Source organism: Rhinolophus sinicus, chromosome 1 (assembly GCF_057876585.1).
Source record: "Rhinolophus sinicus isolate RSI-liver-muscle chromosome 1, RSI-T2T, whole genome shotgun sequence".
NCBI classification, from domain to species: domain Eukaryota; kingdom Metazoa; phylum Chordata; class Mammalia; order Chiroptera; family Rhinolophidae; genus Rhinolophus; species Rhinolophus sinicus.
The window spans coordinates 115,451,597-115,512,544 of NC_142501.1; the positions used below are offsets into that span (position 1 = coordinate 115,451,597).

Consider the following 60,948-nt stretch of genomic DNA (forward strand, 5'->3'; position numbering starts at 1 on the left):
TTCCAATTCGGGTTGAATTTCCTTGCTGCTTCTCAATTCTCCTGGGTCACACTTCTTACACACTTCCCCTCTCCTTACTGGCTGTCAGTTTAAGTTTGTTTAGAAAACACAAATTACGTGACATATTAAACTTGACAAACAATGAAAGAAAGACAAATCTACTGTTCCCTCTCCCCACAAACCACCTAATTTTTTCAGAATCAATTTTATACTGTCTACACCCCTATTTCTTGTGATTATTGAAAATGAAGATTAACTTACTTCTTTGAGAAAAACACATGCTGAGTCTTGGGATGTGCTTTCATCGTATCTTACATAGTATGTAAATCAAGCCAGGATGTCAGGTATCAGGGATTTTAGTTCTAGGTTTCAGCCCGACCTTAGTTAGGAGGAACTCGTCAACCTGATGCCCACGTAGAAAACATTAGTCTTGGCAACTAATCACTGACTTACCGGTTGTTAAATACTGAGAAGGCCGGTTGTCAGGACATACTGGGAAAAAGAAGGACGATCTCTTTTGTCATAAAAGGTAGTCGATATTTTTCCATTTCAGCAATGATCACCCTTACAAGCATTATGTGATACTTAAGAAATAAGAGCCAATTTATCTTTGCTACACTGAAATTTTCCCACTACTTGGCTCCTCTGTGTTGAAAAGAAATGGTGGTATTTGTATCAACTGTCCAGGTGAGGTTTTGTAATTTGCTTAAAACAAAACCAAAGCCAAAACACTTACAGCCATCCTAATTTCAACAAAGGAGTCTTCAGAGTGCTTTTGAGTTCAGCTTGAGTTGTAATTCAGACACAATGCCCAGCAGATCTGCCTTTTCAGCTTGAAGGCGCGCCACCTGGGTCTTTAGCTGTTCCATTTCCTGTTCTGCTACTGCCTTGGGGTCCCCAGTGGGGTCCTGGAAATGACGAGGAACAAAGCAAATTAACTAATCAAACTAAGAACCTGGCTTTCAAACTCAAGTGCTCCACACCCACTGGGAAGGCAGTTTTTCAACATCTTTGTCACCTATGCTTTACAACAGAATATTCCAGCTTGTCCTTGGCAATTTATTTTGACATAACATTTTCATATCATTTTACTGTATTCAAATAATAGCAAATTAAAATAACCTCATGAAAGAAAGGCTTCCTCAGCATGCTGGAATAATCTGATATTATGAAAATAACCAACCAGACCTTGGCAATGGTAGACTTGCAAATTTTAGTCCAGAATATCAGAAAATAAGGATAAAATGCTGCCAAAATTCAACCTCTTGCTTTTTATTTTACTCCACAAGTGCACACCCACCCCCTCGCTCCCCATACCTGTCATGTCCACTTAGAAGCCAAAGCATCAAGGACATCACTTGGCACAGTAACAGCAAAACACAATGAAAGGTCCAAAATTCTCCCAGGTATATAGTCTGGATACTATAATACTCTGGGTTGGTGCTTTAAGATGCTAAACGTAAGTCTGGTGAGAAATAAGCAAACTGAAAGTTCAGAGGCTGGTATGAAAGCTCAAAAAAAATTAAATTTCAGGCTCTATAAACATTAATATTTCACCAATACATCAAGTACGTGTTGTGTTCAGCCAGATGCAATCACTGCATACGACAAAGTCGGAAGAAAGACCCTGTTTAGAGGCAAGGTTTTACTTGGGAGCAGGGAGAACAGACTCGACTCCACACTCAGCTAATCAGTGTACGTGCTGCCATGAGCACATTCACTTAATGTCTTAGCCTCAGTTTACCTGAGTTAGAAAGAAAGACATGACACACAGGGTCTCTGGTCTCTTCCAGCTCTGACCTTCTCGGCCTCTCTGATTTCCTCCTCAGGAAACCTTCACTACTCTTGAGGGCATGGCACCACCAGAAATATGTACACTTGAGATTGTCAGAGGAGGCAACACATCAGAAAACTGACATGCACCGCACACATACCCCTCTCTGTGACAGCTTTCCTAAGGGATGGTAACCAGGCCCAAAGGTTCACAGTGGAACCAAAAAGTATCAGAAGGGCATGTGCCTGGAACATAAACCAGCTCGTCCATGAAATGTTAAAAACTGATGGACGGGTATTAGCTTGCAGCAGGGAGGTGCCCCTCCTACCATCGAGATCATGCTCTTCCTTCATCTGCAGCATTTCCTTGCTGGGAAACTAGCACAGGACTTTGAGCAAAGCAACTCCTTGTGAAACGGAAGAGTCAGGTCTGCAAGGAAAGATTAAGAGCCTGTGCCATCTCTCTTAGTAATGACTCACACCAAAGAAACGTACATGTAAAGGAAGGAAAACATACAAGGAAAGGTACCACTGAGCCTGGAACCAGGAAGCAAACAGATGAAGGCAAGACTACATAGGATCATTAGGAATCTTCACATTTACCCACCTGATCTGTCAGAAAACATTTTATGGAATGGATTTTTTAAAACTACCTTGGCAGGAAGGTAGGAAATAGAGTTTTATTTTTTTTAAAAAGGAAGAGGCTTAGAGCTTTATTTGACTTTTCTGTCTCCTTATAAAAGAATGTTCCTGGAATGAAGTTTTAAACAAGTGTCTGAGGACCAGGGCTATAAGGCCGTGACACTAGAACCTCCGACTGTCAGGTTAATTTTCTTTTTCACAATTCTGAGCATCTCTTAAATGCCTTTGAGAAAATATGAATCTATTTGTTTGGCCATAGACACCTTGTACTCTAACACTTTAAATGTCTCTCTATTTTACCCCCGAGAGTCTGTTCACTGACTTCCTGGACTAGAACTCCCATGGTTTATTTTCTAGGATCTCAGCCCCAATTCCACCATTTGTCACACTGTCCTCACTTTTAGTCACTTACCATTGACTTTGTGAAACACAGCAACTTCTCTGTCTTTCTCTGTATTTAGATAATATCTCCATCCTACTGTCCTAGCAACGTGCCCAGTTCATATCCCATTCTATAATCCAAGAAGAAAAGCCTGTCTAATGACCTTCGCCTAGCAGTCTGCAATTAAAATTTAAAAACTACTCTGTAGAGACATTATATAAAGTATAATTCAGTGAAATCAAACAGAACCATTAATGCCTCTGCCTCACCCTGAGGATTGGAAGGCAGATCTCGAGAGGAAATTTCCAACTCTCTTCCCTGTGTAGGACAAAACACTTGAGAAGCCCTGATGCTGAGGGGGGATTCCCCCCTGTGGGAACAGTGGCAAACATGGGCCAGCATGAGTGAGACAAGTCCCAGGCCTTGAGAGCTTTACTAAGTGAGGAAGATGACCGCCTAAATCTAAAAACCACCTCAAGGGAGGCAAGGGGTCAGCCCGGGAGGCACAGTTTGGGGGGGAGAAGGCTGATGACCAAGGGTATTAAAGAGCCCCAAGTATCTCATTGTCGCAAATACCCAAGTCTTGTGTCCCAAGGACTCGTTTCTGAGTCCTGCTTGTAGCTCACTTCGACAGATCGCCTACACTGACACAAGCTGTCCACAATTTCAACTTCTCATCTCAACTTCTTCCAATGCTGGGATCTGTAAGAAAACCTCCAGGCAGACAATCTCAAACTGCTTCTGGAAGCTTCCTTTTTGGCTTCAATGTGCTAGGTCCCAGCCGGCTGAAGCCAACTGTCAGTTCACCTCCCAAAAGCCAAGGGAGGAAAACCATATAAGACATTTTCTTCCAGAGAATAGAAAATTACTCATATGTCCCAGGTGTAATCATTTCTTCAGAGTATTACACCTCAAAAACATTCAGACAATGAGCGATTTCCCCCCAAACGTGACTTAATGCTCTTCCAACTGGAAGACACGTTGAAGCATCAGATGTGGTAAGCCTTATCCACAGTGAAACATTTCCAACACTAACATGAATGTATTAAAGCTCAATGTTTCCATTGTCTCACGAGCACGAGTTGATGAGTAGATCACTGATACCAACTGATACTTTTCTAAACAACTTTTCATTCTTTAGATTATTCTATACCATCCCCTTTTCATTACTTTCTTTCCATTTTATTTCTCTGTTCACATTCTTTACCCATTCAAGGAATTAGAGATCATCAAAGTTCAAGGTAAAGTCTCAAGAAAGATCACTGATATCTGGAGTTACGTCCTCCCTGAATCAACCCAGTGTTCTGTCCTCCAAAGAGTTAAGATCCAGGTTTGGAAGAAAATGAACAGCAGTTGTGTCCATGTAAACAAATAATACCCAGTGAGCGCGAGCAACCAGGCAGAGGCTGCACATCTGCTCTGCTTTGTTTTTCACTAACATCTTTGATACCCACTCTTGGCTGTGAGCGTATTTCCCAGGTTCTTTGGGTCAATGAAAACACGGCAACCCTGTATAATCTTCTATCACAAGATGACATTTCTTAAACCATCTTTCAGAAGTAAATGTACAATGAAAAGTGATGAATCTATCTTAGACAGAGAGGAAGGACAAGGTCAACAAGTAACACTTCTGAGTAATAGATTTCTTAAAATGCAATGTTATATCACAGACACACACTAAAAACACACTTGGATGGTTCTAGGTAGAGGTCCTTCTGCACTGTCTGTAATGAATACAAAATGTTAGTTTATAACTGCAACATTCTTTTGACTATAATCAATACGGTCAAAGCTTTACAAATTTCTTTCCCCCAACAGTGATTATTCATGGCCCTTAAAACTGCAACCAATCTTCTCGGCAAGAACACTTCTTTCAAGGTAATGCAAAACATCTGTCTAACCTGAACCATGAAAGGCTTTGATCTAGAAGTCCAGACAAATAAGGTTCTACAAATAAGATACTACAAATATTAGTAAAATAAAATCACAGCCAATCAGTCTGCTCACCTGGAATGACATTTCTGTTTTCCCCTTTTAGTTTTCCAAGTTCTTCCTTCAATTTTTCATTTTCATGACTCAAGGCCATTAGGCGTTCTTTGGCTTCTTTGCTCTGGATCTCAAATAACAGGCGTTCTTCTTTCCATTTCTCTGTCCAGGCTGAAAGCTCCTCAAATCGTCCTTTCATAGCTTGGTTATTTAGCTTCATGGCTTCTGTATGGGGTTCAGAGTGAGGGTGTCACACACCAGGGGACTGAACCTGACTTCATGAATCTCACTGCCCCTCAGACCCCTTCACCAGGAGGCTCTGGATCTAAAGATGCCATGTTGGGCCTGGGCCTAAGGGTCAGCCAGAAGAAGACTGTAGCAAGATGAGGGGCTTTTGTTTTCAGACAGGACCAGCGGGTCTAAGGGTATTTCTAGTCCTCATAAGACTCAAGAAAATAAAATTGATTTGGTTACCTCCATATAGCACAAGTACCTGTGTATAACTACAAAGACTAACCAGATTCAAACACAGGTCCTGCCAAAAGCCATGGCTTGAGATATTAGAATGCTTCCTCTTAACAAAGTAATGATATTTAGGACTAACTCTACAATAATAGCAGCCTTCTTTCGTTCTGTTTCCTTTCAAATTAACTAAATGTCATTATGCCATTTCCCTGAGACACATAAAATACTTTTTATTCTTACCTTCACCCAAAAGTAAACAATGAAAGCAGCTTTAGCCTTACTGAAAGCTTAATTCTGTGCTCTTTCTGCTCCTTGGGAACCAGACAGAGAGCAGGGATTTCACCAACAAGCCTTATTACAAAGGGTATTATATTCAGGAAGTTCCAGGGTGAATGGAGAAACACGGGGGCCAGGTGTTGCTTACCTTTCAGCTGATGGTTCTCCATCAGCAGCTCCTTCATTTGCCGCAGCAGCTCCTCTGGGGTGAATGTGTCCAGGTTTGGGTGAGCCAGATTGGGGGGTCCATTTCCTGTGGTTTCGTTGTGGCTGTCCCCCTTTTCAGTTAGGCAGTTAAGCTGTTGGTGGGACATGGCAACAGATCCTATGGAAAAGTTACAAACAGAAAATATAGCTGTCCGTCCTCTGCAAGGGCTCCCCATGAATCACCCCAAATCCATTAGCAATTGCTAATATGTATTCCAAAAGTTGCCTACTTTCCCTCCCATCATATTTTGAATATTTTTTGACTCTTTTAAACAAAGGCTATCCTAGCTCAGTGTGTATGTGTGTGCACTTGGATGCCTGTGCATATGGGTGTGTAAAGGGGTACAGTGAGGAGCTGGGAAATGGAGGAGGGAAAAAAGGGCAAAAGGGCACGGCATCATGATGATCAGGAATCTTAGCAAGAGTCATTCAAGAGGATTTCCATATATATATATATATGTATGTATGTATGTATGTAAATATATGTATATCTGTGGATATGGGCAAAGCATCAATAAGCTGATTTTCCCATGCACATCATTCCATTCGAGTCTCCACATTGTGGGTGAATTGCATGGTATGTTAAGTATATTTCAATAAGCTGTTAATCTCCATATTTTATTTCTTGTATTTTGGGCTAAGAAGAAAGGGAGAACTAACACATTTCGGATGCTCACTATGTCCCAAATCACTGCATCAGACACGTCAGTTTCTAATCCTCACGGAAACTCAATTACATTTATTTTACAGGTGACAGAGCTGAGTTCACTGAGGTTTTATAGCTCTTCCAAGGTCACTTACGAAGAGGCACACCCAAGTAGCAAGGATGACTCCAAACCCAGACCTATAGGACCATAAAGGGATGACTGAATATTTAGGCTTCAATATTGGATCATTTTGCAAAGCACACTAAAAAGACTAAGAAATCTCGCCTAGTTATTGCATGTTCTGAGACTGTTTTAAGCATACCATTAACCTCTAGCAGGGGCAAAGCTGACGTCAATAAGAGACAAGTGTATCCCAACTCCACCTCTGTAGGGCCTATCACTTGGGCAAACAGAACTCTCTTCTCATCACTGGCTACATGCTACAGGCAAACATTTTCTTTTACACATTTCATGAAGAAGATGATAAGCCTTTTCACGAAACCCTGCAGTCAGTGAAGACGAGGAGAGAGAAGTCCACTCTCTGATGTCTCACTGCATCATCACGACTAAGAGTGCTCTCCCAGTGCCCATACAAGAAAAGGCAACCAAACACACTAATGCAGGGCGGTACTTCCTCCCGATCCAACAGGAGGCGGCACCTGGGCTCTCTGGGGGTCCCCTGGAACCAAGAGACCGGCGACCTGCCTTTGGTCTAAAGGTACTTGTAGGAAATCAGAGATGGAGCTACTACTGATGGGACAGCAGGCCCCCAACAGTGTCACCTGTGTGACGTCTCCCTAGGGCAGCTAGCACAAGGAAAGGCATTCTCATGAGATTCTTTAATGAAGATGGCAATGTTGGGAAGTAAAAAAACACTGATAAAGTACAATATTCAAGTGTGAGCCGTTGAAGTCACCAATGTGCCCCATATCCCAATTCGTTTAGCAAAGAGGATACTGCTGACGTGTGCTCTCTGATAGTATCAGGGGACGAGAACGAACTGCTTTTGTTTTCCACAATAAAATAATCTGGATTATTTTGCATAAAATAATTTGGACAAAAATAATTTGAATAAAGCCAGTTTCTGGCTCTCTGTAAAATTCAGTTTTATACAGAATGATGTTGGTGCTAACATTTCATAAAATGGGTTTTTACTTAGTATCGGTGTTCCCATCAATTTTGCAGAGGAATACTAAAATTCTAGGTAATAGACCTAAAGATAAAATCCTTGTAACGTGTATCATTTACTTGTCCACATTAGATTTCCTCAGGTATTCGGTGATTACACTACACTTCGAAAAAGTAAATGGAAATATTTTACAGATTTTTTGAAAAAGTACCTAAGCAGGTATCCACAAATGTGTTTCGTTCCATTTTATTATATGCACACATTTCTCCTTAATAGTTTTTCCAAGAGAGGGGAAAGAGAAGGAAAGGAGAGGGGAGGGGAGAGGGAGGAAAGAAAACCACCCAGATATTTTTCCTCTTTGACTATCCTTTATGCCTCTACCAAGTCTTCAGACACACCACAAAGAAGTTAAACAGGTTCTAATTATTACATTGGTGCTTCTCACTTTTCCAGGTTGCCCAGATTTTATAAGGACACCAGGAAAAAAATAGCGTTATACTAAGGGAGACAGTAGAATAAACACTGGGTGCCAATAACCAGATGTGTGACCTCCAGATGTCACCTGACCTCTTGTGATGGTTAGCAAATGTGACTTATCTAGCAAATGGTCATTACAGTACTTTTCAGCTCAAAAAGTGTTCTTAAGCTTCTAATAAGGTCACAGTCCAACCCATACCATTCAACACATGCACCCTCTCACACTAATAATACACATGCCTATCCTAGTTATAGTAAAGCCTTTGCTATTCAGCACTGTTAGGAAAACTTATTTGGTAATGCAGATGTCACAGTAAATAAACAGTTAGCCTGTATGCTGAATATAAGTATGTAAATACCAAAATGATAAGCATGTAAATTAGTACCAAAATATTACTAACAGCAATTTAACTGACTTGTGGTGACTCAAAGAGAACTTTATGATTTTAGAATATTTCAAGGGGCCTCATTATGAATTATCACAGTACAGTGCATATGTGAAAAGTCTCTTGCTAGAATGCCACTTAGAAGAAGCTGAGTACTTACCCTGTTTTTGACAACACCTTGAGCTACTTTCAATGAAACAGAGATGTATTATACATCGTTGAACGCATTTTCAAAGGTTATGGAAATTGGCACTAAGCCATTTATTCCAAGGTTCTACCTGATTCCAGATTTTTCCATAAAAGTCCAACTAATGTGGATCTGAAATGTGTCATTTACAAGCAAAGGTGATATTTAACTACAGAAGGCTGAATTAATTTAACCCGGGATTTGTCAAGATTTCCCTGATGAGGAAGAAAGAGAGCTACATAGAAGGTCCAAAGATCAAAAGCAAAATCTCGGGGATTTTATTCCCAGATCCACTATTTGAATTCCCAATTATATATTTTTTATCATTCTTAACTCCAGAATGATAAATTCTGGAATTGCTTAACTACTTGTAGTTATAGCAATGGCTTGACTTTGTAGGCATGAGCTTAAATCTCATCCCTGAGTTGGGCTTTAAAATGATCCAGTCCAACTCCTTATTCTGGCTCTGGCGGCCCAAGATGGCGGATCAGACATTTAACCCTGGTCTTGAACAAAAGAAAAATAAGAAAAAATAAGTCTTGTCTGGCTTTTGCGGCAGATGGTCATATAGACCAGGCGTAAATGACTTCAATGACAGAAACTATGAGCAATGACCTTAGCAGGCAACTGCCCATTATATTACAGGATGGTTCTGATTGTCAGAAAGTCATTTTGTATTGAACTTAAATCTGCCTTATACTGACTTCCACCCACTAGACATTGGACCAGTGGGAATACCGTTGTTTCCCCAAAAATAAAACCTGGCCGGGCAATCAACTCTAATGCATCTTGCGGAGCAAAAATTAATATAAGACCCGGTCTTATTTTACTATAAGACCCAGTCTTATCTAACATAATACCTGTCTTATATTAATTTTTGCTCCACAAGACGCTTTAGAGCTAATTGTCCGGCTAGGTCTTATTTTCGGGGAAGCACAATAATACAGAATAAGTCTAACCCTACACTGTTGTGGTTGATTCTCCAAATTTGCTGATTAAGTATTCATAGGTTCAATCCCCATGTGAATGAAGAAATTTTAAACAGTGAAAACCTATTTGGTGATCGGAGACAAAAGCTGGTTATTGGCAAATTCCGGTTTGGGTTCACAAGGAAGCTGAGTGACATCCTGTCGCATCCAGCGCAACAGGGGCAGTGAGGGTGCGAGAAGGGGCGGTTTGGGTTAAGTTTTTAAGAAAGAAACAAACAGAGACTTAATGCAGTTAAATCTCTCTGAAGGCCAGGGGTCTCTCAGTCTCAGAGGACTGGAGCCCAGAATAAGGCCTACTGGGGGGTTTTATTGAATAGGTATACAAAAACAAGAGAAACCAACCTTGTTTCTTACACAGTCTCTGAAACTCACACATCATAACAGAAAAACATTTATCTCAATCACCCATTGTCAGTCAACAGCTGAAGCACAAGGTCCCACAATGTCCTAATTAAGGTATGTACCCTTTGTCAGTCAACAGCTGAAGCACAAGGTCCCACAATGTCCTAATTAAGGTTATTTTGTAACAGTGCCCTTGAGCTAAGTGGAGAGAACTGATCTTTATTGTTTTTGTAACTTCTCTCACAAACAGGTGCCAGGGAAAAGCCAGAGCCGGCAACAGCTTTTCCCAGGCAGGGGGAAGGGGAGGCAAGGCCCCTTCCCATATTTTTCTAAGGCAGCTCATTGGGGGTCCCCACTCGGTTCCGCCTGGCTTAGGTTGTATCTCCTGTGAGATATCTTACCCGTCTTTGGCTGCAAACCTTCTTTTGGGGACCAGACAGAGAGACCTAAGGTGTAAACTTGAGGATGGAACAAAGTCCCAGAAAGGCACAGTCTCACAGACTCTTCTTTCCTTAAGGAAAGACACGGGGTGACAGTTGGCTAGGCTGTTGTGTGACTACAACATTCCAAGACTGCATCAACTAAACCCATCCCCATCCTGGGGAAATAACTCTAAGTACGTATCCTTCTAGGGGGATAAAAACAACGCTCATCTTTTATGCCAGAAATGGTATTCTGATTTTGTAATTGGCTAATATACGGAAAATGGAAATAGATTTCACCTCATCATCCAGGCAGAAACCTGGGAGTTGTGTTTGATTCTTCCCATTTCCTCTTCCTCTAAGTCTAATGGGTCACTAAAGGGTCACCAAAGGCTGTCACTTCCACCCCCTCTCCATCCTCGCCAGCTTAGGTCAGACCCTTCTTGTATTGTCTGGACTATAGATATCAACGTTGCACTCTACAGAGTACAGGATTTCTGCCTATTTTGTCCACAGCACCTAGAACATTACCTGGTATATTTGGGGGTCCAACAAATACTTGCTGAATGAAATTTCATAGCCTCCTACACAGTCTGACTCTCAGATCGTTCCCTCTCAGCCCACTGTTTTTTCCCCAACATGAGCTCATCTGGCTGCTTAAAACCCTTCCCATACAAGACAGAGGTCCAGCTCCTTCCTGAGAGACAAATAGGGCCTTTCAGGATCTGTCTGTCACTTAGTCACCAATATCATCTCCTGTCGCCATGCCACTCACACCCAGAGGACATTACAGAGCTCACAGTTCCCTGCACTCTTGCTTCTATGCCCTTGTATCTGTGTTCTGCCCTGTGCTTCAAATGAATGGCCCCCTTTTGCCCTGACAAACAGCCACTGGACAGTTCAATGTCCAGCTCAAGTAGATGTCCCGTTCTTTCCTCTGTGTGCCCAATAGCACGTTCCACCTGTGTTCCACCTCCCTGGCCCTTTTCTGCAAAGTGTTCACCCCATGCCCGTCCATCTTCCTGTCCAACTTAGGCCAAGATCTCTATTTCATTCTTCCCAGAGACTGGCACACAGCAGGCCCTCAGGAAATGTTTGTTGAAATGAAAAGAAAATATAGTTTAACAAGGTATTTTAAAGTCTAACACTAGTGAAACACTTCCTGCTGTGTAGGTGACAAACCCACACGCTAGTATTACGAGTTTTACTACAGTTCTACGGCATTCACTTCCAGATTCTTAAATTCAACTTTTAAAACTTACCTTGAAAATCAGTACTGTTTTTTATATTACTATTAGGTTGGTGCAAAAGTAATTGAGGTTTTCGCATTCATTTTTAACCTTTTAAACCACAATTACTTTTGCACCAACTTAATGCAAAGGTATCTGGACATCATTTCATAACATATATTCTGTTATTCAATCCTCATGCACATCAAAGAGAAAACAATGAAAACTTTTAATACATTTTTTTTCTGAATGAAATAGATGTTATTTTCAAAAAACAAAGTTTACTTTTTCCTTTTCCTTTGTATTTACTGTTTCATAGATTCCAAAGAACATATCACACAGTTCAAGTATCTAGAAAACTCACAAGAAGCAGGGCTCGGAGATCTACGTAAAGGTAGGGCTTCCACAGTAAGGTAATAAATACAATGACCAGATCCTTTCAACAATAAGTTTCTTTTGGTTTTTGGAGGGTTTATTTGGATTCCATAGCATAAGATGCAACCTGAGGTCAATTACAAAAAGACACTACTTTTATAATGCTGTTCACAATATCTAAAGAACTACTGAAACCGTCCCAGCAGAAAAGCGGATCTTTCATCCCAAAGACTCTAATCATTGTCTCCTCTCTCCAGGGTAGTCCATTCCAGGGCGGTCCCTGGCCCGGCCTCCTCAGGGTCTCCCAGCTGACTACAGACTGGGCAGGGCCTGAGGGTTAGCCTGGCCCCTAGACAAAGAGCAAGGGGGGTTTGCCGTTCACATTGCCACTTGCTGAACCAGATCTCAGGCTTTCCATGTCCTACCACCACCTTACGGGCCTACAGCTTTGGTTTTCCTTAAATATGTCTGTGGCACACATTTCCGTACAACAGTTTTCCTGGTGGAGGAGGCAGACGAACCTGGTTTCATTTTCTCTGTTCCATGTTTATTGTCTCCAGCTTACACATCTCCAACAGTAAAAGCAATTCCTCAGCCTCATGAAACATTCACATTCTCTGTCTAAATACAAGTATAAAAGTATGTATATACACATTTACACACACACACACACACACACACACGTACTAGACACAACGGTTTATGAAGATTCCTTTCAGGTGGCTGTTCAGTATTCCACCACCTGAGAGAAGTCATTTGTTCTCCAGTGTTCCTGGGCCGTTTCCTAAAGCTAGAGTAGTTTTCAGTTTTTCACGTCTCCCAAAGGTGTACCCTTAACCACTTCCCTTGTAATGAGGCACTAGCTGCACAGTGATTCCCAACCCGCGGGAGGGTATCACTTTAAACCACGTTTGCGACCTACAGAGGAAAGTCACCTGCCGCCAGCCAGGCCGGTGCAGAGGGGGGAAGGGCGCTCAGGGATGGCCGCCCTCGCGGCCCTTTCCCACCAGGTGAGGATCCGCCGGGAACTGGAAACCCTCCCACAGGAGGGGACGCCCCACCCCTCGCCACCCACTCCCCTACTGGCTCAGGATGGCAGGGAAGGGGTCTGCGGGAACAGCTTCCAGGGTAGATAGAGAAGGAGCCACCGCCTCGCCCAACCCCTACCCGCCCCCGGCCCGGATCACCCCGCGCGCGCGCTCCCGCCTCTCTCGGGGTCACTGCTTCCTCGGCATCGTGCCCGCCGGGGGAGGCTCCTAACAAAAACCGAGAGAGTGAAAACTAAGAGGAGGCCTGTGGGGCTTAGGCATTCGCGTGGAGGAATGATGCTGAGGAAAGAGCTGCAAGCACAGGTCATTTCTTATGAAAAGCACAGAACAAAGAGCTCACAGGGCACAGCAAAGGGCCATGGAGAGGCCCTGGCAAGGTTACGACTAAGTCCTAATCCAAGAACGGACAGCACACATCAGGCTGTATTTCAGAATTGCTATGGACTAAGGTGCCTTCCACTTTCCATTTCTGCAGGGGAAACTTCAGCAGTCGAGCAGAATGTTGGGTGTGTGGGTGGTAGGTAACTTGTCCCTTCCATTCTCATGTTTTCATACTGAAAGGAATTGTCCTCAAGGGGCTTTATCCTAGAAACCAAAAACCAGGCCCTTCATCCCCATTTGCACCAGACTCACATGGTAAAATCTTAGACTCGAACCTGAGCCTGATGCCATAAACTTGAGACTTGTGGGGAGTATTGTGTGGGGATGAGTGTATTTTCCATGTGGGAGGAATATAAAGAATTGTGGACAGTGGATAGATCAAGCTGGTTTTTAAATGTGTCCGTAAATTTTGAAATATTCATTGCATACACACAGTGGAATATGGGTCAACATTAGTGCCTTGCTCCTAATGAACAGAATATGTTGAAAGAGATTCCGTGTGAATTCCAAGACTCCTTCACAAAGGGCAACACAGCTCCTGTTGGTTATGTCTCTGAGGATCTGAACCTTGGAACCCAGCCGCATGTTGTGGGGAGGCTCGGGCCACAATGCAAGCCGGCTGTTCAGGTGTGGGTGTCCCTGCTGTCTGCCCCAGCTAGAGTGCTGACCAACAGTAGGCACCTACAACCGGACACATTGCTGAACAGACTTTCAAATGATTCCAGCCACCAGCCATGGAGCTGTCCCAGTTGAAGCTGAGGGGAACAGAGACAGACGGCCCTGGCCACACTCTTCTTAAGTATGGATTTGTGAACCAAATAACTGTGGTTTATTTCAGCCACTCCATTGGGGAGTTAAGGAAAAAACTAGATACATCTATTGGATTAAAAAAAGAGATAATAAGTAACATAACTTATAGAGTATAAATTACAGACATATCTTCTTTTATTGCACTTTGCTTTATTGTGTTTTGCAACTATTATTATTATTATTATTATTATGTTTTACAAATTGAAAGCTTGTAACAATCATGCATTCACCAAGTATATGAACACCACTTTTCTGTCAAACTTGGATTATGTTTGGCATTTTTTAGCAATAAAGTACTTTCTAATTAAGGTATGTACACTGTTTGTTTAGACATAATGCCGCCACGCACTTAATAGACTACAGACTAGCGTAAGGATAAATTTATATGCACAATTCTTGTGATTCACTTTATTGGGTTACTAGCTCTATTGCCATGGTCAAAACCAAACCTTCGATATCTCCGAGGTATGCCTTTAGTCTCCTTTATAGTGGAATCTAAGAAATGTGGCGATTGACTTATTAATGGCACACAATGCTAATGAGAAGAAGCAGTGAATACAAAGAAGACACAAGAAGATGTCTCAGGGTTCCCTTCAATGAGAGCGAGGCAGGTATGCATCTTTAGAAGCTTCCCTCAACTTACGGGATAAGGAAGACTGGCAAGGAGACATATGATTTGTAGTATGATAGTTGAAAAACTAGAAATAGCCACTTAATAGCTAAAATCAAACCTTTTTCCTGATTTCCATTCCCTAAAATTCTAAGAGATCGGCAGCTTTGACTATTTAGTCCTCAATCTAGTACTCAATCTTCATTTCCTTACCCTTGGTGAGGAAAGAGAGAGCATTATGGAATCATTTTTAATCTCAGTAATAAAACAATCATAGTCTCCTCTGGCACTGTTTAAATACAATTTCTATTCTACCTTACTTCAAGCTTGTTTGTATGGGAAGGGAAGACAATGTCTTCTGTATCTTATACCACAATGCTTCTCCGTATCATACAAATAGGCTTTGAAATTTTCTGATTCACATCACTAATCTATTATTTGTTTCTGATTGATTGATTTCTTCCTGATTTTTAACAGCTGTACTCTCGACATATTTTCTTTGGATGGGATGAAATATTTGTTCCATTCTTTATATATGAAGCTAATGGTACAACTATGCATCCCTATTTAAGGAAAAGAAGTAGATACAGGGAACTGCGTTTCTGAGAATGTAGGATCTATGCCAAGAACAAGATTGGCACCAGTGTTTTAGAAAAGAACCAGGTTAAACAGAATCTACTTTTCAATTGCAAGATGACAGATTAGAGAGATTTCCAAAGAGGAATGCAGACTGTCCAGGTTTCATCTTCTCCTTCCTAGACAGTGAAGTCTATGGAAGAGGCTATGGATTAGGAGATAGACAAACTGAAGAAAGTGGTCCACCAAGTAAGCAGATCTTACTACTGTCATTTGATGGAAATGGAAGTGAAGGGGGAGGCACTGGGTTAAAGACTAATGTTTTGAATGAAGGAAATAAAAGGAATGAGTCGACTTTGTAAGCCTAATATCCCATCATGTCATAGAGTCACCAAGGCATAAGCAGGCCACAGGCTCCATCAAGAAGCAAAACATCTCCACAGAAGTGGAATTAAAGATATTCCACTACACTGACATTGTATTATTCCATAAGATATCCTGTAATATCCAAGATGACTGGGAAAGAGTTCTCATAACATTTGATTCAGTAATGGAATAAGGACAGATCTATAGATCAATGAGTTGGAATAGATGATCCAAAAATTAACCCACTTATATATAGCTAAGTGATTTTTGACAAGGGTGCCGAAAATTCCAACTGGACATGAATAGTCTTTTGAACAAACGATACTGGGTCAACTGGATATCCACATGCAAAAGAAAAAATTAAACCTCTACATCATAACATATATAAAAAATATTTCAAAATGTAAAAGCGAAAACTATAAAAGCTTAGAAGAAGCTTCATGTCTTCATGACTGGAATTGGCATTGTGTCTTAGATATGACAGCACCAAACAAAAGTAGATTAACTGGACTTTATTAAAATAGAAAAATTCTATGCTTTAAAGGACACCATTGAAAAACTAAAAAGGCAAGCTAATGAAAGGGAGAAATATTTGGAAATCCAATATGTGATAAGCATTTGGTATCTAGGATACATAAAGAATTCTTACAATTCAACAAGAAAAAGACGATGCAATTTTAATGGGCAATGGAATTGAATAATCAATTCTTTAAAGAAGCTATACAAATGGATAATAAGCATGGGAAAAAATTGCTCAGCATCATTAGTCATCAGAAAAAAATAAATCAAAACCACAATATGGAGCAGAGAGTACACTAGTGGTTCCCTAGGGCTAGGAAGAGTGGGAAGGGCAGACTGGCACACAGTGAGGGCTTACAGGTACAAGGATACTTTCCAGGGTGATGAAAATGTTCTAAAACTGATTGTGATGACGACTACATAAAGCTTTGAACACACTAAAAGCACTGCACTGGACAGTTTAAATGAGTGAACTGCATGCTATGTTCATTATATCTCAATCAAGCTGTTACGAATGAACGGAAGGAAGGAAGGAAGGAAGGAAGGAAGGAAGGAAGGAAGGAAGGAAGGAAGGAAGGAAGGAAGACAGAAAGACAGAAGGGAAGGGAAGGGAAGGGAGAGGAAGGAAGGACGGAAGGACGGAAGGACGGAAGGAAGGAAGGAAGGAAGGAAGGAAGGAAGGAAGAAAGGAAGAAAGGAAGAAAGGAAGGAAGAAAAAGAAAGAAAGAAAGAAAGAAAGAAAGAAAGAAAGAAAGAAAGAAAGAAAGAAAGAAAGAAAGAAAGAGAGAGAGAGAGAGAGAGAGAGAGAGAGAGAGAGAAAGAAAGGCGCTGATTTGGAGCCAGTGCTTTGGGGGTCATGCAACAGTGTCCTTCTTGGCTTTAGATAACTAGCCAGGGTTGAGACATAGGAGAGGTAACAGAATGCCCTTTTAAAGAAAAATTATATAGAAAAATAGCGGTCTTTTTCATTGCTTCTGTCTATGAAATTAAGGAAAAAGCTATATCATACTGCTAAAAGCATTGAGTGGTTTATATTTCCCCAAATTAAGTGATTTCTGGGTTCCAAACGGATTATAAATTACCTTCTGTTTTAACCTATTTTTCTGAATATCCATTTCAGATTGATTGGGTTCTAAATCTCCAAGGACACTAACCTCTCCATTTTGATTGTCATGTAGCATCCTTGTATTCTGCAAGAGTGTCTTCAGTCTGCAGAATTGTAGAAAATGAGTAAGTCAAATTCTTTAAGACAAATATTTAATAATTATTTAAAGAGAGATTATGTCTATCATACAAAATAAACAAACCTATAAATTATGAACCTCTCCTATTTATTCCAGTATAATAGTTTGAGAGCATACTTATTAAATTATAATCTTAAATGAGTAACACAAAACAATTGTGATACATATGATACAGACTGAATATTGCAACAATGTAAGGTTCTTATAATAAAAGTATTATTAACATCCACTTAAGATTGTTAGTATCAAACGTTACCCTATTATTAAATATCAGCTATAAAGCAGAGATCAGTATCAAAGGTGAAGAAGGAAAGTATAATATATGTGGGTGTTTCGAAAAGACAGAAAAATACCATTCGGAGCCTACTGACCACAGTCTACAGGAAGAAAAGAAATCATTCAAAATAGAAAGAGAAACCGGAAGGAAAAATCTGGTCAGAGTGGAAAGGAAAGGGCAGGGCTTTAGAAGAAAGGACACTGGAGAGATAAGGTGTAACAGTCTCTTCAAGTCTGTTTTAAGAAGAGATCTTTGCTAGCACAATTTAATAAAATGAGAAGAATCCAAAACAATGCAGAGAAAGACAGTGACATGAGGGAAAAAAAACACTGAGGAGAATCAGAGAAAAACTTCATTCAGTTTGCAGCAAGGGCACGCCACGTGCGGGCTTCCCAGATGTTGGGAAACTTCCATTATTATCTGAGTGAGACGATTACTCATCTCATTCTTCTTTAGGTTATACATCTGGTTTGGTATGTATGACATGTTTTATAACTGAAAAAAGTAGAAAGAACACAGAAGCCAAATCAATAACACTTCTGATGATGTTAAACAAAACCACAGATAGGTTTTTAGACATTAAACTGTTAGAATGCCGAAGGGAAGAACACTATTAAAGAAGGAAAGATTACCAAAGAGAGCAAAGACATCTTGCAGAAATAAAGATTCAAGGGAGACCAGGAAGAGCGCAGTTGACAGTATATGCAAAAGACACTGTCATTATAGTTACAGGAATCATTAAAGAGTAGGTATAACATTTTGGCATTCACACAAGTTTGATTGTGCTGTGAGTTTCTGAAGTAAATTTTTAAGTAGGATAATGTGTTTAACTATGAAAATTACAGATATGAAATACATTTGTACTTAGGTTTTCATCAAGGAAGAGTTATAGTTAAATAGTAATTAATGGTTGACATGATCTGAAATATCAAAACCTTACCTGGTAACCTCTTTCTCTAATCCATCATTTGTCTTCTTGTGTTGATTCAAATCATATTGCAGAGATTCTGTTAACTTCTTATAGTACTCTAATTGTTTCTTTCCATCCTGAGACTTTGAAAAACATTTTTAAAGAAAGTTAGTTTTGAAAATCTAGAGATTCACTTTTCTTTCTCTAAAAGATTATTCCTCATGAGTTCATTAGTAATATGTGTAGACAGGTGTATAAAATGTAGTTTATAAACCTGATGCCAGTAAGCACAGATTTCAAAAACAATGACTTTTCTTAAAACAGCTCAAATTGATTTTACAGTGTCATCATTGGTTTCCTGGAATTTAAATTGCCAAACTTTCTTAAAAACAGAGGTTTACACATGTAAAAATACTAAGTGTTAAACCTGATTTAAATAGTGGCTTATTTACATTTCGGTTTGTAGAAATGCCCCCAGAGACATTTTCATCTACAGCTCAAGATTTTCCAAGGTTTATGGAATCACATTTTTCTACGATAATCACTGAAACTTCCCTGCAGTCCACCTTACATTATTGTGATCATCTGACATGAGCATCAGATGAAGACTCTCATTCTCTGTAAGCGTTCTTCCATAGGTTTCAATTTCTCCGTTTCTAGTAAATATTTTTCTCTTTAACTAAAGTTCATCTCCTCTATGTTATATGAAAACAAAACTGTTTCTTGATTCCTGTGACTTTTTCTGTCATCCTGTTTTTCTCCTTGGACTCTAACCCTCTTTAATGTGTGGCCTCATCCCCAGGTCCATATTTTCGCCACTTATTCTCTTCTTTTACAGAAGAATCTGACTTTCTGCCCTTATGACTGCGCTAAAACAGTTTTCAGGGTCATCTCCTTCTTTAGTCCTTATCCTGCTTTACTTCTTCGCAGCAACTGATGAGGATGCCCACACCCTTTCTGTGGTCTTCTCAGCCCAACTCTTTTCTAAACAGCAGCCCTGATAGTCAGTCCTTGACCCTTTTCTATTCCTCTTTTTAAATGCTCTCAGCTCCCTACATCCCAGTGCTTCAAACCACATTCCCTCATCTACAGTGGCAGCCCTCACCCCCTTACTGAGGTCTTCTGTACGTTCCTTTTTCCCCTCGAGTCCCTCATAGACAGCGCCCTCAACCACACACTCATAAACCATGACTTGCTATGGATCGGCTCATCTTGTACATTTTACGGGGATTCTTACCACTGTTACTGTGAGCGTAGCGTTATTTTCAGATCTTGGCAGCTCCTCACCCTTAGGATGCTGACCAGCATACTTTGTCCTGCTTTTCTCTCAGAATGCATAAGTTTTTCATAAGCTTCACATTGTCCGCTATTCGCCTTTCCATGTTTGTTTGCTCTTTTGAATAACTTCCTATTCCTTGGGACCTGACCTGACCTGACCTGACCTATGGAAGTGTTCTGAAATTCCTTTCACAAGTACACCCCTTATCTTGTTGGAAGGCTTGTCAGCTGGAACTACCCTTTCTTCCCAGTCCAGATGCTTCCTCTCAACATTGTGTGAATCAAATATCTTAACCCCGGTAATATCTCACCTGGGGGGAATCCTGAGATGAGAGTCTTCTAGAGAAGTGAGGGCTATTGATCGAATTCGTTGAAACCTGTCGTAATTAAACTTTCGATTTACACGGTAGAGCTTATGGTGGCTGATAATTCTGTCGTGATCCTAATTTCTTCCCCTAGGAATCTATAGTCCCTCATTATTTTGGTATAAGCTTAATCAGTTTTGGGTATGCTTACAAATTTTTCGCTTTTTTGACATTTAATATTATTTTACATTAATTTCATGTGTACAGCACAGTGGATAGAATTTACGTAATTTACGAAAGTGATCCCCCTGACTCGTGCAGCACCCACTTGGCACTAGACATAGTTATTGTGACAGTATTAACTATATTCCCTATGCTTTACATTACATCCCCATGACTATTTAGGAACTACCAATTTGTACTTCTTACTACCTTCACCTTTTGCACCCTGCTCCTAACTCCTCTCCCATCTATCACCCTAAATTATCGAGTACTCATCTGATGCCATGCGTTGCTATTACAATATTATTAATATATTCCTTATACTATACCCTGGATCTCCATGACTAGTTTGTAACTACCAATTTGTACTTTTTAATCTCTCCCCTTTTAACCCACTTCACGAACCCCCTTCCAGCTGGCAAGCAACAAAATGTTCTCTGTATGTATGTTGCTTTCTTTTCTTTTCTTTTCTTTTCTTTTTAAATTTATTGTGGTGACAATTGCTAGTAAAATAACCTAGATTTCACGTGTTCAATTCTGTATTATGTCATCTGTAAATCCCATTGTGCGTTCATCACCCAGAGTCAGTTCTCCTTCCATCACCATATATTTGATCCCCCTTACCCGCATCTCCCACACCCACCCCCCTTACCCTCTGGTAACCACTAAACTGTTGTCTGTGTCTATGAGTTTCTGTTTCTCATTTGTTTGTCTTGTTCTTTTGTTGTTTTTGGTTTATATACCACATATCAGTGACATCACATAGTTCTCTGCTTTTTCTGTCTGACTTATTTCGCTCAGCATTACACTCTCAAGATCCATCCATGTTGTCACAAATGTTCCTATATCATCTTTTCTTACCGTCGAATACTATTCCGTTGTGTATATATACCACAACTTCGTTATCCATTCATCTATAGAAGGACATTTTGGTTGTTTCCATGTCTTGGCCACCGTAAACAAAGCTGCAATGAACATTGGGGCACACGTGTCTTTATCTATAAATGTTTTCAGATTTTTTGGGTAGATACCCAGGAGAGGGATTGCTGGGTCATATGGCAATTCTATTCGTAATGTTTTGAGGAAACTCCACACTGCCTTCCATAACGGCTGCACCAGTCTGCATTCCCACCAACAGTGTATGAGGGTTCCTTTTTCTCCACAGCCTCTCCACCACTTGTTACTACTTGTCTTGTTGATGATAGCCATTCTGACTGGGGTGAGGTGATATCTCATTGTGGTTTTATTTGCATTTCTGATGATTAGTGATGTTGAGCATTTTTTCATATGTCTGTTTGCCATTTGTATGTCCTTGTTGGGGAAATGTCTGTCCAGGTCCTCCGCCAATTTTTCAATTGGGTTGTTTGTTTCTTTGTTGTTGAGTTGCATGAGTTCCTTGTATATTCTGGATATTAGCCCCTTATTGGAGGCACTGTTTGCAAAAATCTTCTCCCATTCAGTTGGTTGCCTCTTTATTTTGTCGATGGTTTCTTTTGCTGTGCAGAAGCTTTTAAGTTTCATATAGTCCCATTCGTTTATTTTAGCTTTTACTTCCATTGCCTTTGGAGTCAAATTCATAAAATGCTCTTTGAAACCAAGGTCCATAAGTTTAGTACCTATGATTTGTTCTATGCAGTTTATTGTGTCAGGTCTTATGCTTAAGTCTTTTATCTATTTTGAATTAACTTTGGTACATGGTGACAAATAGCACTCCAGTTTCATTCTTTTGCACGTGGCTATCCAATTCTCCCACCACCATTTATTGAAGAGGCTGTCTTTGCTCCATTGCATGTTTTTAGCTTCTTTGTCAAAAATTATCTGTCCATATTTATGTGGTTTTATTTTTGGGTTCTCAATTCTATTCCATTGGTCTAAGTGTCAGTTTTTCTGCCAATACCATGCTGTTTGAATTATTGTTGCCCTGTAGTACAAGCAACGTCAGGAAGTGTGATACCCCCATTATTGTTCTTTTTTCTTAAGATTGCTTTGGCTATTCGGGGTCTTTTGTGGTTCCAAACAAATCTGATGACTTTTTGTTCTATTTCTTTAAAATATGCCATTGGGGTTTTGATGGGGATTGCATTGAATCTGTATATTGCTTTGGGTAATATGGCCATTTTAACTATGTTGATTCTTCCAATCCATGAGCACGGAATGTCTTTCCATTTCTTGGTGTCTTCTTCAATTTCTTTCAAAAATGTCTTATAGTTTTCAGCATATAGTTCTTTCACATTCTTGGTTGTGTTTATTCCTAGGTATTTTGTTCTTTTTGCTGCATTTACAAAAGGAATTGTTTTTTGTATTTCTTTTTCTCAGATTTCATTGTTAATATATAGGAAGGCAATGGACTTTTGTACGTTGATTTTGTAGCCAGCAACTTTACTGTATTCGTTGATTGTTTCTACTAGCTTTTTGGGGAGTCTTTAGGGTTTTCTATATATAGCATCATGGCATCTGCAAAGAGTGATAATTTAACTTCTTCATTCCCAATTTGGACGCCTTTTATTTCTTTCTCTTGCCTGATTGCTCTGGCAAGGAATTCCAACACTATGTTGAAAAGCAGAGGTGATAGGGGACAGCCCTGTCGTGTTCCTGAACATAGAGCAAATGGCTTCAGTTTTTCACCATTAATTATGAGATTAGCAGATGGTTTGTCATATACGGCCTTTATTATGTTAAGGTATTTTCCTTCTATACCTATTTTTTTAAGTGGTTTTATAATAAATGGATGTTGTATCTTGTCAAATGCTTCTTCTGCATCAATTGATATAATCATATGATTTTTGTCCTTTATTTTGTTTATGTGATGTATCACATTGATGGATTTGCGGATGTTGAACCATCCTTGAGCCCCAGGGATGAACCCCACTTGGTCGTGATGAATAATCTTTTTAATGCATTGTTGTATTCAATTTGCTAGAATTTTATTTAGGAGTTTTGCATCGGTATTCATCAGAGATATTGGTCTGCAGTTTTCTTTTTTTGTGCTGTCCTTACCAGGTTTTGTTATCAGGGTAATGTTGGCCTCATAAAATGAGTTAGGGAGTACTGTTTCTTCTTCAATTTTTTGGAAGAGTTTGAGCAGGATCGTTATTAGATACTCTTCGAAGGTTTGGTAGAATTCACTAGTGAAGCCATCTGATTCTGGACTTTTGCTTTTGGGAAGCTTTTGGATGACTGATTCAATTTCGTTACTGGTGATCAGTCTGTTGAGATTTTCCAGTTCTTCATGGTTCAGCCTTGGAAGGCTATATGTTTCTAAGAACTTGTCCATTTCTTCTAGGTTGTTGAATTTGGTGGCATATAGTTCTTCATAGTATTCTTGGATGATCCTTTCTATTTCTGTGGTGTCCGTGATAACTTCCCCTTTTTCGTTTCTGATTTTGTTAATTAGTGTCTTCTCTCTTTTTATGTTAGTGAGTCTAGCGAAGGATTTGTCAATTTTTGTTAATCTTTTCAAAGAACCAGCTCTTTGTCACATTAATTTTTTATATTGTCTTTTTGTTCTGTATTTCATTTAGATGTGCTCTAATTTTTGTTATTTCCTTTCTTCTGCTGACCTTGGGTTTCACTTGTTCTTCTTTTTCTAGTTCTTTAAGGTGTAACATGAGGCTATTTATTTGGGAGTTTTCTTGTTTCTTGAGATAGGCCTGTAATGAGATAAATTTCCCTCTTAAAACTGCTTTTGCTGCATCCCAAAAATTTTGGTAGGATGTATTTTCATTGTCATTTGTTTCTATGGGTCTTTTGATCTCTCCTCTAACTTCTTCTTTGACCCAGTCGTACTTTAAAAGTATGTTGCTTAATCTCCATGTGTTTGTATTTTTTCCCACTTTCTTTTTGCAGTTGATATCCAATTGGAAAGCCCTGTGATCAGAGAATATGCTTGGTATGATTTCAATCTTCTTAAATTTGCTGAGACTGATTTTATGTCCCAATATATGGTCTATCCTTGAGAATGTTCCGTGTACACTAGAAAAGAATGTATAGTCCGATGTTTTAGGATGAAGTACTCTATAAATGTCAATTATGTCCATTTCATCTAATGTGTCATTTAGGGCTGCTATTTTGTTATTTATTTTCTGTTTGGATGACCTCTCCATAGCTGTCAATTATGTATTTAAGTCCCCTAGTATAATTGTGTTTTGGTGAATTTCTCCCTTTAGTTTTGTTACTAGTTGCTTGGTATATTTCGGTGCTCCCTGATTGGGGGCATAAATATTGATGACTGTTATGTCTTCTTGTTGTAAAGTCCCCTTCACCATTATGAAATGTCCATCTTTGTCTCTTGTTATCTTTTTCACCCTGAAGTCTGTTTCATCTGATATCATTATGGCTACACCTGATTTTCTCTGGGTACCGTTTGCTTGGAATGTCAATTTCCACCCTTTCACTTTGAGTCTATGCTTGTCCTTATAGCTGAGATGTGTCTCTTGGAGACAGCATATGGTTGGGTTTAGTTTTTTGATCCAATCTGCTACTCTGTGCCTTTTTATTGGTGAGTTCAGTCCATTTACATTTAGGGTGATTATTGACATGTGAGGATATCCTGTCATTCTATCTTTAGTTTTCTGGTAAGGCTGTGTCTCCATTGTTTCTCTGCCTTTTTGTTGTTATGCATTATTTATGTGTGGTAGTATTCTATGATGTACCCTCTGTTTCTTCTTTTATTACAGTATATATTTCAGTTTTGGATTTTTTTTGAGTGGTTACCCTTCAGTTTATGTAAAAGAAAGTTTGATATTTACAGTATTCCATTTTCTTCAGCACGCTTACTTTCTCTATTCCCGTATTCCGGTTCAGGCCTTTACTCTCCCCTTTTTTGAGTTCTGGTTGCCACAAATTGTCCCTGTTGTGGTGATCGAATAGCCTCCTTTAGTATTTCTTGTAGTGCAGGGCGTGTATTAGAAAATTCCCTCAGCTTCTGTATGTCTGGAAAGGTCTCTATTCCTCCTTCATATCTAAAGGATATCTCTGCTGGATATATTATTCTTGGCTCATAATTTCTCTCTTTCAATAGTTTATAAATATTTGGTTCCACTCCCTCCTGGCTTGTAGAGTTTCTGCTGAAAAATCTGATGATAATCTAATGGGCTTTCCTTAGTAAGTTAACGTCTTCTTTTCCCTGGCTGCCTTGAGGATTCCTTCTTTGTCGTTGATTGTAGACAGCTTCAATACAATGTGCCTTGTAGAAGGCTTTTTGGGATTGAGGTAACTAGGTGTTCTATTTGCTTCTTGGATTCGAGGGTCCAGTTCTGTCCACAAGTTTGGGAAGTTCTCATCGACTATTTGTTTGAATATGTTCTCTGTTCCCTTCTCTCTTTCTTCTCCTTCTGGTATGCCCATTATTCTTATATTGCTCTTTCTGATGGAGTCAGAAAGTTCTTGTAGACTTCTTTCATTTCTTTGAAGTCTCAAGTCTCTTTCTTCTTCCATCTGTGTAATTTCCAGGTTTCTATCTTCGATGTCACTGATTCTTTCCTCCATCTGGTCAACTCTACTACCTAAGCTGGTTATTTCGTTCTTAATGTCTTCTATTGAGTTCTTAATCTCCAGAAATTCTATTTGGTTCTTTTTTAAAATTTCAATCTCTTTTGTAAAATGCTTATGCTGTTCTTTGAAGGTGTTTCTGAGTTCATTTAACTGCCTATCTGTGTTTCTTGCATCTCGTTGAGTTTTTTCAGAACTGCAATCTTGAATTCTCTGTCATTTAAGTCACATATTTCTGTATCTTTAAGTGCCTTTTCTGGAGATTTTTCACTTTCTTTCTGAGCTATCTTGTTGCCTTGGATATTCATGGTGATTACTGGTTTACTATTTCTCTTGCTAGACATCTACAGGAGTGGCTTCTGCAACAGGTTGATAGGAAGCGGTCTTTTTGTTTTCCAGTGCTTGTTGGTAGAATATTTTATTTTTTCTCCAACTGCAGCTTATTTTTCTTCTCCCACACGGTAGTGCTATGTTTTCTCTGCACTATTCCAGCTTCTCACACAATGGGGGGATTCCCTGGGAGACGGGCTTCTCCTCTGTTAATAGTTCGTCTAGGTCACAGGGCGCAGTGTCCCGGTGGGTATGCGGAGAGATTTTGATGTTCCAAAGCTCTTCCCGCTCCAGATTCAGAGCCTGTATATTTCAGCAGTTCTGTTTACTCCTGCAGGGATCCGCCAAGATAGGTGGGGACGGGGCGAGGTGAGCTGTGAGAGGTGGCCCAGAGCAATGGCGGCGACCACCACCACAGCCCGTCCTGCTTCCACAGCTCCCTCCCCTTTGCCGGAACTAGTCGGGCTGCAAATTTTTGTCTGTGGCCCACAGTTCTCAGAACAGCAAATATTCTGTTCTTTTGCTCTGACACTGCTACTGTTCCGTTTCTAGCACTGGGTAGGTGGGGGCGGGGCGAGCTCTGGGAGGGTAAGGAGGGGGCGGGTAGTCTCAGTGCCTAAGGTTCCGTTCTCTGCTCGGCAGTGAGGGCTTAAACCACCATTTTCAGCCTTTTTCCCTCAGTCTTTTCTCCGAGGGCACTGCCGTGAGCGTTGGGTTCAGCCGTGTTATATGCTGCCCCCTCAGCCCTGTGGGCCACAAGCGGAGCCCTAGCAGTCCGAGCTCTTCCCTCTCCCGCAGCTGCGGTAGCTCCGGGAAGCAGCGAGCTCGGCGCACTGAGCTGGGTCTGCGTCCTGCGCCCGCGCGGCTCCGTCTCCGTGCTTCTCCCTTTCCTCCTCCCTCCACTCGCGTGGATCTCCCACCTGTAGGTGATTTCAGTCGGTAGTGGGCCTCTTCGTCTTGCCTGTCTGCTGTGCAGGGAGTCCTTCGTGGAGTTTTTGTTGTTCGATTCGTTGTAAATTCCAGGGAGCTTTACAGAGGCTCACCTCACGCCGCCATTATTCCGGAAACACCCGGTTTAATTCTTAATCACATAATTTTTGAATGCAGACCTGCTTAAGAGCCTGTTTTGTATGAATATAAATAAGAGGAATCAGACTACCCCCAAAAAAAGAAAAAAGAAAAGCGGAAAGAGTGAGGAACATGTCTACCAATGTGAAACCAGAAAAACTCCAACCTCCTACCACAAACCTTGCACTAAATTAAGTTACTACACCAGGAATGGAAAACCAACTCACTTTGCAGAGGAGCGTATGCACAGCAGCAGCAAATGGGGGGAATTCTGGAAATCCCCACTTACTGCAGGCAGGGGGCAGAAAGGACATCCTGGGTTCCCACTCTGTGTCCCATGTTGGAGATAAAGAGTTCAAGGCCTCCACTGGGAGACGTCCCAGGTTTATCCTCTACTTTGGCCCAAGGATGAAACACTAAAGGGCCCAAATCTAATCATCATTTTTACACACCTGGCAATGGCAGTAGCAAAGACTCAGCTAAGGGAGAAAACCGGAGGAATTTCCCCCCACACACACATTTTAATATTGGTGTAATCCAGCTGCTTAAAAAATCTACAGCAAAAGCATCTTTTCATCTCCTTGATGGATGATAAGTGACAATATAACCACCAGCTCCTGTGCTTTTGCCCTTCCCTTTGAATAAGAGATACCTTAGCTTGTGCTACTTTTAAAAAATGTATTCTACATGCGTGTCTCTGTCTCCTTAGATATCCTCAATAGATTACCCGATGAGGCATCATTAGCAGAGAACTATGGTATATACATTTAACATAAGAAGAAGAAAATATTTGTCACAAGAAAATAACTGCACTTCTGTACTAAGGTATCGATATTTCTAGGACATTCTAGGACCTTTCTTTGTATTGAAAGAATTAGATTTTGCTCTAGGTTCTGAAATGGAACAGAATAGTATTATATTAATTGAATGATCTCAATAGCCACTCTGAATTTAAAGCTATTTTCTACCCCAACTTCTGAACAGCCATATTGACCAATATACCCTCTCAGAGTTTCTGCAATGATATTAAATAACAATGTTAAAATTAAATATTCCAAATTAAATTAAAATATTCTCCTACTCACATGTCAGCATATAGTGACACTCCAAAATTAAGTATAACCCCTCCCGTTAATTTCTAGTCTTACGATTAAAAGATTAAAATCTTAAAACATTAAAACCCTGAATCTTTCAGTTGAAGTCCACTGGAGCTACAATGTAAAAAGCCCTGCTGTCCTTGGGCATTATGCATCCAAAGAAATTAAAGTCCCAAATCCCCATTTAGAGCCTAACTCCATTCTCCCAGACTTCTCATCGTGCCAGTTTCAATCAGATGAACTGTCCATGTCTGCATCCCTTTGGCAGCTGCAGCCAGGAGTGGGTGCAGTTCAGGGCCTTGCAACTGTGTGTGTTCACTGCTAAGCAGCTCAGGAGCCTCACTTTTAAGGAGTCAAGCAAGTTTTGATTCAAAACAATTACACGGCAATTGTTTTCCACACTTACACATTTTAGAAAATAAAGCAATCCCCGACTCCTAGAACAGTTATCCGAAACACAATTATTTTCCCAACCCCAGTACTTTGTGTAGTCAAAGGCCAGAATAGACTGAGAGGTATCTAAAAAAATATCAGTTAGTTTCAACTTTGCTAGTATAGTGGTCAACCCATGATGCTTGTCTGGGGTCTGTGATCATGACCCTGAAAACCATTTAGGATCACACAGCAATGCTCACAGCGTCATTATGCATAATAGCCCCAAATGGAAACACTCCACGCCCATCAACTGACAAATGGATAGACAAATACTGTATATGCACACAATGGAATATCATTCAGCTTTACTAAGGAATCTGTAATGCTACACATTACAATATAGATGAAAATTGTAAACATGATGGTAAGTGAAATCAGCCCGACTAAAAAGCCGCACGCTGTATGGTTCCAAGTATGTGAAATATCTGGAAGAGGCAAATCCATAGACACTAAAATTTCATTAGTCGTTGCCAAGAGGGCAGGTAGGGGAGAATTGGGACTGACTACTAACAGGTACAGGGTTTCCTTTTGATGCGATGGAAATACTCTGGAATTGGACACTGGTGATGGTGTTACAACGTAATCAATATACTAAAAGTACAGATTTGCACTCTTTTGAACAGCGTATGTTATGTTATATCCCAATTTCTAAAACGTAATTAGAAGAAAACTTCCATAAGAGGTTAAATTAGACACTAAAAGTTTTCTATACATATGGAACCAGGATGTGGTAGAGGCCAAAATTCACTCATCTCCTTTCCCAAGCTTGTCGTTTAAGGTAGTCCTGCCTTTTGTTCTTTACAATTTTCAGTGGAAGTAGTTCCAGGTATCAGGTCCTGAGAAGTTCTTTCCATTCAGCATTTTCAGTCTCTCAGTTCTGACTAGCGCATTGAGTGTCCTCTTTCTGGCATTCTGATGCTGCATGGCCTGTGGGCTCCACTCGTGATTCCACTCTCCCCCATGGACCAGTGATTTTGGTACTGAGCAACTATGGTTCCTGCCACTCACTATGGAATTGCTTGGATCTGGGAAACCTGCTTCCCTGGGAACATTCTGCTGCCCACTTTGTCCCCATTATTGGTTCCATGAGAGAACCACAGCAAGTTCTGAAATAAGTTGCTTTAAATGAACTGCGCCCCTAGCGGCCGTCTGTGTCACGACTACTCAAGAGAGGTATTTTCCTCTGGTTTAGGTAGGATGTCACTGGCTCTGTTTATCACCTCAATCAGCTATGTCCTTTAAGCTATTGGCCTTTATTGTTTTAGTTTACCAGTAGTTTCAGGAAGACTTAGCTCATTACCCTACCTCACAGAGTTCTTTCCTTCTCTACCAAGTCGTGCTATGCTTTTTGCCGGTTCTGAGTACTTTTTCTTTCCCCTTTTTTTGCCCTAGATGTTTTCCTAACACTTATGTTCCTCTAGATTTTGTTTTATGCAGTTTTCCATAGTGAGATATGTGAAAACAGGAACTGTGGTTTCTGCCAAAAGCATCTGATGTTTAAATAAATCTTGTCCACATTCGACTTGCCTGGGTTACATAATCCTTCCCACAAGAGATCCTTCCAGCAGACCAACGACTATTACAAAATCAGTCAATACTATATGGTCTTACCTCCTACCCTCCCTCCAATATAGCTCATGTTTTCTGTGCCTTACCACGACTCCTAAACATGATTTCTTGGGCGTGCTTTCCCAGGGTACAGCATACAATACATGGTCACCTTAAGAGCCACTCACTAATGTTTTTTGAGTTTTTACACTGATGTGATTCAACTTCCCCTCTCAAACCTGCCCTGATATTCTGTAACCAATTCATACTGCTGTCCCAATATTTGATTGGAGGGTCCTCCTTGCTCTGCCTAGGGAGTCTTTCTGCAGCTTTTAGACACACCCTCTCAGGGATCAGCTAGTCAGCTGGCATCCTGCCTCTCCTCCCCTCTAAATTGTTGGGGCCCAGTCACCTTTCTGATCTAGTAACAATGAAAGCATCACCCCTTTCCTGAAACCCTCTGTGACAGCAGTTAGACCACCCACATCTCACTCCCCTGGACTATGGAGCTCAATTCCCCTTCACATCTGTTGAGTCTGACCCTCCAAATTTCAACCATTATCATGAGGAAAACTTTCACTTCCTCCAGCTAAATCAACCTGAATTTCTTTATTCTGTTATTATTCTATTGCACCTATTCATATAGCAAGGTTGAAGGACACTTTTTATGTGTCCTCCAGAGAAGAGCTGCTTCCTTGAGAATGAGCCCTCCAGGTGCAGGATTTCTGAATTGCTTTTGGGGGCATCGGGCTATTGCAGCTCCACTGAGATGATTTCTTCCCTCAAACCAAGAATGTGCTATGTTTTGTTTTGGTTTATTTTTGTAATAAAGCACCCATCTTTCAGTTTGTTGTTAATAAAATTCTACTTCCCTTCTATGGTCAAAGCCAACCTGTAGGTTTCAGATGTCTACAACCGAGACCAGCATGTATCTAAATACATCCAGAGCCAACTTGAAACTACAAATTGGGGAATGACTCTTAAAAGTCTGTTTATGAACACTGTGTATCCATGGGTTGGCCTCTCCATAGAGTCCCCCCTTGCTCGTTATTTGGCTTCAAAACACCACCAAAAGGGAACAAACTGTGCACACAGTTTAAAGCTAACTTAAACACACTAGTTGTTAACTTCACACATGCAATGTATTGCACTAAATGTCTCACCTGCACACCTGTTTGAAAATTCAGATTGTAAGCAGCAAATAATTATCCCCACCCAAGATGCTCTTGTCCTTATAAGTGAATCCATGCCCCGGCTGCACTTGTTACCTGTGCCCGATGGCACACTGTCTCCAGAGACCCAGGAGTGCAGTTCAAGATAAAACTGCAGTCATCCAAATTCTAAAGCCAGCCCTCTGGGCACTGTGAGCGAACACCAGCAGGAAAGACCAGCACGTGTCAAGCATCTGGCTGCATAACGACCACCACTTCCCTGGGCTCAGTGTGGCCAGGAATTACAGTGGTCACCAAGGTCAAAATACACAGCCTAAGACGGAAAGCGTTTGCAGGGGTCATGGGAGGTCAGAAAGAAAATAAAAGTCTCTACGCTCACCGGGCACAAATAGGCCATTGCAAACTTGTCAGGGCATGAACCCCAATGGCCTGGCACTACAATAGCTCCAGTCTCTGAATATTACTTTGTTCCTGATTCATGAACCAAAGCAAAGAGTAAAACCTTAAAAGTAACCAAAGATTGTGGGGACAGGGGCAGGGTGTGGAATAGATTATGTTCAAAAAACGAACAGTTGGAGAACCAATTACTCAACAGCAATTATGGAAGCCAAAGTGCAACAGAATGTCATCTTCCATATCATCAAAGACACTAACTACCAACGTGGAATTCTCTACGAAGTGAAAATATGTGCCAATACTCAGACAAAATAAAAACAGAGATTACTACCAGGAATTTCTCACTGATGAAAATTCTAAAGGATGTCCACTACAAACAGAAGAAAAACTACCCCATATGGAAGTTCTGAGATGTAAGGAAGAAACAGAGGAAATAAAGGGTTAAATATGTAGGTACTTCAATGAACGTGGATAAGATCCTGAAAAAGTTATGAACATATCTTGTGTCTGTGTAAGATACAAGACAGAATTGAAGTACAAAGCAACATAAGCACATGTTTGGAGACGTGTAAATGTTGTTAAAGTATTAAAAATTCTTTGTAGTATCATTATGCACGAAGAGAGATGAAAACGTCCTCACCAGCTATTAGCATACCAAGTGTAGCAATGTATAAAACAAAGCAAGAAAATACCATAACCAAGTTCGGCTGACCTGAGAAATGCTTGACTGATTTGACAAAGGAAACACGGTGACGCACGTGAACAATTAAAAGCAAATGATCTCCATCGATGCAAAATAAGCATCGAGTAAAATTCAACATTCATTCATGATAGAATTGGTATTGTAAGAAAACTTCCATCACACAACTGAAGAACATAGACCCTCAGGTCAGTTCATAACATCTGCCTTTTGCTGTGCTCACCTTTCATAATCCTTTCCCATTGAGAATGAGCAGGATCTGTCCCTTGCCTCTAACCCTCAGAATGTGGCAAAAAGTAAAGGAATTTTGCACATGTAAGTAACTCAGATCATTGTGAGTCAATCAAAAGGGGAATGAATCTGAGTGAGCCTGATTTCATCAGCTGAAAACCTTTAAAAGAAGAAGAGCCCTGCTCTGGGAAGTGAGAGGTTCCCCTGGCTGCCTCCTGAAGTCTCAGCCATCCTGAGTGAGCGCACATGGCCACGAACCGTGAAGGGCTCTGCCATAGGCTGAATGCTCATGTCATGTCCCCCTGAAATTCATAGGTGAAGTCCTGATGCCCCACGTGAAAGTCTTTGGAAACAGAGCCTTTGGGAGATGATTAGAGTGGGAGGATGTTGCTCTCATGAGTGGGACGATTATGGCCCACAGGGCTGAGGGGGCAGCATATAACACGGCTCAACCCAACGCTCATGGCAGAGACCTCGGAGAAAAGACTGAGGGAAGAAAGCTGAAAACGGTGGTTTAAGCCCTCACTGCCGAGCAGAGAACGGAAGTTTTAGGCACTGAGACTAGCCGCCCCCTCCCTACCCTCCCAGAGCTCGCCCCGCTTCCACCTGCCCAGTGCTAGAAGCTGAATAGCAGCTATGTCAGATCAAAAGAATAGAATATTTGCTGTTCTGAGAACGGTAGACCGCAGACACAAATTCGCAGCCCAACTAGTTCTGGCAAAGGGGAGGGAGCTGTGGAAGCAGGACGGGCTGTGGTGGTGGTCACCGCCATTGCTCTGGGCCACCTCTCACAACTCACCCCGCCCCTGGCCCCACCTATCTGGGCGGATCCCTGCAGGAGTAAACAGAACTGCTGAAACATACGGGCTCTGAATCTGGAACTGGAAGAGCTTTGGAACATCAAAAGCTCTCCGCATACCCACAGGGATACTGCACCCTGTGACCTAGACTAACTATTAATAGAGGAGAAGCCCGTCTCCCAGGGAATCACCCCATTGTGTGAGAAGCTGGAATAGTGCAGAGAAAACATAGCACCACCGTGTGGGAGAAGAAAAATAAGCTGCTGTTGAAAAAAAATTAAAACACTCTACCAACAAGTACTGGAAAACAAAAGAAAGACCGCTTCCTATCAACCTGTTGCAGAAGCCACTCCTGTAGATGTCTAGGAAGAGAAATCGTAAATCAGTAATTGCCATGAATAACCAAGGCAACAAGATAGCTCAGAAAGAAAGTGAAAAATCTCCAGAAAAGGCACTTAAAGATACAGAAATATGTGACTTAAATGACAGAGAATTCAAGATTGCAGTTCTGAAAAAACTCAACGAGATGCAAGAAACACAGAGAGTCAGTTAAATGAACTCAGAAACACAATCAAAGAACAGCATGAGCATTTTATGAAAGAGATTGAAATTTTAAAAAAGAACCAAATAGAATTTCTGGAGATTAAGAACTCAATAGAAGACATTAAGAACGAAATAACCAGCTTAGGTAGTAGAGTTGACCAGATGGAGGAAAGAATCAGTGACATCGAAGATAGAAACCTGGAAATTACACAGATGGAAGAAGAAAGAGACTTGAGACTTCAAAGAAATGAAAGAAGTCTACAAGAACTTTCTGACTCCATCAGAAAGAGTAATATAAGAGTAATGGGCATACCAGAAGGAGAAGAAAGAGAGAAGGGAACAGAGAATATATTAAAACAAATCGTCGATGAGAACTTCCCAAACTTGTGGACAGAACTGAACCCTCGAATCCAAGAAGCAAATAGAACACGTAATTACCTCAATCCCAACAGGCCTTCTCCAAGGCACACTGTATTGAAACTGTCTAAAATCAACGACAAAGAAAGAATCCTCAAGGCAGCCAGGGAAAAGAAGACGGTAACTTACAAAGGAAAGCCCATTAGACAGAAGCAAATAGAAAACCTAATTACCTCAATCCCAACAGGCCTTCTCCAAGGCACACTGTATTGAAACTGTCTAAAATCAACGACAAAGAAAGAATCCTCAAGGCAGCCAGGGAAAAGAAGACGGTAACTTACTAAGGAAAGACCATTAGATTATCATCAGATTTCTCAGCAGAAACTCACCAAGTCAGGAGGGAGTGGAACCAAATATTTAAACTATTAAAAGAGAGAAATTATGAGCCAAGAATAATATATCCAGCAAAGATATCCTTTAGATCTCAAAGGGGAATAAAGACCTTTCCAGACATACAGAAGCTGAGGGAATTTTCTAATACACACCCTGCACTACAAGAAATACTAAAGGAGGCTATTCGACCACCATCAACAGGGACAATTTGTGGCAACCAAAACATAAAAAAGGGGAGAGTAAAGGCCTGAAGCGGAATACGGGAATAGAGAAAGTAAGCGTGCTGAAGAAAATGGAATACTCTAAATATCAAACTTTCTTTTACATAAACTTAAGGGTAAACACTAAAAAAAAAAAAAAATCCAGAACTGAAATATATACTGCAATAAAGAAGAAACAGAGGGAAACATCATAGAATACCACCACACAGAAATAATAGACAACAACAAAAAGGCAAAGAAACAATGGAGACACAGCCTTACCAGAAAACTAAAGATAGAATGACAGGAAACCCTCACATATCAATAATCACCCTAAATGTAAATGGACTGAACTCACCAATAAAAAGGCACAGAGTAGCAGATTGGATCAAAAAATGAAACCCAACCATATGTTGTCTCCAAGAGACACATCTCAGCTACAAGGACAAGCACAGACTCAAAGTGAAAGGGTGGAAATTGACATTCCAAGCAAATGGTACCCAGAGAAAATCAGGTGTAGCCATAATGATATCAGATGAAACAGACTTCAGGGTGAAAAAGATAATAAGAGACAAAGATGGAAATTTCATTACGGTGAAGGGGACTATACAGCAAGAAGACATAAGAGTCATCAATATTTATGCCCCCAATCAGGGAGCACCGAAATATACCAAGCAACTAGTAACAAAACTAAAGGGAGAAATTCACCAAAACACAATTATACCAGGGGACTTAACTACATCATTGACAGCTATGGAGAGATCATCCAAACAGAAAATAAATAACAAAACAGCAGCCCTAAATGACACATTAGATGAAATGGACATAATTGACATTTATAGAGTACTTCATCCTAAAACATCGGACTATACATTCTTTTCTAGTGTACACAGAACATTCTCAAGGATAGACCATATGTTGGGACATAAAATCAGCCTCAGCAAATTTAAGAAGATTGAAATCATACCAAGCATATTCTCTGATCACAAAGTTTTTAAATTGGATATCAACTGCAAAAAGAAAGCAGGAAAAAACACAAATACATGGAGATTAAACAACATACTTTTTAAGTACGACTGGGTCAAAGAAGAAGTTAGAGCAGAGATCAAAAGATACATAGAAAAAAATGACAATGAAAATACATCCTACCAAATTTTTTGGGATGCAGCAAAAGCAGTTTTAAGAGGGAAATTTATCTCATTACAGGCCTATCTCAAGAAACAAGAAAACTCCCAAATAGATAGCCTCATGATACACCTTAAAGAACTAGAAAAAGAAGAACAAGTGAAACCCAAGGTCAGCAGAAGAAAGGAAATAACAAAAATTAGAGCAGAACTAAACGAAATAGAGAACAAAAAGACAATAGAAAAAATTAATGTGACAAAGAGCTGGTTCTTTGAAAAGATTAACAAAATTGACAAACCCTTGGCTAGACTCACTGAGATAAAAAGAGAGAAGACACTAATTAACAAAATCAGAAACGAAAACGGGGAAGTTATCACGGACATCACAGAAATAGAAAGGATCATCCAAGAATAGTACGAAGGAGTATTTGCCACCAAATTCAATAACCTAGAAGAAATGGACAAGTTCTTAGAAACATATAGCCTTCCAAGGCTGAACCATGAAGAACTGGAAAATCTAAACAGACCGAACACCAGTAACGAAATTGAATCAGTCATCCAAAACCTTCCCAAAAGCATAAGTCCGGGACCAGATGGCTTCACTAGTGAATTCTACCAAACCTTCAAAGAGGATCTAATACCAATCCTGCTCAAACTCTTCCAAAAAATTGAAGAAGAGATAGTACTCCCTAACTCATTTTATGAGGCCAACATTACCCTGATACCAAAACCTGGTAAGGACAGCACAAAAAAAGAAAACTGCAGACCAATATCTCTGATGAATACCGATGCAAAACTCCTAAATAAAATTCTAGCAAATTGAATACAACAATGCATTAAAAAGATTATTCATCACGACCAAGTGGGGTTCATCCCCGGGGCTCAAGGATGGTTCAACATCCGCAAATCCATCAATGTGATACATCACATAAACAAAATAAAGGACAAAAATCATATGATTATATAAATTTGATGCAGAAAAAGCATTGGACAAGATACAACATCCATTTATGATTAAAATACTTAATAAAATAGGTATAGAAGGAAAATACCTTAACATAATAAAGGCCATATATGACAAGCCCTCTGCTAATCTCATAATTAATGGTGAAAAACTGAAGCCATTTGCTCTACGTTCAGGAACACGACAGGGCTGTCCCCTATCACCTCTGCTTTTCAACATAGTGTTGGAAGTCCTTGCCAGAGCAATCAGGCAAGAGAAAGAAATAAAAGGCATCCAAATTGGGAATGAAGACGTTAAATTGTCACTCTTTGCAGATGACATGATGCTATATATAGAAAACCCTAAAGACTCCCCCAAAAAGCTAGTAGAAACAATCAACGAATACAGTAAAGTTGCTGGCTACAAAATCAACGTACAAAAGTCCATTGCTTTCCTATATACTAACAATGAAATCTCAGAAAAAGAAATACAAAAGACAATTCCTTTTGCAATTGCAGCAAAAAGAATAAAATACCTAGGAACAAACTTAACCAAGAATGTGAAAGAACAATATGCTGAAAACTATAAGACATTTTTGAAAGAAATTGAAGAAGACACCAAGAAATGGAAAGACATTCCGTGCTCATGGATTGGAAGAATCAACATAGTTAAAATGGCCATATTACCCAAAGCAATATACAGATTCAATGCACTCCCCATCAAAATCCCAATGGCACTTTTTAAAGAAATAGAACAAAAAATCATCAGATTTGTTTGGAACCACAAAAGACCCCAAATAGCCAAAGCAATCTTAAGAAAAAAGAACAATAATGGAGGTATCACACTTCCTGACTTTGGCTTTTACTACGGGGCTACAATAATCAAAACAGCATGGTATTGGCAGAAAAACAGACATATAGACCAATGGAATAGAATTGAGAACCCAGAAATAAAACCACATAAATATGGACAGATAATTTTTGACAAAGAAGCTAAAAACGTACAATGGAGGAAAGACAGCCTCTTCCATAAATGGTGCTGGGAGAATTGGATAACCACGTGCAAAAGAATGAAACTGGACGGCTATTTGTCACCATGTACCAAAATTAATTCAATATGGATCAAAGACTTAAGCATAAGACCTGACACAATAAACTGCATAGAAGAAAACATAGGTACTAAACTTATGGACCTTGGGTTCAAAGAGCATTTTATGAATTTGACTCCAAAGGCAATGGAAGTAAAAGCTAAAATAAACGAATGGGACTATATGAAACTTCAAAGCTTCTTCACAGCAAAAGAAACCACCGACAAAATAAAGAGGCCACCAACTGAATGGGAGACGGTTTTTGCAAACAGTGCCTCTGATAAGGGGCTAATATCCAGAATATACAAGGAACTCATGCAACTCAACAACAACAAAACAAACAACCTAATTGAAAATTGAGCAGAGGACCTGAAGAGACATTTCTCCAAAGAGGACATACAAATGGCAAATAGACATATGAAAAAATGCTCAACATCACTAATCATCAGAGAAATGCAAATCAAAACCACAATGAGGTATCACCTCACCCCAGTCAGAATGGCTATCATCAACAAGACTAATAGTAACAAGTGTTGGAGAGGCTGTGGAGAAAAAGGAACCCCATACACTGTTGGTGGCAATGCAGACTGGTTCAGCCGTTATGGAAGGCAGTGTGGAGTTTCCTCAAAAAATTACGAATAGAATTACCATATGACCCAGCAATCCCTCTCCTGGGTATCTACCCAAAAAATCTGAAAACATTTATACATAAAGACCCGTGTGCTCCAATGTTCACTGCAGCTTTGTTTACGGTGGCCAGGACATGGAAACAATCTAAATGTCCTTCGATAGATGAATGGAGAAAGAAGTTGTGGTATATATACACAATGGAATACTGTTCGGCGGTAAGAAAAGATGATATAGGAACATTTGTGACAACATGGATGGATCTTGAGAGTGTAATACTGACACGAAATAAGTCAGACAGAGAAAGCAGAGAGCCATGTGATTTCACTGATATGTGGTATATAAACCAAAAGCAACAAAAGAACAAGACAAACAAATGAAAACAGAAACTCATAGACACAGACAATAGTTTAGTGGTTACCAGAGGGTAAGGGGGTTGGGGGGTGGGAGATGAGGGTAAGGGGGATCAAATATATGGTGATGGAAGGAGAACTGACTCTGGGTGGTGAACACACAATGGAATTTATAGATGATGTAATACAGAATTGTACACCTGAAATCTATGTAACTTTACTAACAATTGTCACCCCAATAAATTTAAAACAAAACAAACAAACAAACAAAAACACAATAGGCCTAAGAGCGATCACTTGCCCCTCTGCCATGTGTCACAGCAAGAAGACCGGTGTCGATGGATCAGGAAGTGGGCCCTCACCAGACACTGAATCTGCGAATGCCTTGGTCTTGGACTTCCCAGCCTCCAGAACGGTGAGGAAGAAAGGTCTGTTGTTAATGAGTCCATGGTATTTTGTTATCGCAGCCCACCCTGACTCAGACACGCCTCTTAGAACTGTAGGCAACCCCTAGGACCTGTAGGCAGCCTCCCGCTGAGAGCCAGAGAATCGCTGGGAATATAAATATATGGTTGAACAGTCACAGGGAATTCTGCCAACAAAGTAAAGGAGCTTCGAAGTGGCTTCTTCCCAGTGGAGCCTCCTAATGCTGACACCCTGACCGCAGCCTGTGAGATCCTGAGCAAGGACCAGCTGAGCCCAGACGCCGGGCACATCAGAATGTGAAATAATAATGTGGGTGTTTGTTAGGTGCTAAGTTGGTGGTGATCTGTTATTCAGCAATAGAACACTAATACACTAATAGACGACATTTCCTTTTAAAAACCACCACTATTTACAGAATTAGAGAAAGATATTTTGATTCTGCTTTGGAATTTCAGAAATACATGGAATTTCAGAAATATTTCACCTTCTATTCAAGAATATTCCTGCAGTAAGAAGGAAAAAGAAATGAAAACTCTACGAATTGGAAAGGAAGAAACAAAATTGTCCCCATTTATAAAATATATTATCTGTACAAGTAGAAAATCCAAAAGAATCCACAGAAAGAACAATCGAGTAAGAAAAATATGAGAGTTCAGCATTATAGCTGATATCAAGCTCAAAGTGCAAAATATCAATTGTATGCCTGTAAGTGAGCAACAAAGAGGAAATGAAGTTGATTTTTAAAATAACATTTTTAATAGGATCAAAAGTATCAAATAATAGGGAATAAATAAAAAATATATATGCCAGCCCGCTATGGGAAATATTTTAAACATTGAGACTTCATCAGACAATTAAAATATTAAGTTTGGAAAACTCAGTATTACAAATGTCTTTTCTCCACAGTTTGTTTACAGATTTAACGCAATTCCAATCAAAATCCTTGCTTGTATTTGTAGAGCTTGACAAGCGGATTATAAAAGGTACATAGAGCCCTTCCCCCCCTTTCTTCTTTCTCTTCCCAATCATTTCAGCTCAAAAGCATGGGGACAAAAACGGAGCTGTGACAGCTCAGAGTAAGCTGTCGGAGCCGGGATGGAAGAGGAAGGCGTAGGTGTGGGAGGGCACCACGACAGTGCTGGAGCGCAAGTCAGAGCATCCCTGAAAGACAAGGACTGGGATGAAGGGTCAGAGACTGGGCAAGGTCAGGAGGCGTCAACACAGGAACACAGGGACAGCCAGCGCGGGTTTTCAGAGCCTGAAGGGGGAACATCACCTGCAGAGGAGGGGGCCTGGTACAGGGGATCTGAGAAAGCACGTGAGGGCAAGGGCACACACTGGGAGAGCACAGTGAGGTCAACAGTGGTCACCACTCAATGTGGGGCGTTGGAATCCAAGGCAGTGAGGAGGACATGTGCGTGGGCACAGCAAGGAGATGAAACAAATAAGATACAGATGATGGGAGCCACCTTACTGCCATAAAAGGGACTTAACAGAGAGTGAAGAAAAAACCCTGTGGAATGATCCCTGTGGAATTTGACTGGAATTAGAAGAATTGGTAGGAATTCATAGTTTTCATTATATTTGATATTGAACCCACGTGTGCGTGTGTGCGTGCATTTCTGTTGACACACATAATCCCTGTTGTTCACTGAGGGAGCCCGAGAGCAACGACAACCACTAGCAACATGCACACCCACCGCATCTGGTGTCCAGATCCAGGTCTCCCGATGTCACTCTCCCCTAAGAGGATTCAGGGCTTCTATAGAAAATGTCCGATGACAGGGCTGGGGCGGACAACTACAAGATGAGCTTGGAACAACTTATCGAGAGAGGAAGGACGTGCTCAAAGAATAATGGGGACAGGTCAAAAAGATATGCTGTGAGCTTGAAATGGCTACCACTGGGCAAATCAGGAGCATTTAAGCACCAAAGTAATAAGCTTTCCTTCCTCCCTCATCTGTTTGCGTGTTTCGTTGGATGTATTGATCAATGCAGGAGGGATGACAGAATCATACTATAATCATTTGGCAACCATCAAGGCATTGATTCAGCAAGAGTCATCAATGGGTGCTCCATCTAGTGGGTGAGATTTTGAGGATTGACGATATATTTACAGAGTCTCAGGGTATCTGCACACAAGAGATAAGGGAATAACCAAGGGGAAATAGTAATTTTATGGTGGACAAACTCGGCGACGCTTCTTAACCACACGATCAAAGTCAACATTGCCAGTAACGGAACCCAGCACCTGCCTCCAGATTTGCTGCACTGGGAAGAACTCAGCATCACTTGTGTGACATTTCTGCCAAGTCGGCGTAACCAGAAGCTTCTTAATTTTAAGACTGTTTCCAAAAAACAAATCGATAAATCAATGACTAGAAAAGGTGAAAAACCTTAGACAAATTTTATTTCTGTAAGAGGACAGCTTTATGAATCTGTGTTTAAAATTATATATTAATATAATCAGATTTATGGCACTATAACAATTGTAATACATCCAAACATTGATCGTAACCATAACAGCAGATATCAAAATGATGTCTGTGAAAATTTTTAGGTTCATACACAGTGATAAATATTGGAAAATTGAAAAATAGCTATCAGTTTACACCACTGCAGTATTAATGACAACTTGGTTGTTTGGGTGTTGGATAAACAGCTAGTATTTGGGCAGCATGAGTATGTAAAACTTAACACTGCTTGTTTTCATCCACAAAATCTGCTCCAAAGCTAGTTAGACGCCAAGAAACACAGTTTGAATACTATATAGATTTTCATATACACATATGAAACGAAAATATTTTCCTTCAATAAGGATTTTCACATGCCATATGTTTAATGGGAAAGAAGGAAAATGCTATGTAAACAGCCCAGTAAAGGTGAACTATTTATATTTCAGATCATATAGTTCTTACTCAAAAACGACATATATTCTTGTGATGCATTCAAAACTAGATCATCACTAGATATTAGAGCAAAGTAGACGGTGTTCAGATTGAAGTTCAGCATCAGCTAGAAAAAAAAAGAAAGAATCATACTCTTTATCTAAAATGTAAGTATACATGTTAAGAAGAGTGAAAAAAACCTATGAAGACTCCACTACCCAATAGGAGATTACTATTACATATCACTTGCCCATGGCTGCACACTGAGTTAACTGCTCTTCCTGCTAAGTTTCAGAGCTTCTGATTGTCTCATTCTTCATTCATTTATTCAACAAGCATGTGCTAAGGTAGTACAACAAGCACTGAAGTTACAAGGTGAAGAGGACATGGTCCACCCCCGAACCATCACCTACTCTAAACTGGAAAAACAGGTGAACAGGCCATTTCCATTCAGAGTCACATATGCCATACAAATATAAAGCAGGGCATTATCGGAACACATAGAAGGGACCTCCTGGCTTAGTGTCAATATTGTCTGCCTTTTGGTGGCGGTGATACGTATGTTCATATCTGAAGGACAAGGAAAAAGCATGCCACATAGAAGGAAGAAGCAGATGCAAAGACTAGAGTGGGGAAGAACAGCGTGGAATGAGAAGTAGTCTAGTTTAGCTATCAATAGATGCTAGAGCAAAGGGGCAGACTAGAGTTAGTAGCAAGAGAGAAGGCCGAATTATTTGGCAAGAAGTAAATTGATTTGGGTGGTTTTAACCATGCAAAAGTATGTGATGTTTCTCCTGAAGGTAAAAGGTAAACCAATGACAAAGTCAATGACTGGAGGTTTAAATGTCACCGATCAGGTGACAGCTATATGGACTGTAATTGCCTAAGTATTACTAGATGAGCCTGGTTACTGGGCCTTATATCACTAGCAAAAACAGGATAGGTTGATGAAGCCCAGTTTTCAATGTGCAAGTTAAAAGTTCCATATGGGTGGTAGAGGAAAGGAAGGGGACGGCCAGAAATAAAAAGAGATACATGGACTTTGAGGTTTTCGAAAGGCTACACGTGATGAATAAATGAGGAAGACATGTATTCTTCATAATGCTTGTTTATGCTTTCAATTTTCCCACTTGCAATGCATGAGAAAATAGTTATTGTAGTATCTATTATCAAAACATGGAGAAGGATGCCAGTTACTCTTTATTGTTTATTTCAGAAATTAATGGTATCTAACTGGAATCAGTACATTTTGGCCACCTACCTTCTTCTACATCTCTAGTTATGCTTTCCACCAACTTCTGCTGCTCCTGAAATAAATCAAATCTTAGTTACAGTATTTAAGTTAAACAAGAGGCTTTAATGTAGGAATGTGGCCTTTACATAACACCTTTAAAGAGTAGACCTTGCTTGGGCATTGTGTAAATACACACAAAAGTAATCACATAAATAAAATAAATTTGTACTCATTTTAATTTAATAGAGAACATATATAGGTGATGCTGTTTAGACTAATCCGACCATAGTGCAGCTGAAATTTGTCTACTGAATACACACAATTTCAGAAGGATGAGGTGTGATCTGATTCCTACAAAGAATCAAACAAGTCATATTTTACAGTGAAAGCATTACTTTTCAATCCTTAGAAAAACAGCCCTTTATAAAACTTTAATCAGTTTTTTTTTAACTTTAATGGATTTTTTTCCTTTATGGATTTTTTATCTTAATGGTTTCTTGCACTTTTAAAATTAATCTTACAGTGTGTTCTAGGCTATTTCTCAGCATAGAACCTTAAATACATAAAATGATGATTGTGGCCCTGTCACGTCACGTGAAAATTCTGCTGGCTGCAACAATCACAAAAACTGTTTTCTTGTCTGTATTATGACTGAAACATTTATATTTGTATGGACACAAAGATTACAGGAAATCTGACTTAGAAAGTATGGCCTAGACCCAGTTTTCAAATTTAGTTTCTGATTCATGACTAAAGAATTAGTAACAACGAAAAGAATACATAATTATTTAATTGTAACTTCGTATTCTTTCTACAAATGAGGGAGGCCCAATTTTTGAAGTATTCGAGTGGTTGTAGTTAGTCTACTTAATTACGAAATGTATGGGAATATTTCAAACTCTATACTGCAAGTGTCCCAGTCTAAAGTTTTCTTATTTAATCCTTCCTTCTGAAAGGTATCCTCTCACTACATGACCGAAACGGGGCTTACAATAATGTCCAGAACATAATAGACAGTGTGGTGACAACGATAATATGACATCCAATGCCTTTACAAATTCAGGGGTGAAGACAAATCTGTTGGCCATCATGGTTTCCAATATTTGCAGAGACTGTTTTCCATAACACCTTTTTGTCAATAGCTTCATAGAAGGGGCTTATAAAATGAATAATGTGACAACATTACTAGACGGCCTTGTAAAAACAACAACGCAATACCAGGTGAAGGGAGAGGCCTGTCATGAAACAGTTTTAATTCCAATTAATCAACAATATATAAAATGCAAATCACATTTTTCTGTGACTTGAATTAGGGAACTGCAAATGTAACGTTATTTTCTTTTCCCCAAAGCCCTTTTCCTAGATATTTACTTCGATTATCTTTATGTTTATTTGTAGGTGAAGATTGTGTTCAGATAGTAGAAGTAGCTTGTAGTCCAATATTCAGAAGGAGAATGCTTCTGCAAGTTTATTTATACCTTTCCATTACTCAAAAATATAGACAGGTGAGAAAATTATACACAGGAAAAGAATGTATCCACGAACTTTAATTCAAAGGAGTTTCACTAGAAGGGTTTTCTCATAACTGGTACTTCTCAGACTCTGTCCCATAGAAATCTAAGGTTCCACTGGGGACCCCGCAGGAACACAAAATCTCAGAGTCTCCATGTCTCCGTTAGCTAGGCAGCTCTACTTGTCTATATTTTATATCATATAGTTTCGTTCAAAATTTTTTTTAAAGACTCGTATTAGACTGAAAAATAAATATTTTTGAAGTCAGAAAGTCACTGATTTAGTCAAAGTCCGTAATTGTACAATCAAGCTCAGAGAGATCAGAGGTCACCTGAGGTCACAAAACCAATGAGCTGCGGGCCAGGAATGGGCTTTAGGACTTCTTACTGAGGCTAGAGTAACATGCCAGCTACTTCCTCATATTCAGGAAATTGCCATCAATTTCTGACTCAGACAAAATGAATACCTAAAACTTTGTCATGTAGTTCAACAATACTGAGGCATGAGAAACAAAATAGTAACTTTCTAAATAATTGGAAGCTTTAAAGTCATGAAAAAAAATAAGGAAACTGAGACTGATATCAAAACTCCGATTAATAGCAGTCAATACACTCAATATATAAAGCACAAACATTTCTCAACACAGGACCGAGAACTTGAAGGAGAAAATCTTTAATGATAGAAAGCAAACTCGAACTGAGGAAATTCTTCCTTAAAGGAACCTTTCTTTTCCTGAAAATAAAACTTGGTTGACCGATATCAACCAACAAATGCGTTAACCATGTTGTGGTAATCTGTAGCAAGCAAAACTTATACCACAAAAGAGATTTCTCTTTATCTCCTAGCACACTTCTGTCCAACCTCACATCATCACAGCTGGACCATAAGTCTTTCCAGCATTCTGTCGTGATTGGGAGACGTATCTCTGTATCTTGACGGAGTAGCGCTTTTTCATCTCTCTTAATCAGGCTTGCACGATTGGGCAAAACAACGCCCCACAGGGGGATAGTGGCTAACTTGGAAAAACGGTATTGAGTTTAAAATAAACCATTTCTCGTTTATCTAGAAATACTGAAAAACTAAACACATCTTTCCTACCAAAAATTAATTAAAGAAAAAATGTCCACAAGCATATTCTCTTGCATAGCTTCTGCATTTACACTCTTTCATCTTCTGATTTTTCTGGAGACGACTAAAGAGACCATTTGAAGTATGTATCATGCTGAACAACTTACAAAACATTAGACATACACTTTCCTTTTGTACCCAGTATTCCAATGTCAGCACTTCGAAGCACTGAGATCCTATACGACCAAAAGGCTATCTCAAAATACTTGGCTCTGCTATGCTATGTTATGATGAAATTAAATGAAAAAACAAGGTTGAAACCTCATTTAGCACAGGCCTATGCTGTTTTGCTTGTCATTAAGCGGGCCATAAAAATACCATCAAATTACAAACCAATCTGCATTGACAGAAATGGCTATCTTAGAAGGTGATGTCAACATTATGGCAAATGACACAACAACGTTGCATCTCCTCTAACATCTATAACTAGTTGGACATCTCTAGCCCAAAAGAGGTTCCTCTGTCCCACACACTAGGATGCCTAAAAGATCCCACAGCCGTAAAGGGAAGGAGGGTGTATGGGAAGTGAAAGGGAGGCAGGATGGGGGGAAGGACAGGAACAGGCCCACACCTGGTTCCAGGTGGACAGGCTGAGCCTGAAGCCCCAGCAAAGGCAGTAGCAGTGGAGGGGTTGGGGCGCAACCCCCACATCACAGCCCAGTGGAGGGTAAGAGGGGCAGCAGCAGCATCCCCCCACCTCCACAAGAATCCCAACCCTCCCCAGTTGCAGCAGTGCTGGCACCACCAGAGACCAGTAGCAGCAGCAGAAATACTTCTCCAGCCTCCAACCACAGCACAGTCCTACCAGGGCCACAGGGAACCAGGTGAGCTCAGTGGGCTCAAGACAGGCTCTCCTCAACCAGCGCTTTCCCCTGTTCCCTCCCAAGGTGCTGGTGCCCAGCGAACGTCGTGATCTGGATACAGCGGCAACACCCATCATGCTGGTCACCCAGGCCAGCACTCCCACACTCACAGCTAAGCCCCCACACTTGGACCCCCTAGGCACAAGTAGCACCAGTGAAAGAAAACAGAAACTGTGCTATTGCATCAGCTACTGAAAAACAAAACAGAGACGTCTAATTATCTACCTGCTGAATTGCTCACATCAAAATGTACATCAATAAGAAAGTGTTCACTACTTCAAATGAGCCTGCAGAGGAACAAGCCATCCAGCAGCATGAACAACCAGGGTAACAGGGTAACACTGAGACAACGACACTTCTCCAGAAACCAAGTCAAAGTCACGAAAGATTGTGATCTACGTGATAGAGATTTCAAGATAGCAGCCAGGAAGAATCTCAATGAGATACAAGAAAACTCACGAGGCAGTTCAATGAGTTCAGGAGCAAAATTAATGCACAGAAGGACTACTTTACCAAAGGTATGAGAACTATAAAAAAGGTCCAAACAGAAATCCTGGCTCGGTGAAGAACTAAAGAAATGAGATCAAAATGGACATTTTAATAACAGTATTGCACAAAGAAAACAAGTTGCTAGTAACGACCCCATTTCATTGCCATCTCAGTCATCAATTATTCAAGTGATGCCAAGATATACAGATATAAGTGAACTTCATTTTAAAAATTCAAATATTTGCTCAATTTACCTCTTTCGAAAATGTACTGTGGCTTAGCAAGACATTTTATTTTATTATTACTTTTTAAGCAAGACATTTTAAATCATCAAAATAAAAATGCTATAAGTAAAACAGAAATTAAGGATGTACTATCATGTAAAAAGATGACAACTTTTAACTTAGAAAGAGAAGTTAATCTTTCCAGGGTTACAAGTTTGCCGAATTCATAAAAAGGATTTACCTCGGTTTCATTGAAATAAGAAACATCCACATTTAGTTAGTAAATGTCAATCATTCACTTACGCTTAGGGATGGCGAAACTGGGCTGTAGGAAAACTAAAATTGTTATAAACCATCGCCAAATTAAAAACAATGCAGAAGTAAGCCAAAGCATCTCAAAGCATACCGTTCGTTGTTAGGTAGTAATATTTCATTTGTAAAATCTAATTGAAAAGCAGCTTTTCCAGAAATTTAAAATGTGTCAGTTAATTACATTTATTGAATACAGTTAATGACAGGTAGCTCTTAAAACATGGGAGATGCAGGGACTTACAAAAGATGGTAAAATTTCTGTCCATTCTACATTAGCACACACAATTATGCCCTTTACGTTGTGTGCATTAGTCAATGAAACAACTCAGAATCTCACCAAGTTAAGAACAAGAATTACATCACAAATCTGAAACCCAAAGGAAAGAAGGTAATATAACTAACCTTCATCAAGTTGGTGCACGTGCCATTATTAGAAGTCTGTGGGGCTGACGTAGCAATCACCAACTGCTCTCTTGGAGCGAGACTTCCTTGAGGTCGGAACCAATCATTTAGCCTTCCAACACAAGGGAGGTGCAGGTCTGGCCTCCTGGGAGCCGTGCTGAGTAAAGAGTTCTGTGGTGCATTCATGAGAAGCTGGGTTCTCATCTCTGCCAGCGTGTCCTTAATCCTGTGAAGATTGTAAGAGCAAAGACTTAGTATTTTATTTTTTCCTTAATGATTTGCAGTTTTTAATGTTTCCATAATAGTAAGTGGAATTGCCCATGAAACGAACACTGAAAATATGTCAGGGCAGACCTACCAAGTACAAGGATATGTTTCAAATTGTTCTAAACAGGTACATATGTTTCTGTGGGGAAGCCAGGCTAAGAAGTAATTCAAAGTAGGGAGGGGAGGAAAAGGCCTATCAGTGATGTTGACGGCTTAACAGATAATACTTTCTGCCTTCTGGAATGGCTGAACCCATAAGATTCTTGAGGATTGCTAAGAGACATACATAGTAAACAAGTTTAGAAATTTGTTGAAATCCCACAAAGCTATTTTCAAGCATTTGCTTTCACTGCCCTTGGGTAATCCCCTCATTACCCTGAAGAAATTAACCATTTGGCACTGAGGCGTCATTTAGAACAACAGCCTCTGGGGGAGAACAAGAGAGCCTGGTTGGTGACCATACTGAACTGAAACAGCTCCAGGGCCATGTAGCTTATGACACTGTTACCAAGGCACTGGAGGTGGGATCTGCCCTTTCTGTCTTCCACACACCCCCTCAGGCTGACCACCTTATTTTTATAGCCACTTAGTCAGTTACACTACCCTTCACCCCTATGTTAACCTTCTCCTATATTTCACATGTATGCCTCTGTGTACATCCAAAAGACTAGAAAAAACAACTTGTCCGAAAGCGACCTCTAGAGACAATAACACAGCACAATCGAGAAAGTACATTTACCAAGTGCCAGAATATGCAGAGTACTTAACCCTTTGGGTTTAAGTTGTTATCTTATAATAAATAGTTACCTCATATTTAGGGGAATTCTGACAAGAAATTTTATAATAAATAGCGCTGTCTGAATCATAAAGCTTCAAAAACGCTTTGCTCAGAGACTGGTAGATCAGATTAAGGCTATGAAAAGCGTGAGAAGGAAAAATACAGTCATGTAAAACCACAAATGGGAGAGATGCATCCTGAACTAACATTTTAAAAGTGATTTATTCACTAACATCATTTTCCAAAATTATGCTATTTAGTAAGCTTTCACTTCCTATTAATCTCGGGAATCTGCCTGGATAAAAAGTAGACTTTAGAGGCAAATTAATGAGCTCGATTGATTTTCTCTTTGTTTGGACTTACTTGTTTAGTTTCTTTTCCAAAGATGCTGTAACTTTTAATTCCTCTAGGTAGAGGCGCTTACATTCTTCCAATTCTATTTTAAAATGTTTCGCTTTGGAGAGTTCAGATTCCAGACGTTGAATTCTGACCTGCAGACGTTGAATTCTGTCACCACGGTCATTTAACGGGTCTACGTTTTCTTGACATGCTGCTTGTTCCTAAAGCCAACGGAAAGGATACATTTTAAAAATAATTATAACCTGAATAATTATAGTCTATTTGTATTCTTTAGTTTTAAGTCAATGATTTGGAGGGCAATTTAAATGTGAAAAAAGCTGAAGTTTAAAATACTTATCATCAATATGGAATGAAATACATCTGAATTATGAAAATATTTCGAATCATCTCATCTGACTGTTCCAATAAGAGAATCAATTTGAAATTTTAAAAATTGAACAATATGACTTAATACTCTAAGAGTATGGTGCAGTTTTTAAATCACCCTTTTTCTTTATTTCCTAATAGTCTCGTTTTATATCAACTGGCCTTAAAAATAAAATCATTTTCCACAAAGAATGATTCTCAAAGATCAACTGAGTGATAATAATGATGGGAACTGAAATATCAAGAAGGAGAAGCAAATCCCACCTTAGTTCCAGAAATCTGAAAATAAAAAAGTAACCGCTGTGAACGGAATAGGGGAATGACGTACAATACGTATATCCCAACGTCATCTGCAGTGAAATGAATTAAGGCATGGTAATCAGTGAATTAACCTGTAAAAACAGATTTAAAAAATGTTTTCTACTACATCCTGTCTTGCTCAGTCTTCAATATCCCAGAATTTTTAGTGTTCTGCTTCACGCTTTTCTACCTCACTCGTGACTATATGAATTTTGAGGCTCAATAATTTTTATCTCCACTTCTTTTTATTCTCTAGTTTTTCACATGACTTTTGTACTCCTTTCAGAGATAATAACTCCTGTTAAGATTGATTTTCTTTTTTTTATAATTTATTTTTAAAATTTATTGGGGTGACAATTGTTAGTAAAATTACATAGATTTCAGGTGTACAATTCTGTATTGCATCATCTATAAATTCTGATGGGTCTGGTTAGGATTACAATCATTGTAAGTAGCACTTGACTTGTAGATATCAAATTTTTGCACATCCCGTTTATTTTTCTTTCATTTGATATAAATATATAATACAAACATACATAAGGACATACATATACATATATATGTGTGTGTATATATGTATGAACATATAAATATAAATATATATACACACATATAAATAGGAGAAATGTAAAGGATCTGCATGTATTAATTGCCGACCAATAGTATCATTACTATTCATTCTACTATAGCCTTCAGGGGTTGTCCCAAAGAAATGTTTTTACATCACTTCAATCTGACGCTTTCAAAATTCTGTGTTTTTCTGTTGTGTATTTACACTTTATTTGAATTTTTTCTTTAACAGTGAATGAGTGTTCTACATGCAACAATGCGAGGAGGTAGGATTTTATGGATTTCTAAAATTGCATGTTAACTAAGAGACTGCAGAGAGAAGCCAGTAAGCTTTAATGAGTGTTCTGCTCTGGATTAGACCCTGTACTATGTGCCTAACACTGGTTCTCTCAGGTCGTCGGCACAGTAACTTTGCAAAGGAGCTGTGCTGTTCGGCCTGGTTTTTATTCATTAGACGTGTGTGGTTCCGGGAGGTGGATTAATTGACCCCTGTACCATAGTTACAAGTGGCTGACCCGTGATGTGACCTTCAGCCTGCTTGGCTTCCCAAGTCCCTTCTCTTGTCCCTCAGCCTGTACTGAGAAGTGCCTGGACAGGTCTGGATTCAAGGTTCAGGTGCAAGTCAGGTGGACTCAGAGAGTCCCGTTTAGTGACGTGTTAACACTGATTGAGAAGTGTCCTCCCAAGCCCAGTGAGCGCAAGCTCTTGTGTTAATGTACTCCACAATTGCAGCAGTCTCGAGAACCTTGTTTTCACCATCAGTGTTGAAGGCAGATCTCAGTTCGCTGTGGCCACAGAACCACAGGTTGTGCATAAGCAAGACCTAATCAGGCAAGTGTTTTCAGGTATAATGCGATGTAGCCTTCTTGGGACGAATCGTTGTTCTGTAAGTGAAGAACATGTGTGTATAGATCATGTTGTGTTACTGCAGCACAAATTGAGATGATATTTCCAATTGATTTCTCTACTTACTGATGTCTCAGCCTGTGTTTCTCTTCTGGCTGGTACCTTTCCCTTGTTCTAGGAAGTTCTTTCCTTTTTTCCAGAGTCTTTCTTCCTTCTTCCATGACTTTTCTTGATTTTTTACCTGTGTCTTTGCTTTTCTCGGGGTTTTTTTTTTTGCTGTTCTGTTACTTTTTTCCACTTCTGCCAGCTACGTGTTCTCCATTTTTCTAGACAGAATCAAAAGGACATAGAATTCCAGGTGTTGAAGGGATGTTAGCAATTAATTATTCAAACACCCCCTAGTACTTCATGCTGCCATTAATGTTTTGGTCAAGTGGTTGATCACATGAGTTTGAACTCAAAGAGATTATGTGACTTATTTGAGTACAGTGAGTGATGAACTGATATTAAATGTAGGTGTCTAAGCCCAGTACACTTTCTTCTTTATCATCGTTTGGATGAGTGTTTTAATAATGGAAAGGTCTAGTGACTGCAGTGGAAGAAGATAAGAATGGAATTAGCAGTTGAATCCAAGTTTCAAGAGGAACAACACAGGTTGGGATAGGAATAAGGCTTTTAGAGCAGAGATTAGAGATCAGATAAGGGAAAAGAGATCAGAATAGTAGGGTATGACAAGGTAAAGAGAAATTACAAGAAGGAAGGACACAGGATGTTGGTAATCGTCTAAAAAAGCAGATTAAAATAAGGGGTGCAAGAGCGTCCTGAAAATCTTGCTGCTTTTGTTTGCTAAATTGGAAAAGTAGCAAAATGTAAGTTTTGTATCAAAACACATTATACTAATTTGAGCCCTTGGAAACATTCTCTTAATAGCAAGTAGGAATGTGGAATCATCCACCTGCACCCCAGCTTACTTAGGGGGCTTATGTCCCTCGAGTGCTAAGGCACTGGAGATTGCTGAACTACATAGATCACTCGCCCAAGGCAGGTGTCTCGTCACCTCCACCTCTTTTCCCAATGTGCTAATGTCCTTCTCATGGATATGGAGGGTTGGGCAGAGATAGGACTGATTGTGAAAACAGTAATGGAGTTGGGTAGGTGGTAACATGACTATGTTGGGAGTGGATGACTGAGGCTCCACTTAGCTTATTTTCCAGGAACAGGGAAATGGAGAACTCCTACTGTGGGTCATTTGAGCCCATCCTTGTTTCAGGAGTCTATGCCTTCTTAGGCTGAAGTTTTTGAGGTTGGAGATTTCCAGGATGCTGTGAGGACAAGTGGTCTGGGAGTGGGGAGGCTAAGAACATACATATTTGTTCTTTGACTGTTGTACGTGTAACTTGCAAACATTTCACACATTTCAGGGAACTGATTGTAGTGTTTCAGGGTGAAAGGAATGAATGGCGCGATTTAATAACTGCTTTCTACGTTAAAGAAGCAAGACTGCCATTTTTGACTGACGCAGATTAATCTTTGAACCAGGGACAGACCATGGAGAAGGGTCAGTGTATCTTTCTACCTTGATTTAGGTCCTCGCTTTTGTCCCAGTTCAGGTTCCAGTTATGTCAGCTATTAGTTGCGTTTCAATTCAGTCTTCAGGACTTTTGGTGAAAACAAGGTACTCTCAGGTGTTGCCAACATATTGGCTGTCATTCTTTGTTACAGAAACTTAGAGTGTATCTTCATTAAATATTGCATGAGTTGGGAGTGGTGGAGGCAGAAATAGGTAACTAATAGCTTTTCTAGCACATCATACAAATTTTAATCATATCAAGAAACTTCATTTCATATGCAGATAGCTGACCTTTTACACCCTTTGTTGTTGTTGCTTTTGTCAAGAAATGAACTCACTTGTTTTTGTTGTGTGTCTTGACCCTAAAGTGTTTCCTGCGAATCTTGCAAGAATGATTCATGGTCTGTATCAGAGGAATGGCTCGTCGATGTTCATACCAAGGTAAAAGGCTCCTGTGTGAAATTAACTGTTTTGCTCTGAATTTAGTTTTGTGTAGCAATGACTTGTAAAATTTAGTTGTGGTCTACCTATCATTGTTTTGTTTGTCATGGAAAATTCTTCAGCATGAACCATTTTATAACATGTGACCATTTGGCGCTGCATTGTTTTGTTGTTGTTTTTTTAACTTCAGTAAGTATCAAAGATGGGGGCTGAGAAAAAGAAGGGCTGGGAAATGTATAGTGATAGTAAAATAGGGAATATATTTAAATGTCTTCATATTATTGAAGAGTACATGTTTTGCATAAAATAATAACCAATTTGAAAAACAGAGAATTTTTTTTTTCAAGTTTTGTGTTTTAATGGCATATTTGATTAGATGGTATTTGATGCGTGGGCTCCTCGGCCCATGTAATCAAGAGTGACACAGATTTTCATTCAACTGATATTCTGACATACTCCATCGTCAAATCAACACTTGTTGAGTACCTATTCTGTAACAAGCACGATCTCATTTACTTCTCAGAATAGCCTTGGCAAGGAAGGGAATCCTCATCTTCAGAGATAAGGAAGTGGAGACCAAGTCAGTCTAGGTAGCATGTGTTGCAGTAGCCAGGGAGAAGGTTGAGGGTTTGATCCAAAATGCACTTGGCTCCAAAGCTCATGATGCTCTTGTCTGCTCCCTATAAAACGTGTCCGTGAGGTCCTGTGCCCATTGTCCATGATGCATTGACCAAAGTAAAGAAAGGATCCGTGTCTGCAAAAGACAGGGTGCTTTCTTTACTCTGGTCAAAAGCAGAGATTCTTAAAAACCGTGTAATAAAATATCAAGCTTCAGAAAGTTTTTAGTTTTCTTTATAAATGTAAAATGTTTCATTTCTGTTACAGTTGACATTCAATATGATGTCAGCCTCAGGCGTACAGCATAGTGGTTAGGCATTTATATAATGTGTAAACTGGTACTCCGATTAGTGTGGAATCCCTGATACCCTACTTAGTTATTACAATGTTATTTCCTGTATTCTGTGTGCTGTCCTTGACAGCTACATGACTGTTTTATAACTGCCAATGTGTACTTCTTAATCCTTTTACCTTTTCAAGCATCCCCCAACACTCCTCGAATCATGCCACGATCAGTTAGTTCTCTGCATCTATGAGTTTGTTTCTCTTTTCTACGTTTATTTATTTTTTTTACGTATCACCAATAAGTGAAATCATATGGTGTTTGTGTTTCTCTATCTGACTTATTTCACTTCGAATAATACCCTGTAGGTGCACGCACGTTGTCACAAATGGTAAGATTTTATTCTTTGTTACAGCCAAGTAGTATGTTGTTGTATATATGTAGCACTTCTTGTTTATCCAAGACGATGGATACTTCGGTTGCTTCTTTATCTGGAGTATTGTAAATAATGCGACAAGGACCATACAGATGCATACATGTTTTCAAAGGAGTGTTTTGGATTTCTGCGGAGAAAAACTCAGAAGTGGGATTGCTGTGCCACATGGTAGTTCTATTTTCAAAATCTTGAGGAACTTCCATATTGTTTTCCATTGTGGCTGGCCGGATTTGCGGTCATACCAACAGTGCACGGGGGGTTCCCTTCACATCCTCACCAACACTTGTTGTTTGTTGATTTATTGATGATGGCGATTCAGACAGTTGTGAGGTGATAGCTGATTGTGTTTTTAATTTGCATTGCTCTAATGATTAGTGCACTGAGCATGGTGTCGTATGTCTCTTGGCTATCTGTGTGAGCTCTTTGGAGAAAAGCCTATTCAGGTACTCTTCTGATTTTGTAATTGCATTGTTTGTCTTTCGGTGTTACGTTTTCTGAGTTCCTTATATGTTTTGGATATCAACCCTTTCTCTGATATATGATTGGCAAACATCTTCTCCCATTCGTCTGGTCGTGTTTTCATTTTGTTGATGGTTTCTATTGCTGTGCAAAACTGTTTCAGTTTGATGTCATATATATGGGTCTTGAAGTCCTATCCATTCAGCCACGTTAGGTCGTCTCTGGAGCATGTAACGTATTTGTATTTAAAGTAATTGTTATACGTATGTAATTATTGCCATTTTATTTTCCATATTTCTTCTCCTCCTCTTCGTCCTCATTCTCCTGTTTCTCCTCCTCCTCCTCTTTCTTTTCTTCCTTCTTCTCCTTCTTCTCTTTCTCTTCCTCCTCTTTCTCCTCCTCCTCCTCCTTCTCCTTCTTCTTCTGTGTCTTGTTCTTTTTTCAAGTTGTCGTTTCACATTTCTTGTAATATTGGTTTGTTGTTGCTGAACGCCATCATCTTTTTCTCTGGCAAGTTTTTACCTCTCCATTGATTCTAAACGAGAGCCTTGCCAGATACAGTAATAGTCATCTTGGTTGTAGATTATAGCTTTTCATCACTTTCAATATTTCTTGCCAATCTCTTCTGACTTGCAGATTTTCTCTTGAGAGATCACCTGACAATCTTATGCGATCTCCATTGTACATGACTAACTACTTTTCTCTTGACGGTTTTAATATTCTCTCCGTGTCCTAACCCTTTGGAATTTTAATTATGATATGTTTTGGTGTGGGCCTATTTGGGTTCATTTTGTTTGGAACTTTTGTGTTTCCTACGCTTGTGTGTCTATTTCCTTCTCCAGGTTAGGAAAGGTTTCCATCATTATGTATTCCAATAGGTTTTCTTCCTTTTTTTAATTTATTACGGTGACAATTGTTAGTAAAATTACATGGATTTCAGGTGTACAATTCCGTATTACATCATGTATAAATCCCATTGTGTGTTCACCACCCAGAGTCAGTTCTCCTTCCATCACCATATATTTGATCCCCCTTACCCTCTCCTCCCAACCCCCACCCCCTTACCCTCTGGTAACCACTAAACTATTGTCTGTGTCTATGAGTTTTTGTTTCTCATTTGTTTGTCTTGTTCTTTTGTTGTTTTTGGTTTATATACCACATATCAGTGAAATCATGTGATTCTCTGCTTTTTCTGTCTGACTTATTCGCTTAACATTATACTCTCAAGATCCATCCATGTTGTCACAAATGTTCCTATATCATCTTTTCTTACCGCTGAATAGTATTCCATTGTGTATATGTACCACAACTTCTTTATCCATTCATCTATCGAAGGACATTTTGGTTGTTTCCATGCCTTAGCCACCGTAAACAAAGCTGCAGTGAACACTGGAGCACACATGTCTTTATGGATAAATGTTCCCAGATTTTTGGGGTAGATACCCAGGAGAGGGATTCCTGGGTCATACGGTAATTCTATTCATAATTTTTTGAGGAACCTCCACACTGCCTTCCATAACGGCTGCACCAGACTGCATTCCCACCAACAGTGTATGAGGGTTCCTTTTTCTCCACAGCCTCTCCAACACTTGTTAGTGTTTGACTTGCTGATGATAGCCATTCGGACTGAAAGAAATTGAAGAAGGCACAAAGAAATGGAAAGACATTCTGTGCTCATCGATTGGAAGAATCAACATAGTTCAAATGGCCATATTACCCAAAGCAATATACAGATTTAATGCAATCCCCATCAAAATCCCAATGGCATTTTTAAAGAAATAGAACAAAAATATCATCAGATTTGTTTGGAACCACAAAAGACCCCGAACAGCCAAAGCGATCTTAAGAAAAAAGAACAATACTAGAGGTAAGACACGCCCTGACTTTAGCTTGTACTACAGGGCTACAATCATCAAAACAGCATGGTCTTGGCAGGAAAACAGACACAGAGACCAACGGAATAGACTTGAGAACGCAGAAACAAAACCACTTAAATGTGGACAGACAATTTTGACAAAGAAGCTAAAAACATACAATAGAGGAAAGACAGCCTCTTCAATAAGTGGTGCTGGGAGAATTGGATAGCCACGTGCGAAAGAATGAAACTGCACTGCTATCTGTCACCATGTACCAAAATTAATTCAAAATGGATCAAAGACTTAAGCATAAGACCTGACACAATAAACTGCATAGAAAAAAACATAGGTACTAAACTTATGGACCTTGGGTTCAAAGAGCATTTTATGAATTTGAGTCCAAAGGTAAGTGAAGTAAAAGCTAAAATAAACGAATGGCACTATATGAAACTTAAAAGCTTCTGCACAGCAAAAGAAACCATCGACAAAATAAAGAGGCAACCAACTGAATGGCAGAAGATTTCTGCAAACAGTGCCTCCGATAAGGGACTAATCTCCAAAATATTCAAAGAACTCATGAAACTCAACAACCACTAGGTTTTCAATTCGTGCTCTCTCTCCTTCTTCTCCTTTCGATAGCCTTACGAATGTTGTTACACTTGATATTGTCCCAGACATCCCTGAAAGTATTTTCTGTTTTATTTATTTTTTATTTATGTTCATTTTTTTTCTGTTCTGATTGGGTGTTTTCTGCTACCTTGTCTACCAAATCACTATTGGAACCTCTGCTTCACCAAATGTGCTGCTGATTCCATCTATAAATTATTCATTTTAATACTGTATTTTTCATTTCAGACTTTTTTTTTAAGGATTTCTATGTCTTTTTTATATTTGCTGTCTCTCTGTTGAAGTTTTACTTACTTTATGGATTCTTCCCCTAATTTCATCTCACATCCTTATAACTAGTATTTTAAACTCTGTATCTGGTATATTGCTTGTGTCCATTTGGTTTACCTCTTTTTCTAGAGTTTTGTCCTGTTCTTTCATTAGGGAAATGTTTCTTTCTCTCTTGTTTGTTCACTGCCTCTGTGTGTGTGTTTTTATGTATTATGTAGATCTGCTAATTCTCCTCATCTTGGCAGCATTGGCTCATATAACAGGTGTCCTGTGTGTCCAGTGCTACAATCTCCCTGGTCACCGGAGCCAGGAGTTCCAGAAGCTCATGTGGGTGGTGTGTGCCCTCCTGTTGTACTTGAGCCTTATTGCTGTTGGCGCATCAGTGTGTGGAATTGACCCTCAGGACGACTGGCTGTGACTACAGTAGATGAGCTGATGTGTGTGGGCTGACGTCACAGAGTGGGATCGGCTGTAGCAGGGCTCAGTGTCTGCTCAGTCCATGGCTTGGGCGTGCCATTTGTGGAGCTAATTGGGTGTTGTTCTGGTGTTGCTGAAGCTGATCACCAGGTGTGTTGGATTTGGGGCCTCTTGGGAGGGGCTGTGGGGCAGGCCCAGGTCAGCTGCTGCTTGTGCCCAACCCGGAGCCACCCAGTGGAAGCCAGAAAGTGACCTACTCTTGGTAGCTGCCTTTGTGGGTTTGGAGGCCCCTGGGAGAGGCTATGCTGTGACGCAAGACAGGATGATGCATAGGATACTAGAAAGAAACAGAGGTCCTCAATAGCAGCCTTAGTGACTGTCTTAAAACAGAATTGTGATGATGCAACACTTCTGCTTACTGAATGACTCCCCATTATGTGAGGGTAAAATTCATATGCTATCATGACACGTGCCTTCTTTGATTTGGATTATACTAACAGTAATCAGCTGAGCGCTGTTTTAATACAGGACAACTGTCTTGTTCAATTAAAACAGCATGCATTGAGTATCTTGATAGGAACCATACTTGTAGTAGTACAAGTACAAAGTAATGGTGAGCTGATGCGAGGTGACAGCTGTTGAAAGAGATAAGAAAGGTGTGATCTTCTGATATAGGCAACTGCAGCCTAATGGTATATGCACTGTGTTTGAGGAAAGAACAGAATGGAATCCTGGATGGGTAACTCAATAGCTACAGAATCTTGGGAATAGTATAAAACACGTAGGCTTCCAAGTCATAAGGAATCAGTTGGGTTCTGAAGTGAAGTTTACCTAAATGCTAAAGAATTATTCCAGCTCGAACTATGCCCAAATGCATGATATTGTGCGTTCTGTGGATGTGTAAGTATCCTAATGAAATTCAGAAAGGAAGAATTTGGATTGTAGGGTTTGTTTGTAACTCGGAACTTTTAAGCATAATGTCTGGGACATCAAAGTATTATTATATTTGTATTGTCAAATAGATCTGCAAGGAACTTTTCTATGGTAGGAAAAGCATGGTGAATACTAATAATATGTTGGATTACACTAACAACAATTTGGCTGAGCGCTGCTTTACTATGTAACAACTGTCTTGTTCAGTTAAAACAGCAGGCATTGAGTCACTTGATGGCAACTGTACTTGCAGTAATAGAAATACAATGTAATGATGAGCTAATGTGAGGTGACAGCTTTGGAAAGAGACAGGAGGAGTGTGATCTTCTGATATAGGCAACTGCTGCCTCCTGGCACAGACACTGCGTTTGACGATAAGAACACAGTAGAATCCTGCATGGGTCACTTACTAGCTGTGGGATCTTGGGGCAACTCCTTCTTAACCTGTCGGATGTCAGTGCCCTCATTTGTCATAATGGTACTAATGACTACCTTTGAGGTATGTGGAATGCACAAATGTGGTAACAAATGTGAAAACACTTCGAAAACTGTAAAGGGTGCTATAGAATGTAAAACACAATGATCACAGTGAGATGCAGCGACTTATTAAATATCGGGGACACTTTTTGTAAACCTGTAAGACAATCAAATGGCAGTAGTGTCAAGAACAGAGTGGAAAAGTTAGAAGGGGCATGTGGATTTCTAACCTGGGGGATGT

At 39.8% G+C, this 60,948-nt stretch overlaps 1 protein-coding gene across 1 annotated transcript; it reads right to left on the reverse strand.

The window, feature by feature from the left end:
• Positions 1–42,169: 42,169 nt before the first annotated feature.
• LOC148759242 (ankyrin repeat domain-containing protein 26-like) lies at positions 42,170–55,432 on the reverse strand. The gene is made up of 5 exons (XM_088793700.1): positions 55,421–55,432; positions 50,242–50,438; positions 48,834–49,059; positions 43,931–43,976; positions 42,170–42,796 (listed from the first exon to the last, which is right to left on the reverse strand). Exons 1-5 carry the CDS (start codon positions 55,430–55,432, stop codon positions 42,747–42,749), a joined length of 531 nt encoding a protein of 176 aa, XP_088649826.1. The 3' UTR covers positions 42,170–42,746.
• Between the last annotated feature and the right edge of the window lie 5,516 nt (positions 55,433–60,948).

Excerpts from the sequence above, each read along its gene's own strand:
- LOC148759242 (XM_088793700.1), bottom strand. Across the intron at positions 49,060-50,241 it reads TTGGAAAAGAAACTAAACAA|GATTAAGGACACGCTGGCAG; the intron begins GTAAGTCCAAAC and ends CAATCTTCACAG. Across the intron at positions 42,797-43,930 it reads AACTAGAGATGTAGAAGAAG|CTGATGCTGAACTTCAATCT; the intron begins GTAGGTGGCCAA and ends TTTTTTTTCTAG.